General features: G+C 37.7%; 1 long non-coding RNA gene across 1 annotated transcript; it reads left to right on the forward strand.

Annotated features, from left to right (window-relative positions):
- The first annotated feature begins 24660 nt into the window (after window positions 1–24660).
- On the forward strand, window positions 24661–60686 carry LOC138817008 (uncharacterized). The gene is made up of 3 exons (XR_011368749.1): window positions 24661–24958; window positions 58473–58554; window positions 60598–60686. It is a non-coding gene; the product is annotated as an uncharacterized lncRNA (long non-coding RNA).
- The last annotated feature ends 9137 nt before the right edge of the window (window positions 60687–69823 follow it).

Genomic DNA, 69823 nt, shown 5'->3' on the forward strand with positions numbered 1-69823 from the left:
TTTGCCCTTCCCCTCCACAAATTATACCAACATCAAATACAATGAAAGCAGAGGTTATACCATGGGGGAGGGACATACAAAGCAACAAAGAAATCATCTTATAAATATGTTAGAAACAATCTCAAGAAAGAAAAAAACATTTGAATACTTATCTTGGGGTTCATTTCACCTAACATCAACTTATCTGACCTTTTCTGCTTGTCTCAGATATATACTAGTTATTGCAAATAAGGGAAACCATGGGACCTATGTTCCTTTGGGCCTGGCTTACTTCACTTAATCCTCAATACAATAAAGGCTGTATATGACAAACCTACAGCCAGCATTATACTTAATGGTGAAAAACTAAAGCCATTTCCTCTTAAATCAGGAACAAGACAAAGATGTCCACTCTCTCTACTTCTCCTCAATCTAGTATTAGAATGCCTAGCTACAGCAATAAGACAAGATGCAAACATCAAAGGGATCCAAATAGGGAAAGATGAAGTAAAACTCTCCCTCTTTGCAGATGACATGATTTTGTATTTAAAGAATCCAACGGACTCCACTCCCAAATTACTGGAGCTGATTCAAAGCTTTGGCAAAGTAGCAGGGTATAAAATTAACCCTCAAGGGGCTGGGAAGGTGGCTCAGTGGTAGAGTGTTTGCCTTGTATGCATGAGACCCTGGGTTCGATTCCTCAGCACCACATAAGCAAAAAGAAAAAAGCCAGAAATGATGCTGTGGCTCAAGTGGTAGAGCACTAGCCTTGAGCTGAAGAGCTGAGGGACAGTGCTCAGGCCCAGAGTTCAGGCCCCACGACTGGACCCAAAAAAATAAATAAATAAAATAAAAAATGAACCCTCAAAAATCAATGGCTTTTCTGTATGCCAACAATGAGAAAAGCGTGGCTGAAATCAGGAATGCAATTCCATTTGTAATAGCCCCACAAAAAATAAAATACCTAGGAAATAACTAAAGTAGTGAAGGTTCTCTATGAGGAAATCTTTAAAAACAAGAAAGGAAATTAAAGCAGAGCTTAGAAAGTGGAAGAAGTTCCCATGCTCCTGGATTGGGAGGATTAACATTGTCAAAATGCCGGGCGCCAGTGACTCACACCTGTAATCATATGGAACAATAAAAGACCCCAAATAGCAAAAAGAATTCTTAGCAGAAAGAACAGTGCTGGAGGAATATCAATACCAATTTCAAACTCTACTACAAAGCCATAGTAATCAAAACAGCTTGGTACTGGCACAAGAACAGACCTCAGGACCAATGGAATAGAATTGAAAACCCAGAAATGAACCTACAGACATATAGCCATCTAATCTTCAATAAGGGAGTTAAAAAAAATAGAATGGAAGAAAGACAGCCTCTCCAGTAAATGGTGCTAGCAAAGTTGGTTAATCACTTGTAGAAAACTGAGAGCTATTGAATGGCTGTGACAAAGCCATTTGGGGAGCACTTGTTTGTCTGCACCTTTGTTTTTACTCCCCAATAAAAAGCTGATTAATAGTAGAGGTAAACCACTTGAGCAGAATATACTGGATATAAAGAAATTACTCTCTTCACCTTAAGTTTTCTTTTTACCTGTGAAGAGAATCTATTTATCTTGATAAGATATAAACTCAAAACTAATGTCCAATACCAGATGTTGCGTCCACAGCATTTTAGCATTGAACTTGAAGTAAAATCTTCAGGGAAGCCACTGCAAGTAAAACCTCACATCTGGGCCTCAGTCATAACCATTACCAAACTACATTGACTGTACTACCTGAAAAAAAATCACTACGCACCCTAGGACACCAATGTCTACTTAGAATTTTTTTTAATTCTGTATTAGAAAATAAAGCACATTGCCTAAATGATTCAAATGGAAAGGAAAAATATATAAGAAACAAAACCAATACTAATAGCCATCTGTGAATTCACATATGGGCTTCTGGAACCTAACATCTTGGTTCTACATGTAGTTGGAAGGGGGAAAAATGAAAAAGGAAAGGAGAAAAAAAGGAATGAAAGAAAGAAATTGGGTTTCAATCCTTAAATATATAAAGCAAAGAATTATCCCCCTCCCCCGTAAATAATGGGGACTTCAAAGAGGAAAGATAAATAGGAGAATGGAGCAGGAAGTGCTTGGAGCTCAGAGAGGTCACAAAGACTCAAGTTAGCCAAGAACTATACTCTACTGCTGGAAAATTATGTTCCTGGACAAGTGTTCTATAAATCTAGGCACGTTCTGTGTGCAATACAGACTTTGTAGATTTGGCAAATCTACCTATCTTGAGCTGGAAAACAGTTCAGTGAAGCATTAAGAGAGAAAAGATATAAATCAAAATTGCAAAGCTTGGCAGTACCAGGCAAACATGAGTGAGCCTTGAAAGACTCTTGCATTTGTTCCTCCAGCCATGCCACCAGCCTGGCTGGCACTTTGAAGCTTTGCACCTTAGTCAAAGGCTTCCTCTCTCTTACATAGATCTGATGCAGGCTCTCTGCCTTGACTCTACAGTTTGGTATCAAATAACCACATAATGTCTAGAGGCTTAAGTGTTTTTACATATTTGGGGGTAGCTAAAGAATATTTTTCCTTGATATTTTCATGTTCCAAATATCTGTCTCACTTTTGAACTTGGATTTCTAAAGGGAAATTTCACCAGCTGGCAGTAGGTGAGTGGGTGGAGGGGCAAATGTTGGACATGAAATTTCCATTGACACTTTAATTCCATGTGCTTGCAGGGCCACTCTAGGTGAAAATTAGCCCCACTGCAGTTCCTATTGACAGATTACAGGCAAACATTGCCTGTACCTGGTAATTCTACCTGCTAATTACTTGGAAAGAGCAGGTACTGAACCACTGACCTGAACATTTCATGAATTTGAGCACCTACTAGGGAGGGGTAGGGGATGACTTTCAAAAGCCACACAGTGAAGTTGACAGTCAGTCAGGAACTATGGAAATCCTATCAAAAATATTCTCACAGCATAATGAAGCTTTTCAGGCAGTCAATCTCCCCAAGACGTTTGCCTTTGCCAATAGTCACAGCAATAAAGAAAACTTTATTACTGGTATGGCTATTTTTTAATCCTGACAATAAAAACAGTCACAGCACCATTTGCAGGCTTTGCCAAGTGGCAAGTGCACAGTGAATTGCAGATAAGAGAAATCTTTGAATTACAGCCCTAAAGTGATACTTGGGAGAAGCATGTATATCTTTTTGGATGGAAGAAAGTAGACAAGGCTTAGGGGAGGATAGAAGCCAGTAAGGTGCCAAGAAAGACTAAGAAACACTGAGACAAGTTAATATTTTTACTCCATTTTCTCTAGCCCCATAGAATAGCATCAAGTGACATCCCAGAGCCTCTCCCATGATCATGGCAAACATTGAAGGTAGTAATGGCTCTAGCTTAAACCAACTAATCCCAGAGGGCTTTCCTATTCATGCAGAAGTGGCATTGGGAGGTATAGCTGAAGAACACAGATGTAAACAACTTTGCCGAGGCCACACAAGCCACTGTTGGAAGAGTAGTTTGTTCACCCAATTGACTTTTTTTTTTTTTTTGGTCCAGTCGTGGGGCCTGAACTCTGGGCCTGGGCGCTGTCCCTCAGCTCTTCAGCTCAAGGCTAGCGCTCTACCACTTGAGTCACAGCGCCACTTCCGGCTTTTTTCTTTTTTGCTTATGTGGTGCTGAGGAATTGAACCCAGGGCCTCAAGCATGCAAGGCTAGTGCTCTACCACTGAGCCACCTTCCCAGCCCCCAATTGACATTCTTTGGATACTAATTAGATGTTAGAAGCTGGAGAAGCATGAAGCCTGTGAATCTTTTAGTCATAGACAAAACTGCAATGAGAAAAAAACAATGATTTCCTGTCTCCAGTAATCTCACAGTGATAGGAATAACTATCTTCATCTTCTTACTTTGTACTTGGAAAAGGCTATTTTGTTATACTCTCTATATGTCCTTCATAGGTGAAAAGTTTTATCTTATAAATTTCCAGTTGAGAGCTGGGCTCTGGTGGCTCATACCTGTAATAGTAGCTACTCAAGACTCTGAGATCTGAGGATTACAGTTCAAAGCTAGACAAGACAGAAAAATCTATGGCCCTCTTACATCCAGTTAACCAGTGATAAAGCCACAAGTGAAGCTATAGTTCAAGAGAAAGAAGAAGATCAAGGATAAGGAGGAAGAGAAGGAGGAGGAGGGGGAGGAAGAGAAGGAGGAAGAGGAGGAAGAGGAGGAGGAGGAGGAGGAGGACGAGGAGGAGGAGAAGGAGGAGGAGGAGGAGGAGGAGGAGGAGGAGGAGGAGGAGGAGGAGGAGGAGGAGGAGGAGGAGGAGGAGGAGGAGGAAAGAATTTTACAATTGAGGAAAATGAGCCCAAGCTACCCACTCTACAGAGTCTGCTGTTTATATCTTGCACACTTGTGCATTTTGAGAGAACTAAATTCTGTTGCTATGCATGTCAGAGGTCTCTAAAAGTCCCCACATAAGGATTATCCCCACTCAAGACAACATGCTCACCTGATAATGCAAGGTCACCAGAGACATATAAAAAATATACCTGAAACTGTAAAGTCATTCATTAATGGAAGCTGACACTGGGGGGGTTGAAGGTCTAAATTTCAGAATTTTCGAAAGCCTACACCATTTTCAAAAGAATATTTGAGCTAGTTCCTGTCTCTGGGAAAGATTCTATCTGACAAAGTACTATTTTTTAATTATGATTGTAACATCATCATTTATAAAGGCAAAAATGTCCAGATAACCAATTGTATGAAGAACAAAGAAGAAAAATATGTGTATCGAGATAGTATTATATAGCCATTAAAAGTAATTGCCCATAGTTTCATGGTCTCGTCATCACTTGCTGTTCTATAGTGCTTACTGTGCACCAAATACTCTATAAATCACTGCACACTTATTACTTCATTTAATCTTTGCAATAACCCCATGTACCACTATCATGTCCCCGTAATAAGTGAGTAAAACAAAGTAAGACAGAAGCAACATACCTAAAGTCATATAGAAAAAGAGGAGACAGGACTTACATCCAGGTAAACTGGCTTTGTAGATTGTGTTCTTAATTGCTTTAGCCCCTCAAAACAAACCTTTGCAGACAGGTGCATATACATTTGGCATACAGACCAAAAGAATCCCTACTTCAGGAGGAAAAACAATGGAATTCAGGAAACCTACTTGGGACACTGGCTGAATTGCCCTTAAAACACATCTCCTTGAAGTAATTAGCATCTATTATCGCGGTCTCTGCAGTTCAGGAACTTGAGAGTGTCTGTACTCAGAGATTCTGTTTGACAACCTCCCATGAGGTCACAGTCAGGCTGTTGGCCTGGGTTGTTGTCATGTGACAGGTGGGCAGGGGCTTCAGGACCTGTATTTAAGAAGATTCCCTCCTGCAGCTGGTGGCAGAAGGCCTCAGTTACCATTGTCTTTTGATAAAGCCCCAATCCCTTGCCCTATGGCCCAATTATCCTTACACAGTGACAGCTGGCCAAGTGAAGGTGGCTCACACCTGTAATCCTAGCAACTCATGAGGCTGAGATCTGAGAATCAAGATGTGCAGACATATTTAAGAGACTTCTATCTCCAATTAAATGGTAAAATGCTGGATATGAAACTGTGGCTCAAGTGGTAGAGCACCAGCCTTGGGTGAAAAAAACTATAACAAGAGTGCAAGGTCCTGAGTTTAAGCCCCAGGACTGGCCAACATGTACACTGTCACTGTCACACACACACACACACACACAAACACACACACACACACACATACACACACACCAATGAAGTGGCAGTTGGAATGCACAAGAGCAAGTTATCTAAGAGAAAAAAAAAGAGCCATGGAACCCTCTCTGACTGAGACTGAGGACTTATATTTTTATTGCCACAGTATTCTATTGTTAGGATATATATGGTCAATTCACCAAGTACAATGCTAAGGGAAGGAGCACTAGCTCTGCCTTTCAAAAGAAATATGACAGTAGAATTTACAGGTATTGTAAATATCACATCAGTAACCATATTAAGGCTATGTGAGGATGGGTTTTCTCTTTACCAGTTGATCATTGTACTTTATATTTTTTAATAAAATACATTTAGAAAACAAATGTGTATTCAGTTACAAACATTTCTAATTCAATGAATTCAGAAATACTTTTAAATTAGATATTTCCAATAGTCTCTATCAACTATGCCTCTAGATCTTAACAATACCCTCTGAAAAGGATAGCTAATCTTTAAATGCCCCCAAAGTAGCCCAAAGCACATGGCATTGTGTTGTCTACCAGCCCAGTAGACCTCAGCAGCAGTCCAGCTGTCCTTAGAATCACTAAGATTATACAAATAAGATGTTCCTTTAGCTTTCCTCACCTTTAAAAGAAGTAGCCATATGAAATCAGCTGGTATAGACTTTGTCAGTCTTTTCTCAAGGACACTGCCTATTATGCCTCTCGGTGCCTTCTATAAACAGTTCCATCAGGAAATATCTTACAAAATGCATTCCTTGGGGGAAAAATAGTTCCCTGAAGAATCAGTGTGCTTCTTCATTTCTCAGTTACAAAGCTTAGCATGTTTTCTTTCTTTGTCCTGGCTGCAAGGAAACTCACAATAATATGCTGTCTTTTGCAGTTAGCATAGTTCTTTTCCTTTACGTGATTCTAATTTTACAATGCTGCAATCTTATCTTATACAAGTCCCTTATTTAAAGCCATGAAAATCCTTTTTTTTTTAGAGAGAAAGAAAAACAGGTAGAAATAACTATTGTTTTACTACTTACCATAAGGTCAATTTTGAAAAGATCTTTAAATATGTAGTTAGAGTCCAGTGAAAGAATTTTTATTATCTTTTTAAGTAAAAAGATTGGGATTGGCTGACAGTTTTTAGTTTTTCTAGATAGGGGCATTTGGGACATCTTTTTGGAAGCAGGGATTCATACTTTTATCAGGAAAGTTTACTCTTAGTAATACAAAGCTAGTGGCTGTCCATATTTGTGTGTGTGTGTGTGTGTGTGTGTGTGTGTGTGTGTGTGTGTGTGTGTGTGTGTGTGTGTGTGTGTGTGTGTGTGTGTGTGAGATCGGGAGATGGAGTCCTGGGAAATAACTAAGTCTAAGTGGTCATACTACAAATCAAGATATTAAGTGTTTAGTTTATAACTACAATTAAAACTAGACATAGCATTAACTATGTAATATACTTGCAGATGTAGAGATATACTTTTTTTAAAATGTACCTAGATTTAGAATGGATTTGAGAGCCTACATGTGGTATTACTTAAGTTGGAAAAAAAATCTTTGAAATGTTTCTAAGCTTTGTGATGGTCTTGTCAGGAGAATCAAGTTCAGACCGTACCCTTGGGTGGGTGAGTAATTTCTCTGGAGGAAATGGAAGATTCCACTATCCATCATAGTACCATAGTATACAACATGGCCTTAGATGAAGGAAGGGATGGAAAATACCAACCTCACATCCTGAGCACTTAGACAGGTAAAAGCCTGAGAGAAGCTCGGAGGGACCTAGAAAGTTCCATGAAGTATGGAGCTCTTACTACTTGGGAGCTGATGGGAAGCAAGACAAGATCTTTGAATAAGCGCCTATAAGCTCCCAAAGTCATCACTATTGTAAGCAATTTACATCACTTTTGTTTCTGAGATGGTGTCTCCCTATTTTGCCAAGACTGGCCTCACATTCCTAGGATCAAAAATTCCTCTGCCTCAGCCTCCCAAGTAGCTGGGACTACAGGAACATACCACCGTACCTAGCTATGGCATTTTTATTTTTTCCCTGGTCCCTTACTGAGATTTTCAAATAATTAAGTAGCATAATATACATGTATGTATGGAAGAATGGATGTGTGGATGGATGGATGGGTGGACGGATGGATAGATGGATGTGTCTAATCTGCTAATGTTATTTGCCATAATAATAGTGCAGATTTGTTTTATTTCTATTTGTCTCCGAGATAATTTCCTCAAAATGGGAAATAGGAATTGAAGTATTAATACATGGATGATGGTTGACAAAGGCAAGGAAATAGCATGTTCAAGTTGACAGAAAGAGTAATAATTATGCTATCTGTTCAAATTTTGTAGGTTTTCTGTCAGTTCTAGGATACGATGGCGCAAACTCAGAGTTAAACTAAGTAGGCAGTTAATTATTGAGAAGCCTTATGATGTTAGGAAAGACGTCATAAGGTCACTGCAGAAGGGAGGACTAGAAGTATTCTTATAAATGGAACCTACAAGAGCTACAAGCAGAGGTATTGAAAGAGCAAATTAGTTAAGATCTGGGCCCCAGAGTAATGTCTTGGTCAGCACACTAAAATCATATATATATATATATATATATATATATATATATATATATATATATATATACACACATATGTATATACATATATATGTATATGTATATGTATATGTATATATATCATGTATGTATATGTATATATCATATACATAACATTGTTTTAAAGATCTTGTCTCTGCCCTTCTCTAGACCTTTAGTTTTAGCTAACCTTCTCAAGACCCTGGGTAGATTTGCAGAAGGGACCTGATTAAGAATGAACAAAAGCATGGCCTTCCAAAACACTTAATTAAAACCAATCAGATCACAGCACTGAATAAAAGAACCCATAGACTCAAAGCCACAGGATGACGAACCTAAAAGAGAGCAGACAGGTAAGTGGAGCAGAAGAGGCCTTCCACTTACCATACCATCTTACCATACCACTTACCATCTTCCAATTACGTACCATTGTCCCTTATGCCGGGCTTCATTCCCTGAACTCCTGACATAAGAAAGTTACAGTGCCAACATCTGTGGCAGTTAAACTGCCACAGAGGTAGGCCCTGCTTACCACTGACCTATAATACCGGCAGGCCCTGCCATCTGCTAAATGGTAACACTGGTAAGCATGGCTTAAAACAGAGCTGAAACATTGACAGGCATTGTCTGATACTGAGCTGAAACATGAGCAGCACTGCCTACCACTGAGCTGTAACACTGGCAGACACTGCCTACCACTGAGCTCCAACACTAAGCAGATCTATAGGACTACAGCAGCTCCAGCCTTTGCTGCCAGCTGCAGAGCCAGAAAAGCTGTGTGGGTTTTGCCCACTGTAAACAACAGCAGAAAAATTCTGAATCAGGATGTCACATTCTATTGGCTCTCACATCTTTTAATGTGATCTACAGGAATTATTCTGTTCTGCATTAAGTGAGCTACATGAGTAAATTTTCATTTAATACTAATAACAGCCTTAACAGGTTGCAGATTGGGACACAAAGACCTTGGTCAGGTTAAGGAAAAAAAAGCTTCTGAAGGTCTCACAGCTATGAACGTTATCACAGTCAAGTGTTTAGACACAGGCTGACTCCAGAGCCTGATTACTAACCATTGTGCAACATTGCCTCCAGCTCTCTACAATGCTGCTTTCTTATCCTCTTCTGCATTCAACTTAATTTTATTAACTCTGACCCACACTTGTTTTGAGTTGGGGGAAGGGATGGTAGTGGGATGAGAGTTGACTGAGTACATGCATAGAGCAAAGCAGAACTGAGAATGAAAAGATCTTTAGCAAAGTTATTTACTGAGATCAACATCCATTTTCCCTCCTCCTCAACAATAGAATCATCTATAACCCAGAGCCTGGCTGAAAAGAACATTTCTCAGTTTTCTCATCAGACAAGTGTGGTCATATAATCAATGTTTGTTCAATAAGACTTAGGCAAAAGTACCCTGATGTGCACAAGGAGCATGCTGGTCTTCCTCCCTTCCTCCCACTTAAACTTCAATTAAGACATCATGAACTCTATAGCTGTCATGACCCATTAGATAACTTTAGCAATGGAAGCCATAGATTTAGAACAGTGAAACAAAAAGAATAAGAACCTAGGGCTGCAATAATTCCATGAAGTCAACAACAATGACAGGTTTATTTACTTTGTGTGTGTATTGGTTATTTAGTTATAGTTGTACAAAAGGGTTACAATTCCGTAAGTCAGGTTATGACTAGAGTGCTTCTTGGTCAATGTCACCCCTTCTTCGGCTCTCCGCCATTTTCTCCCTCAAGTTACACAGTGCTTTTTTTTTACATAATGTACATTGACTATAATGACTGCATTTATCACCCTTCCTCCTCCCATTTGTGTGCTCTCCCTCTATCTTCTCCCCCCTCCAATAAACATGTTTCTACTTCCTGGTATTAATTTTGTACATTAGTTGTTCAGAGGAGTTACACCTTTGGATTTCCTCCCTTAAGTATATCCTCCTTTAGTCAGTTTGTGTGTTTTCATATATATTTGTAGTTTAGATCTTGCCTCTCTGAGCCTGGTTTACTTCATTTAACATGATTTTTGCTAGGTCTATTTATTCCCTGCAAATGATATATTACTCTTTCTAATGGATGAGAAAAATTCCATTGTATTTGTATACCAAATTTTCTTGATCCACTCATTCATTGTTGGGCATCTGGGCTGTTTCCGTAGCTTGGCTATTGTGAATAATGCAACAGTGAACATGGTGCACAAGAGTCATTGTTGTTTCCTGATTTGTAATGCTCTGGGGAGATGCCCAAGAGTGGTATCACTGCATCATAAGATATAGATAGATAGATAGATAGATAGATAGATAGATAGATAGATAGATAGATAGATAGATAGATAGATGATAGATAGATAGATAGATGATAGATAGATAGATAGATAGATAGATAGATAGATAGATAGATAGATAGATAGATAGATAGATAGATCCAAACTGGAAAGGCTTATTTCTTATGTATAAGGTGGAAATAAACTCTTGTTTACATCCTTGTTGCCTTAGGATTTTATGTTAAATGAATACAAGGACTACCCAGGATTATCACTCTCAGTGTATTGTTTGTAATGCCCTAAGTTATCTGGGTGACTGAGAGGGGTAAGGGACTCAAATCCACCCTGAACTTCCCTCAACTAACCATGGATCCCATAATGGGACTGAGTTCTCTAGGACAAAGCAGACATTGTTTTCTAATTCATTCAAAGGACCAGTCTACTCATCACAGACTAGATCTATCTAGAGAGGGCAATTTTTGATGATTCACCCATGGGTACTCAATGGACCAGTCATAGCTTCATTCTTATTCACAATAAGAGAGCTATACAAGGGCATAAGGTTACACAAGAATTCTGGAGTAGAAATCATGCAGAGAAATAATGACTACTGGGCTTAACTTGTATAATTTATAAGCATTTTCTCTGATCTTCCCAAAAATAACTTGGAGAAGAGGGATTCTACAAAAAATTAGACTTCCTGTAATCAATAATACAAGGGCTTAAAGTGATTTATATTTTTTAAAAAGGTGTCTTTATTTTTTTAATCACAAACACTTGTGCTTTCATTTCATTTAATTCTCAAATTTACATTACAAGTAGGTTGTACTGTCCTAGTTTTATAGAAGAGAGAGCAACATGGGAGCTTATACATAAGTTATTAAAGTCACAGCTAAGAAAGTCAGAATATTAACCCAGGTTTGTCTCACTGCTGAAGCTGGGCACTAGCCACTAATGCCTATTTCTACCCAAGTCCACCAAAGTTTACACATGTCCAATTTAATGAAGTCCACACTGTAGGATACTTGTGGGAACTTGAAAACAACTCAAGGAGTCTTGATGACATGTGAGAGCAATTTTGTGTAGAGTGGGAAGAACACCTGATTTTTTTTTAGTTACTTCTGTTTCAGGGCAGAAGTGATCCTCAGATGTATGAAGGAATCAGGATCCCACTCAGTGTAACACAGACCTCCCAGCTTTAAGAAGTCAGCCTCAGAGCTCTCCATGGGAAAGGGCAAGTCCTCTCTAATGAAATTTCTCCTCTCAAGATGGAGCTTCCTTCCCCCTGGTGATCGCCTCTAGTTCTTTTTGGGAATCATACTGTTCTAAGTTATTTTTAAGGCAGTATTAATGTTTTATGACTCATTTCCTACTTTCCTGCTGGAAAAAATTACAGCCCAGGCATTCTCACTCCAACATGGCAAATAGCTGATTTGTAATTTAGAGAAGTTTATTTTGTTATGAATGAAGACATGCAAGGTAAAAGAAAAGATTTCTGCTCTCTGTTTCTTGTTTGCTCAACTTAACCTGGGGTCCTTCCCCAAGTTTCCGACAAACACACAGGTGTGTGTATGCACACACACACACACACACACACACAATGTCTATATATAGATGTGTGTGTAAAACATTTCCATACAAGTATGAAATTTCATATATATACATACACACATATGTATACATACATATATATGTATATATACATAGTATATATGGAAATGTTTTACATATACACATATATGTATATATACATACATATATGTGTGTATGTATATATGTATATATACATATATGTATATATGTGTGTATATACATACATGTGTAGATATACATATGTATGTATATACATATAGACATATATGTATATATACATATATGTGTATATATATGTGTATATGTGTGTAAAACATTTCCATACAACTATAAAATTTACCGTGGAGAGAGAGAGAGTTGTTTTGAACAATTTTTGCCTCCAATAGTTGACTCAAGATCATTTCAGGGATATGCCACTGGATTCCTTTACTTCTTTTTGGAATCTCTGTGGATCATTTCCAGCATCTAATATGCACTCTAACACATGAATGATCATATGAAATATTATGTATTTTGCTTCCAAATAAAAGCCCATTCTCAGTAAAAGAAATGCTAATAAAATTGCTCTCACATTTAGATGAGATCAACCAACCATGTTTCTGATAATCAGCATAACTAAAGGGGAGAAAAATCCTAGTTATAAAATAGCCATGGGTTATGAGAGAGACATGAGCTCATAATATCTCCTTCTGAGTGACACTTGGATCTGTCCCCATGCAAGCCAGTCACTATGCCTGCACGTGGAACCACTCCTCTAACAACACTCAAGAAGCAGCGGAAGATTTTTCTGCAAAGCAATTGGTGCAAACTTCCCTAAAACCAAAAAAAAAGATAAACAAAATGTATGGTATAATAAAACAAATACTGCAGACGCATTCTAACAAATACTGCAGACTCATTCTTACCAAGGGTTGAGACCTGATGGTGGAATTATGTAGCTAAACACAATGAAAATTATAAGAACCATTGCACCTTATTTTTCAAAAGGGATTTTATAGAGCAGAGAGCAGAGATCAATTCAAATTTATGTATTGGCAAATTTGTACTAATTTTCATATACCTGTCTTTCTCTGTATATAGATATCTATGTATAGATATGGAAATTAGTACAAATATAGGTTTGTACAATATAGGTTTGTACAATATAGATATCTATATAGAGAGACAGTTATATATGGAAATTATATGTATATATGTATGTCTACATATATGTACATGGATATATATGCATACATATATACATGTATATATGAAAATTCATTTTCTCGTGTTAGAAAAGAACATTTTGAGACGGTAAGAACTACCTTTCTCAAGTTTCTTAAGTTCCAAAGAGTTAGACCTTCTTTCTATGATAACAATTGTTGAATAATCACATGTGTATGATTTCACTGATACCTTAAATAGTACCTATCTATGTTGTACCCGCTATCATTATTACTATTTTAGGGAGAAGGAACTTGACGCTCATAGGCTTCATGAGCACACAGATGAGACAGACTTGTCTGAAGATAGCACCTGAGTTTTAGAAGCTGAATACTCCATTTTGGGAGGCTTTGTCTACACTAGTTTGCTGAGAGATTGGAGGCATGGGTAGTGTTAGGGGATGTTCCAAGGAAAGGATTGAAATTGTAGAAGAGCCTCTAGTGATACCATGTTCTTTGTACATCAGTAATTGAGAGTACAATTTTCTTAGTATGCTATCTTTGCACAGTAGTTCAAAACAGCACATTTCCTTTGTAATAACCTTATAACATACTAGTGCACATTTTTCCATAGACCAAAGTGATAAAATTATCAGCTCATGAATGATCACAAACAATTTATAGGTTCCTACTGAGCAAGGCAGTATAATGTTCGATATATTAAAGCTATTACATTGCTGTTCTTGTTCTTATTACGGAGACATAGCATCGCAATGTTTTCCAAGCAAAAGTGGTTTCCCAGTCCTTTCCTTATCAAACTGCATTATGATCTCGGGGCTAATTTTAAATTAATGTATTTTTTCCAACCAGTCATCATTTTCTGAGGTCTTTCTTGTGTTAGGCCTTATTTTGCTCATGGAGGATGCTGCCAGTGAAAGTCTCTTCCTTCCAGGGATCCTAAAAGCTATAAGAACATACTGATATGTGTGTGTGTGTGCATGCTTGTGTGGATGTGTGTGTGTGTGTGTGTGTGTGGATGCCAGTAACAAGGCTCAGATTTTGTTCAGATTTTGCTCACTGATGGTACTCTATCACTTGAGCCATGCCTCCAATTTGATATTTTGCTAATCAACAGAAGATAAGAGTCTCTTGGACTCTTGAGGAGATGAGTATTCTGAAATTAGAAATAACATACACAAAACATCCTGAAGTGGGACTTGCAATTGCGCAAAGTGAGAAAGAGTAGAGAATTGGTGAAATTGGAGTAGAGAGAAAAACAGAAGAGAATGAGGGGGTGAGGTTGAAAAGTAGGTAGATTATGCTACAGAGTCACAGGCCATGAGGTATATGAGCCTAATTTTTATTCTAGGTGATAGAAGAAAGCACTGGCTAGCAGGTGCCATATTTTATCTGACATGTTTTATTAAATAAATATTTAAATATTGTTATTATATCAAGGGATCAAGAAAATGTGGTATATATACACAATGGAATTTTATGCTTCTATCAGCAAGAATGGCATAGCCCCTTTCGTAAGGAAATGGAAAGACTTGGAAAAAATCATAATAAGTGAAATAAGCCAGGCCCAAAGAAACATAGACTTTATGGTTTCCCTCATTTGTAATAGTTAGTATATGCCTAGAATAGTCCTGGCAGAGAATTAGAATAGCTCGATAGCTGTGTACATATGACCATACAAAATGATGCTAATTGAAATGAACTCCAAGACATGGAAACAACAAGTGTTTTTTTCAGATGTCAGCCTTGATTTTGACAATGTACTGTACCTAAGTCTTTCTTCTTTTTTTATTTCATTTTTCTTTTTCCATTGATTTATCCCTGGCAATCTCTGTCTTTGATTCTGGTACCCTCCATCTTGTATATACATTTATCTGATTTGGGGAAGGAAAGGGAAATAACAAAATGCTGAAAGAAGTACAAAGGATGACCCATTGCCACAACTCAGAAATTAACTTTTCAACTTTGGGGGAGAGAGGAGGGGCAGAAAGGGAAGGGATAGTGGGAGAGCAACAATGGACTGGGTAACAATGCTCAACAAGAAATGTGCCTTACTCATGCAACTGTAACCCCTCTGTACAGCATCTTGACAATAAAATAAAATTTTTTTGAAGTAGATGGTAATAACTAATGATAGGTAGCAGCCCCCTGTGAATTAAAGGTGACCATGGTTCTGCATGTTAATCGCATTAATTGTTCACATCTCTGTCCTCTACACCCACAGAAATTGAACAAGGTAAATTTGAACCTGCCCCAGAGGAAAATACATACAACAGGACTACATGAATTGTACACAGATAAAACTTAAATCAGATATATGACCTTCAGTATTATACATGTTTCTATTGACATCATCATCGGACAAGATAACATTTCTGTTCTGGACAGGCAGAAGGCAGCCCAGGGCACTCATAAAATCCCCAAATCCTACTTGCCCTATATGATTAAAAAAAAAAAAAACCTGCCCAAATAACAGCACCAGAGAACTGGTCCAACTGCGCAGTGATTATTGATTAGCCTCAGGTTACAGTCAGCACAGAGGAAAGAATAAATGGTTGGCTACAAACAAGAAGACTGAGGTGAGTGAAAGCAAATTGGATCTACAGAAAATTAGCATTTCAGGCCTACTAGATGCCAGGCTCTGTACAAATGTGATCTTGTTTTACTGGAACAATGTCCCTGATTGGAAAATGAGAATCAGCTATGTTCAATAACTACCCAAGGTCATGCAATTGATGAGTGGCAAAGCAGACATTGAAGTCTAAGCATTTTTTTTCCTTCCCTTTCTCCAAAGCTTGTGCTTTTTTATGCAACATCAAGTTGAACTGATGGTGTTGGCAGAGTGACAAGGAGAAGATTGTCCTAAATAAATGTGAAAATAAATCTTAGCTATCCATTACCCAAGTTTTATAAGCAAGCCATCATCCCTGTGGCAGCATTGAGCTGCAGCAGAGAAGTCTCAGTGCACACATAAGGAAGCATCATTCTAGTTTATGGTGCTCTGTACCTGCCTGCTGGATTGGAGGGTGGATGTAAAGGAGGAATCTCCTGCCAAAACTATCTTACCTGGTGCTAAAAAGGGTGTGTGTGTTTGAGGAGGAAGAAACAACACCCTCTCATGCAAAAAAGACCTTTCAGACTGTAAATTCTAATTTATTTGGGAAAGATTAATTTATTTTATCTCTACCTGGTTTAAAATTCTACTGGAAAATCCAAATTGTACAATATTTTAAAAATAGTTGCATGAGTCCACCTCTGTGAGTGTCATAGTCACAGAAGAATGAACAACCAAGCATCAAATATATGCCAGTATCCATGGGAAATGGGCAAATAATTTTCTAAATTCTATAATCACATCATCGTGTTTTTGTTTCTTTTGCAAAAAAGAGAGGTTTGAACTCAGGGCCTTTCCTCTCATTTGGCTTTATCACTCAAAGCTACTTTGTTCTCCACCACTTGAGCCACACCTCCAAGTCCAGATGTTTGCTGGTTAATTGGAGGTAAGAGTCTTGGAGGTTTTTCCACCCGGGCCGGTTTTGAACCTCAGTCTTCAGATCTCAGCCTCCTCAGTAACTAAGATTACAGGCACGAGTCATCCACACCTGGGATATCATATTCTCAATAACAAATATTGTAAGAAGTCTCTACAAACTAAATTATATATGAAAATCTATTGCCTTTGGAATTGGCAAATGATCTATGAATTTTGGTCCTTCATCTTTCAGTAGTTTTGCATCTTGTTTTGATTCTCTTCAGTCTGGTTATTATTAAGTATAGAGAGTTTTCAAACACTATAGTATATTAATTTTCATTGGCCAAATATCAACTGGAATGAATATATTTTATGTGTGATTGGCTTGTTCTTATGTGGAAATTGCTCGTTTCTTGATGTGTTCTCAAACTCAGACAGGCTTGGGTGTGGAGAGATGAGAGAATCTCATCATGATCCACTTTTACCCCTCTGGCTCATCACCTCCTGGCTCCATCATCATCTCCAGAATTAACATTTGGAGGGCTTCCAAGGGAATGTTCTCTATGGCAATTTCCCAATTGAGCTTCAAGTCACGCTGCTGGAATTATACAGGACAGAAGACAGCATGGATTTATCTTGAACTATTAAGACAAGGGTGTGCTCTCTTTCCAGAGCTCTGTGTATAAGACACTAATCCTGCCTGCCTGAGGAGGATTAAATCAGGCCAAGGTGGCCAAACTGCCAAACCAGGCAGCTCTGACACTAGTCATAGACCTCCCTGGGGAAGATTGATGTGGAGAACTCTGCAAAAAAAAAAAAAAAAGAAAGAAAGAAATCCGCCCACAAAGCTGGTGGTAGACTATAATATATTATAAGATGAATTCAGTGTTGAATTTTAAAGCTAGAAAACAGCCACATCCACTTTTTATTTTAGCCATCCAGAGAATGCAGGTGCTTTTACTGTTAATTATAAAGTAGGGCCTGGACTCCACATTTAAAATCACCATGCCACCTAGAGCCATTGTAGACAACCTCTAGTGTGTTTCACATAGCTCTATTCTGTAAGATATATCAAAGATGCACCCTGTGATAGTATACTTGCTGTTGCTATAACAAATACCTGAGATAAAAGAAGTTAACTGGGATCTTGGCTCCTGATTTCAGAGCTTTCAGTCCAGGTCTCTCTGGAAGTGTATAGGTTATATGTGTGTTAGTGTATATGTGTATATGGTGGTGTACATGTGTGCATGTGTGTGTGTGTGTGAGCAATAGAAACAGAGACAGAGTGAAAGACAGAAGAGTGTTTTTCAGTTCTGAATGGAGTATCCTTGAGAGTAATGACAAGCCACTTGTAAGGAGTACAACAAACTCAAATCTCTGTCTAACTCAATAACTGGGGCAGGGCAATCACAAGATGAGCCTGCACAGCCCTGTTGTAGAAAACCATGAAGTGCTCAAACAGTGATAAGAATATGCCAAAGGACCCAGAATGCAGCTGTAAGGAGCTTCCATTGGTCAATTTGGGATCATTTGGAATATTAGGATGATTAAAATTAATAGTAGATTATGAGTTTTAAAATAAATCTATTCATTGTTACAAATAACTGAGTAAACACATTGAAAGTTAAATGAGGAATGAGAAAGATACATAGGCTGAAAGGTTCCCATCTAACTACTTAATAATTACAAAAGGAAAAACAGGAATTGTCCACTGCAGAACATTGACAGAAATCACTCTAGCTAACTAATCAATGTTAACCTCCTCAGAAATTGGGAACATACCATGCTGCATGGGGAGATACATTAAGTCCCACAGAGTAGTATCACTTCTGAATAAGCTTAAGAAGTTGACTCTAATCACGGAGACACAACAGGCAAACACAAAACAATGTCCATTTAATAAAAACTAACCTTCATTATTCAAAAGTGTTGAAATGGAGAAAACGTTCTACAGTGAATGAGACTATGACAACAAAGTGTACCACAGGATCCTCAGATGGATTTTTTAAATATATTTTTATTATAAAAATACGGTACAAATGGGTTACAGTTACATGAGCAAGGTAATGAGTCCATCAAGCATTGTTGCCTCCTCCTTTGTTTTTCCCCTACCATCCTTTCCCTCCCACTTCCACAACTACACTCCCCCACCCCCCGCCTAAATTGTAAAGTTCGTTTTTCAACATGGTGTCTTGTATGTCTCATTGTTACAATGGGCCAACCTGAATTGGATGGACGTTTCTACAATAAAATATTTTGGAAAAACAGGAAACTTGAATGGAACCTATAGTTTACCTGGTTATAACATACCCATGTGCATTTCCTAATTTTGATGATTGTACTTAATAGTATAGGAAAAAAATTTATATTACAACATACTTACCTTTATCTATAAATTACATATACTGCAGCATTTAGAGAATGGCAAATTACTCAAGTATTTTAGGGAAAACAGTTCTTCATATGATATTTCTGTGGTTCGGATGTGGTTTAACCTCATCAAAACTCCTATGGAGATTTAATTCCTAAGGCAATGGTAATGAGAGGTTTGTTGGCCCTTTATGTTTTACTTGCAGGACTGAGTCCTTGCACTGGTGAGATTGGGTTGGTTTCTGTGGGAGTAGGTGTCTTCAGAGAAACTTAGTACTCTCTTTGGTTGTAGGTCATACATGTACTCTTCCACGTGCATCTCATCTTCTGCTTTTCCACAGCATGAGGCCCTCCTCAGAAGACAAGCAGAGGAGTGGCCCCATGCTCTTGGACCTCAACAACTATGACCAAAATAAATCTCTTTCCTTTGGAAGGTGTCCAACAAAAGAAATTGATTAAGGTATGTAAGGCATGTATGTGTAACTCTCTTGACATGACTTAAAGAACCAAAAGATAAGGGGAGAAAAATTACTATAGATAGACATAAGCATGTACCAGTAAGCGTATCAGTGGAAACTGTTATGATAGTGTTAAGATCTTGAATTCTACCCAAAAGCCCATGTGTCAAAGGCTTTGTGACAACTTATGGTCCTGTTGGGAAGTGGGATGTGGTGGAATCTTTACGGCCTAGTGCAAGGAGGTTAGATCATTGGGGAATGCCTTTGAAGAATATGTTGTTACTCTACCCTTTCCTCTCCCCCTATGCCCACCTCTCTCTTTCTGTCCTGGGTGCCATGAGATGAGTGGGCCTCCTTCACTCTGATCATGACATACTAGGCAGACACAGATCTGACACACAGGGACACACAGAGAGAGAGACAGAGACAGAGAGAGAGAGAGACAGAAAGAGAGACAGAGACAGAGAGACAGAGAGAGAAATGATGAATATACACTGATAACTGTAATTCTAATACAACACTACAGAGCTCATTCTTGTTTTCTCATTTCCATCTGTGGAATTACCTTATCTGGCAATGAAAAATCTGCCTTCCATTATTTTCATATATTCACTTACTTGGTCCAGAAATGCTGTATCCTTAACCAGATACTTTCTTCCTGTGCTTGAGCTTTGATTCCTGACACAGGAGAACTTTCCAGCAGTGCAATCCTTTTCACACCACTCAGGCCCCAGCACTTCAGGCTGAACAGCAGCCCATTGTCACAGACACCTTGTTGGAGGAACCCTAGAGGCTCCCTCTCAGTGTGTCCTGAAGATGCCACTCTGCTCAATCCCCTAAAAACCTTTGTGGAAAATTGCTCAGAAGAGGAAATGAAGGTGTGGCACATGGCCAGCTCCCTTTCAAGCCTTCTGTGGCTCCTGCTGCCCCCATACTCCTCCTTTACTCTCTTCTCACCCTTGAAATAGCAGAAATTACACTGAATCATGGACACTGGTGTACACATGTCACCAGCCCTGGGCTACTTTTGGCATGAGTTATAGTCTATTCATCTTTTTTTTTTTTTACCTAGGATCCAGTATAATACTTATCACAGAACAGGGACCCAATATACATTTGGTAAATAAGAAAATGAAATATTACACAAATGAATGGATGAACATTTAATCTATAACTACCTCTTCACTCCATGGTGAATTTTCCTGGTACATCTTAAAGATTAAATGTTTTCTAGAGTCAAATGAATAAATATCTAATGTGGCATGGGAGGATAGATGGGATAGATGGTAGAAGTGATATTTTTATTCAAGGACTTAAGTCTTGCTGGCCATTTCAAATCAATCACTTAGGAAGAAGCCATCTTCTTTGTCTTCTTAAAGGGCTAGCCAGATAGTCCTACAGTACCAGACTTACAGGTGTGAGATCACACCTGTCTAAAAACCTACAAAGTGACTAAGTATTTGACTGATTGATTGTCATCTGGAAGACATCAATAGAGGCTTAAAAGTTAGTAGACTTCCATTTGCTTCCTTAATAAATATTTATAAAGATATCCTTTGATATAAACTTAAATGGCTACAGCATACCACCCATTATAAGAGTACAACAATTAATCACTGACAACCAGAAAGCAGTTGGAAAAGAATACATGTATAAAAGACATAATTGACAGTTTCCCAAATACATGAGAAGCTTTTTAAAATCAATAATAAGAAAATTACAACTTTGGCATGGTGGGGGGGAGATGGGAGGGCAGAGATGGTAAGGGGAAACAAAGGAGGAGGCAACAATGCTTGATAAGAAATGTATTCATTATCTTGCTCATGTAACTGTAACCTCTCTGTATGGTACTTTGACAATAAAAAAAAGTATTAATTTAAAAAAAGAAAATTAAAAACTCAAGCCAGTGTAATGGTGAATGTCTTTAATCTCAGCACTCAGGAGGCTAAGACAGGAAGATTGTAAGTTCAAGACTAGCCTGAGTTACACAATGAGATCCTGTCTCAAAAAACCCAAAAGAATAAAAAAAGAGAAGAGAAAAGAAAAAGATTAATCCAATTAAAATGGACAAAAGAATTGAATGAACACCTCCCCCAAAATACACAGATAGAAAATAAGAATTGAAAAGGCCAGTTGTTTTGATTACTATGGCTTTGTAGTAGAGTTTGAAGTTTGGTATTGATATTCCTCCAGCACTGTTCTTTCTGTTGAGGATCGTTTTTGCTATTCAGGGTCTTTTATTGCTCCATATGAATTTTTGGATTGCTTCTTCTATTTCCTTGAAGAATGAAGTTGGGATATTAATAGGTATCGCATTGAAATATTAGATAGCTTTTAGCAGTATTGCCATTTTCATGATGTTAATCCTCCCGATCCAGGAGCATGGAAGTTTTTCTACTTTCTTAGTTCTGCTTTAATTCCCTTTTTCAGGGAATAACGTTTTCATCATAGAGTTGGGGGGGGTGGAGAAAAGGGATGGGAGGAGTTGGGGAAGTGGGGAGGAAAGGGATGGTAGGGGGAAAATAAAGGAGGGTGTAACAATGCTTAATAGGAAATTGACTCATTACCTTGCTCATGTAACTGTAACCCCTCTGTACAGTATCTGTACAATAAAAAATATATTTAAGAAAAAGAATCAAAAAGGCACTCAATAAAATACCATTTTGGAATTGCATGTTAAGATGAATTAGTCAGCTTTGCATTACCGTAACAAAATACCAAGACAGCAAACACATAAATATAAAAGGTATATTCAAAGTCCAGGCAACAAGGAATATACTCAGCAAAGGCTTCTTCAAGACACAAGGAGGGTCCCACAAGGCATAGGAAGGAGGTCTGTCAAAGGAGTTAATCAGAAACAACCAAGTGATTGTGTAACAAACTAGGAGCTGAGAAAGAGTGGGTAGGGGCAAGTAGTTTTTATAACAAACTTCTTGAGTGAAACACAAAGGAATTTCATGAGAACCACCTTTCCAGAGCATACCTTCAATGACATAAATACCTCTCACTCAGTCCCACCACACAAAGGTCCCATTACTTCTCAGCAGCACTACCCAAGAGACCAAGGCCTAACACATGGGCCATTGGTGTACATTCAATGTCCAAACCATGACACTCACTGCATGCCTATTAGAATAGCTAAAATCCCAAACACTGAAAATACCAAATACTGTCAAGTTTGTAAAGAAATAAAAACTCTCATCCATTGCTGATGGGAATGCCCATGGTAAAATTAGAAAACATTTCAGTGATTTTTTAAAAACATCCTTATCATAAGATCGAGCAATTGTAGTCCTTGGAATTTGCCCAGGCTTGAAAAATTATTTGCATACAAAAACTTGCACATGCATGATTATATTAGTTTTATCCATAAGTGACAAAACTTAGATGCAGTATCTAATTTTCGACAGTTAAGTGGAAAAACAAGCAATGGAACATCTAGATAAGACAAACTATGATACACCCAGATAATTCATAGATGAGATATGGCAAGGCCAGACACAAATCAAGAAAGAAAACAGAAAGACTTTCACCACTTGTTATACTCATGGTTCCTTGGCAAGAAAGAGCACACCAGGTAGGGCCTCTCAGGAGAAGTACTGGTGTCACTTACAGTCAGGAGAGAAGGAGCTGTGGGCAAGTACCTGTGGTTTTCACAGGGAAGGATAATGTAAGTAGTCATGGAATGTGTTGTTTAAATAATTTCAGAGCATTCTGGGTCATACAGATTGAGTCTGGTTGTCTGGAACCTGATATTGGGGTAATTAGAGTCAGTACAAAATAGTCTAGTATAGGAAAACTGTAAAAAAGAAAGATGGTTGAGAGAGTGGGCTTAGCTACTAATGAACAACTAACCAGCCCCTAGCTAGGGCTCAAACTTAGGAAAAGACAGTCTTTAAAACAAAAAACTATATTACACAATGAAATTCCATTTAATATAAAAAACTACTGAAAGAAAAAACTTAGAGGAATCTTGTTTTATTATTGTCTCTTTTAATTTTATTTATTTTTTGTGTGTACTACTGAGGAGTTGAACCCAAAGCCCTCATGCATGCTAGGCAAACACTTTACCACAGAGTCTCATTCCCAACCCCTTACAGGAATATGAAATAGATGTTTTTATTTATTTATTTTTATTTATTTATTTTTCGGTTCGGTTGTGGGGCCTGAACTCTGGGCCTGGGCGCTGTCCCTCAGCTATTCAGCTCAAGGCTAGCGCTCTACCAATTGAGCCACAGCGCCACTTCCGGCTTTTTTCTTTTTGCTTATGTGGTGCTGAGGAATCGAACCCAGGGCCTCAGGCATGCAAGGCAAGTGCTGTACCACTGAGCCACCTTCCCAGCTCTTAAATAGATGTTTTTAAGTGAAAGAAGTCTCTCTGAAAGGGTCACATCCTGTATGATGACATTCATTCTAGAAATGCTCAACTATAGAGAAAGCTGAATGATCACTGGTTTCCTGTTTGTTTGTTTTTTTTGTTTTGTTTTGTTCTTTGTCGGTCGTGGGGCTTGAACTCTGGGCCTGGACGCTGTCCCTCAGCTCTTCAACTCAAGGCGAGCACTCTACCACTTGAGCTACAGCACCACTTCCGGTTTTCTAGTGGTTTATTGGAGATAGGAGTCTCACGGTCTTTCCTGCCCGGGCTGGCTTTGAACCGCGATTCTCAGATCTCAGCCTCCTGAGTAGCTAGGATTACAGGCGTGAGCCACCGGCGCCAGGCTTTCCTGGGGTTTTGGAAGAAGATAGATTGAGCACTAGGGGTCTTTAGTACAGAGAAACTATCTGCATAGTATTATAATGGCAGACACATACCATTGATTTATCAAAATCCAAAGATTATACAATGAGAGGATGTACAGCACACCATAGAGTTACATTTTTGTTTTTAAAAAAAAAAACAGAATATAGAACATTTGTAGAGTATACATAGATCAATCAAGTCATAAAACACTATTGTGATGTAAACTATGGACTTCAGTGGATAGTGATATGACAGTGAAGGCTCATCAATTGTAGCAATTGTACCATGTTAATGTAGCATGTTGGTGGTGGGAAAGGTATAAGTTGGTGGGAGAGAGAGGTTTATGGGAATTCCCGGTACTTTCCATTCTCAATTTATCTGTGCAGATCAAACTGTCCTAAAAATAGAACATTAATTATAAGAATAAAGAGAACTTGTGAAAGTCTTTTGGAAGTGGGAAACTGAAAAAGTACTTTGCTGTGGAAAGCAAGCAAGAGAGAATGGTGACTATTATGAAGCTGTCATACAATGAGAAGAGCAAAAAGGAGCATAGTGGAGAAACTCCATCACCTTTTAAAGGTAATCTGGGAAACAAAGTCAAGTTTACAAAGCGTTTGCTGATGCCCTACTATATGCCAACCATGATACAAAATATTCAAATAATGAGGCATCACCTCGCTCAGTCTCATTTAATGTCTACCTAGTACTCATGAAATTGTGTTATGAAGATTAAGAAGCTGAGATCCAAAGACGGAAAGGTGGTTTGTTCAATCTGGTTGATTTAGAAAAGCAAGATTGACATGGGTCAAGCAGAGTACTAAAGTATGATATGTTTTCATGTTGAATAAGAATGTCATTCTGTAGATAAACAGAACTTTTAAAAGAATATGGTTTCAAAAAAACACCCTTTGCAGTGGTTTAGAAAATCCAACAATGCATTGCACAGAGAATGGAAAAGTACAGAGAACAATTGACTTTACTGGGAAGTCATAAGGAAAGCTCCACGTAAGAGGCAGCATTCAAGCTAGGTCTTGAAAAATGAGTACAATTTCTATTGAGCGTAAACTGTCATAAAGTGTGTTTCTGATGGGAATGTTGGCAAGGGGACAGAGGTTTAAAACTCATGAAAACCCAGAGTGCATGAAGTATGGTCCTCGTAGAGAGATGTGGCATAAGAGGGTGGAGCAGCATCCCAGGGTAAAGATGGTCTGCCAAGGAATAACAGAGAGCCACTGGATATTTTCAGGGAGAATATTACACAATCCAATCTTATTTGTGAAATAATTTTGTAATGTGGGAATATCAATTACAGAGAGTCAGAACTAGAAACAAGGAGGCCAGAACGAGGAATAGTAATATGAAACCCAGCTAAAACAAAAGCAGAGCAGAGTTCATGAGAGGATCTTTATGTTTTATGAAGTAATCAACCTACAAGTACTGAGGTTTTATGGAGTTAGGAAAAATGTAGTATACTTGAGTTGCTGTTTTTTTCAAAATCTAAACTGTTCTTTTTATGTATTACCTTCTCAGTAAGGTCATTGCTAACCACCCTAAGAAAACTATAATTTCTATTAATGTATATTAATTAAAACTATAATAATTTTTTAATTTTTCAATTTCATATCCACATTCCTGATCCTCTTAACCTTATTTCCTCTATTTTTCTACAAAACTATCTAACATAACCACTAATATTCTATATAATGCACTTACAAGATTGTTTATTTTCTATCTTGCCCTACTGAAATGCAAGCTTCATAAAGGAAGACATTGTTACTTACTTGATTTGTTCACTGATTATTTCAAACTCCACATAGGCCACATAGACCACAGATCTACCACAGACATACTCATTTGTTTGTATGTTTGGGTGGTACTGGGATGTTAGAACTCAAAGCCTTATGCTTGCTTGGCTTGTTTGGCTTGTTTGCTTGGCTGGTACTCTGGAGCCATACCTCCAGTCTAACTTTTTGTTGATTAGTTTGGAGATGGACTCCAGCATACTTTTCTGCCCTGGTTAGCCTCAAGTCTCATTCCTCCAGATCTCAGCTTCCTGAATAGAGATATTCTTGAGTGAATGAGTCACCACATACATTCACTGTCATTCTTCCAGCAATTTTTCAAAATAGGCAAATACATTAACATAAAACAAGGACAATTTCTGTAGTACCTAGAGACAAGCTATTTTTAATAGAAATATGCATATGCTTACCTAGATAGAAATAATTATAAAAGGGTTTGATGATTAGCAAATATCACACAGCCCCAGATAAAGTTTTACAAAGTGCAAAACCCTCTATGTTATTGCATATTTACCTGTAAATTGGGTATGAGATTAGTAAGACTGCTTTAGGTATGGAGGCTGATTCATAACAAAGCTCATGATGATCTGCTGCTTATGCTAGACTTTCTATAGTTTTATAAATTTTATATATGTTAATTTGTATCTGTAATAGCATGCCAGCACTATGAGCAAACTAAGACTTAGAAGGGTAACTGGCTTGCTCAGTGATATAATTGAACAAGTCACTCTGATTTCCAAGCTTACATACTTCCCACTGTGCCAAGAAAATTGTAACAATATCAAGACTAAGAAGCATTTATTCTTGATTAGATGCTGTCTCATGCATTTTTAAATAATGGTATTAGATGGTAAGCCTCAGTATGCCCAATTTACAGATGAAGAAATCTTGCATAGAAAGCTAGTGTAAGATAATCATGATCATGTCACTCATGTTCTAAAACTGGAGCAGAGACCAGAGCCTGAGGGACGGTGAAGCTCATGTGCATAGCCACTACCACATACCGCATGCAGCCAAATGGGAAACGATATTGTTCCAGATGGAACAGCCTTGGAATTTTTTCTGTAAGTTTGCTGATGTTTTAAGAAAGAGAAATAAGAAGAAAAAACTTCCACAAGGCAAGTCAAAGAGAAAATCATTTAGCAAATTAATGCAGTACTTTGAAAAGTAGTTTGAGCAGCTGCCATGTGGAAGTTTCCAGACAAAACATCGGTTCTTTAAGCCAAATGCTATGTTGTGAACATGAAGAGAATGTAATTATAAGATTTTTGAACTATAAAAATAAATCCATATACATAAATATGTAGCTATAAAAGAAAAGGGCATATTTCTAGGAATATTACATTAAACATAACTTTTACTAATTAATAAGACATTAACAATCTAAAATTACAAGTGCTCAAATGCAGTGATTATACTGGGATTTGATATATGATTGCTAATGTTTATGTTTGAATAGCAACATAGATCTTTATAGCCACTTCCCAGAGTGGGGAACCTTGAAAGATTGACAGAAGCAGGAAATACCGCAAACATCAGTTCTAAGGCTCCAGAACCCAGAGATTAGAGTCGGAGCTATGCCATAAACAGAAATATGAAGACCTGAAAAATCTATCTCCTGACCAAAAGTTGCATGACTGATCTCAACAACTGCTACCACAGATGCTGTGGTTTTCATATATATCATCTTGCTGACTTGCTTTGATCTGTATATTGGGATGTACATAATCCAGAGGACCAGGTACTAAAGGGAAAGAATTTAGGAGTTCACAAAGAACTTCAGTTTACATGAATTATCTTACTAGATTATGAATAATTTAAAGACTGTAAGTACAGCTAATATGTCTTTATTACCCCAAGTCCCAGTGTGAGGCCAAATAAGCAAATGTCTGATGACCACTGCCTATTGGTCTTTGTTACTGATCCATAGATCTGTCATGATTCCTTTCCTGAAGGGTAAGCTCAAGCATACCAAGAAATAAAGACAAAAGAATATTTAAATAACCAATCATCTTCAACGACCTACATGTAGAAAGCCCAGGAGGCCTTCCCCAACACACCAAGTAATGATTAAAAGAAGCAAATTTCACTTATGCGACATGAAGATTGACCTCAGTAAATTAGGTTTTGGTGTCCTGTACCATATACCAAGCTGATTTGAGTGCATGTTTGCACATGGCAGTGTGAGAAGAATGTGACATATTTTCCCATTATGGGAACAAGAAGCACAGATAGAGGCAAATGTCCTCCAGCTGCATAATGAAAAGCAACCTTTTCTGTTAAGCAGTGAGAAACACTCCGTCTCTCCCCAGCCTCCAGCCTGCTCACTGTGAGGAATAGAAGGAGAAAATGTTTTTCTCATTCTATTGCATTATTTCACCAGCAGTGAAGAACATCTCTGTCATTGCCCTTCTGAATGTCATGCTCAGATGGATGTCTGCCTTTTGTTAAGTTTAAAAATAATCTTAAAGTTAGAAGCAGAAATGAACCAAACACAATGTTGACCAGAAAGGATCCGACAAATCTACAGCTTATACTTAGCTATTCATTTGCAAGTTGACCTTGGGAAAGTTATAAATTAAAAATACTGTAAATTATCTAACATATACGTGATACCTCCCTGGTACTTGGTAAATGTTTGTTGAATTAATGAATCCTGCCTTTCATAGTATAACACCAGATGGGAAGATTCAATATCATTGTGAAAATGTCTTAAAAATTCTACTCACCTGGCAGTCATACCAAAGTTGGCTGACTCTCCTCCTTCTTCTGGACCTAGACATAATCACCTCCCTCATATTCTCATCCTCCTACACAACCCCACCACAAATGACTGAGCCCAGTTTTTTACCTACTCCAAGTACTCCACATTAGTATGTAATCATGTATAACCTGCCTTTAACCAAAGAGCCTTAAGCACAGACTACATGGTAGTTGATTTGCACACCCAACTCCATCCCTAGCCAGACCCTGGTTCAGTTCCAGAACTTTCCTGTGTCCATCCATTTACCCTATTTTCTCACCTGTCCTGCTTTCCCAGGTCCTCATCATTTCTTTGCTGTGATGTCCCTTGTCCTCTACTTGCAGTCTTGCTTTTCTCCACCCAAGCTGCTAAACCCCAATGAAATCTTACTAGCCCGTCCTGAGTGGCCTTTAGCTTTCTACTATCCTACTACTGTCTATAAGAAAGAGTTCTAGTTCAAGATGGCACCCAAGCAGCTAGCTCTGCCTATGATCTTCACCTCTCTCTCTGTCTCTCTGTCTGTCTCTCTCTGTCTCTCTCTCACTCCCCCCCCCCCCAAAGCTTGGGTGCTGTCCCTGAGCTTCTTTGCTCAATGCTAGTGTTCTATCCCTTAAGCCACAGCTTCATTTCCAGCTTTTTTTGGTTGCTAACTATAGAATCTCAGTAACTTTCTTGCCTGGGCTGGCTTCAAACTGCAATTCTCAATCGGGTGCCGGTGACTCATGCCTCTAATCCTAGCTACTCTGAGGATCATAGTTCAAAGCCAGCCTGGACAGGAAAGTCTGTGAGACTCTTATCTCCAATAAACCACTAGAAAACCAGAAATAGTGCTGTGGCTCAAGTGATAGAACACTCTCCTTGAGCTAATGAGCACAGGGACAGAGCCCAAGCCCAGAGTTCAAGCCCCACAACACACACACACACACACACACACACACACACACACACACACACACACACACACACACACACACACACACACACAAACTAGATCTCAGCCTCTGAGTAGCTAAGATTACCAAGTCACTGGAAATTCAGGCTGCTTCGTGCTCCTCATATACTCCATGCTCCTCCATGCATCCAAAACTTTGCTTTCACTCTTCTTCTAACTATGATTGTTTTTAAAAAACATTTCATTCCAGTTGCTTCTCCAGGAAACCTCTTCATCTCCTACCCTACTACATACAGACTGCTACAGTCTGAGTTATCTATTCCTACCACTGAATTGACCATGATGCAATAGTTCATAAACAATTCGTCCTCTTACAGTAGAATCCACATTGGGAGAGGAGTAGAACGTGTTTTATTCAGCTTTGAATACTCAGCCCATAACATGGTAACTGCCACAAAGGGCAAACAACATAAATATGCATTAACTAAAACTGAACTGATGGCTGCTGATGCATGAACTAATTAGCAGCATGCACAATCTCTGAGTGTATAACTACCCAGAGCACAATCAATGATTCCACTTCTTAAATTTCCCTGGGACAGAAGCTTTTCCTGCTCAATGCTGAGGCATGATTTGCTTAACTGCTGCTGGAGAATATGATTACAAATTATGAGAGAAGTTTCATATTTTTCATCTGTGAAGGTTTGCAGATTCATAAAATGACCCTGGAACGTTAGCCTCTTGTCCTTACTGTCTTTATGGCCATGGAATCTATTGCTATAAATGTGTTGTCTAATTAAGCATTCTTTCAGTAATAACATCGCAGGCTAGGAGAACAATTCTATCGTAGGTAGATTCCCCATTAATCTCCCTGGATTTGCCATTTCTCTGTCTTTTCCCTATACAGAAATAAATTGCTAATTTTGTGGATGTAAGCACATTCCCAAACAACTTGGAACTGCTCCAAATACAAACAGTCACACAAGAATGAAATGATACATCATCTGTGGGAAGTAAATTCTTGAGGAGGTTGGAATTAGAGTATACACTTTGCTGTACTTTCAAAAATTATCGATAAGACACAGCAGTGTTTTATTCCTATGTCAAATGAAGAGCTGGCACTTTATTGTGCAAAATATACAGATGGAGAAAACCAGAAAGGTGGTATCTCTGCTTTTTAGCTATATTCCTCAAGGGTCATCATGAAGAGAGAAGTAATAATTATAGCTGAGGAGCAAGTGTTCTCTGGCTTCGTGGAGAGCTTTATAGGCCAGTTGTTTACTGCTAACTTTTGGTGAAAGACTAGTTTAAGTATATCAACGCTTTATGGCCTGAGTGGGAGCCATTACATAGGGAAGCTGACCTGACTGTTACTTAGAGGGAAGCCAGAGGCTAGTATTCAAGAAATAATGATGTTCCCATTGCAAAGTCAGAAACCTAAATTGCCCTTGGAGATCATTTTGAGAAATCAAGGAACAGCTTTTTGCTATCTCTCTGTAAGGACAATATCTATGGTGACCTCTTTGAGAAAAAAAAATAAAGGCAAGTACCCCTACCGAGAGTTTATGAGTGGGCATATGTTTATGGGATGAAATGGATCATAGCTAGTATCCATGGCACTTGTGTGTGTGTATGTGTGTGTGTGGTGTGTGTGTGTGTGTGTGTAAGTGTTGGCACTAGGCTTGAAATTAGGGTTTGGGTGTCATCCCTTAAGGTTTTCACTCAAGGCTGGCATTCTACCACTTGAACCTCAGTTCCACTTCTAGCTTTTTGCTATTTCATTGTAGATAAGTCTCCTGGACTTTCCTTCCCAGGCTATATCTTTGACTCAGATCTCAGCCTTCTGTGTAACTAGAATTACAGATTGGAGCCATTGGTGCCAGACCATGGCACACTTTAAAGGTCTGAGTAGATGCAAAGTAACCCCCAAACATTGTTGGGTCTATGCCATTTGACTTTATGTTGAGCTGTTATGGAGTCACTAATGATGGGGAAAGCTGTTTAAGACATACATTTGCTTAACATCTTCACAATGGAACTTGTGGTTGATTCATCATTTCTTTATCAAATGACATCAGCCTGACCTAAGACCTTATCATCTTGGATCTGTACTAATCTCCTAACTGTAGCCTCTTCCATTTTCCATTCCTCTCTGTACATCTTCATCACACTAGTGTTTGTAATATGATGTTGGTGGCCCAAACTATTCTTCATCTCCTTTCTATTGGAAAACTATTCCTTCCCCGTTCTAGGCATATGTTGGGGCTTCAGAACAAGATGCTGCTTACCACAGATGACCCTCCTGGACACAAGAGTACACACTTGGCATTGAAGAAATCAATCATTGCACCCCAATCCCAGAGCCACAAACTTAGCTGACAATCAGATAAATTTGGAGACTTCTGCACAGGTGGATTTACTGTAATGCTCAAGAGGTTTAACCTTGAGGGCCTCTTTCTACAACAGGTTTCTGGGAGTGCGGGCTATGTCTGCAGTGATGACTTCAGTCATCAGGGAGAGTGAGTGATTTCACAAGGTGGGAGGAGTAATAGGAGTATAAAACAGGTTTAGCTTATAGAGGACTTCTATCTAGCAAATTCAGTAAATTCTTTAAGAGGTCTTAGGTAATTGAGGTCTGCCTAAATCTTCAAGGATCTAATTAATAATGAATGAGGTTCTCTTAGTTTCTCCTTATTCTAAATGCTTAAAAAATTACCTGCACTACTTTTACATTCACAGATTTGACCTCAGAGAAGTATATGAACATCAGACTGCTGTTCCAAAGCAGAGATCTATGCACACTGCTCTACTTAATCTCCTCTCCTACAAACTCCATTCCAGCTGCAGTCTGCTCATCCCTTATTCTACAACCAAGGAACCATGGCCTCACCTCTTCACCCCCCACCCCTTCAATATTCTGTGCTTTCCAGTGTGGCCGCCTTTGCCCATCATTTTTATCTTGAATGTTCTTCTGCTCACTTTCAGCCCCTAAACCTTCTCTTACACGAAGTCCGCCCAAGTAAATTTGTCTTCATTCTCTATTTTGCTGTCTTTTCTACACTCCTATAAGGGACAAAGTATTTGAGGGATGAGTTATAATGTCACAAGTATTCGTGACATTATATCCTTCACTAATTACTTGTATGACAGTTTTCCTTTCTGCTTTATGAACCCATGGAAGTAAAGATGCTTTGCTTCAAGTTTAAATTTTGACAGCTACTGTCTAAAATACAGTAAGAACACAGTAAAAAAAATAGATGCAAATGGATAGATCTGCTCACTAAATTGTGGTGGCAGTCAACCACCTTTGCAACAACTAAGGTAAGAATTTCCGTGTACAGGAGCATTTTTCTGAGCTTGGAGATCTACTACAAAATAACTGTTCCCAATATCAGACTTGCCCCATTTAATATAAGGAAGCACACAGTCGGAAAACACATGAGGCCTCTTACTCTCTGGAGTAAAACCTAAAGTCTTGTTCATAATAATTGCCTTTTCCTACTATTCTAGTCAGCGATTATAACTCATTATTATGTCCCTTGAAGTCCTTCTTGGATTTGCTGTTGGTTTGTAAAATCATGTAGCTTGTCAATATCCTATTGACAATGTTCACTAAAGGTATGGAGGTATGTGAAGAGAAGAGAGGTATACATAACCAGGAAATGCAAAGTATAAAGACCCTTCCCAGTCTCTCTGTTTAGGGAACTAAAAGCATATAAGAATGCTTTTAAACCATGATTCATGGTTGTCAACCTTTGTCTATTCAAGATATGTGAGGAGGAAATAATAAAGATTGAAATTATACATGGGTCAGCATTGCTAGCTCAGAATCAAAGTATGTCACTTGGGGTTTTCTGGAGGCAACTTGTTAATCATTTTCATAGTTTCTGTTAGGACAGAATTTCTTCAGATCATTTTGAGGCACAGATGTATGTGTGGTGCATCATCTTCTGTAATAGTATTGAGGATGCTGTCTGGATCAGGATTTTTCCTGAAGCTGATGAGTATTTGAGGAAGTTTCCTCCTTTTGTCAGCTCAAATTGCCAACTGCAAGAAGGCTTCTTCTTTTTTCCCCCATTTCAAGAACCCCATTTACAGATGCAGAGAGCGTAGCTCAAGAGTCAGGATGAGGGGTAACCAGCATTCACAGGCAGAAAGAAAAAAGAGTTCCATTTTGGGCTTGACCTCTGCCTGGCCCAGGAAGATTGAGTTTGTTTTCAGTGTTGGAACAAGCTCCCAAGGGTTAGCAAGCTCTCCTGTTCGGAGCTCCCCTTTGTCACAGGGTAAAGAATTTATTAATGAGAAATTTCAATTTCAGACGTTAAAATTGTCTTGGTTGGCCTGAAGCTCTTTCATACCATGAATTATCATACACCCCCTATGGCTGTTTACACATTTGTTTCACCTCACCATTTGTCCTATGTTTATTTAAGGGATATTTTTAAAAGCAAAGACTTGTTACTCCCTCTCTGCCATTTTACACAATTTCCCAAAGGATTCTTAACAGGTATACAGTAGTTCTTTATGGAGTTCTCAGAGATTTCCAGCTGCCAATATGTAACACCCAGGTCCAGGCCAGTCTTCCCAGGACGATATGCTCTTTTGCTCAGATATGGCCTATATGAATCACTGTGTTGCTGCCATGACAATGGACTATAAACTCAGTGGCTCCGATAATCAAAATGGATTATGTCACAATTCTGGAAGCTGGAAGCCCAAGACTTGGGTTGTCAGCAGAGGTGGTTTTTTTTTTCTCTTTCTTTTTTTTTTCCTGTGCCAGTTTTAGGGCTTGAACTGAGGGCCTGGGCACTGTCCCTGAGCTTTTGTTCTCAAAGCTGCTGCTCTATCACTGGAGCCATAGCTCAATTTCTGGCATTTTGGTGTTTAGATGGTGATAAGAGTCTCACAGACTTTGCTGCCCAGTCTAGCTTCAAACCATGATCCTTAGATTTCAGCCTCCTGAGTAGTGAAGATTACAGGCATGAGACCTTGGCACCTGGTATGGCTTCTTCTGAGAAGCAAGAGGGAGAATCTGTTCTGTCCATGAACATAAAAGTAAAACAAAAGTGCAGACCCTGAGTTCAGGCCTCAGTACCAGCCTGCCTCTCCCACCTACACACACACACACACACACACACACACACACACACCTTAGCTCTGAATGTGCAGTGTGTTGTTTTGAATACTAGCTCCACTACATACTTTCTGTGTATGTTCAGTTTCCTCCCTGTAGAGTAAGTATAAAATTCCTATGTCTTGAACTTCTCTGAGGTGTAAATGTGCCACAAATTTTTATTATGAGTATTTTTAGAGCATGAAGACAGTAAAACTGGACTATTCTATTTGCACCCTGGCAGCAGATGGAGACTGGTGAATACACATTCGTTGGTTCTTCTTGGCTGTGTTAAAGATGTCAGTAGGATATGCAAGTATACAAATGTATTCATGGAAATATAGCAGATTCAAGGGAGAACTCAAAGATGTAATTTCTTGGAAAAGTTAAATCAAAGGTGAACAAAATAAACACTGAGGAAACAGGTACTTAAAAGGATAGAGTAGGGCTAAAAGAGAAGTGGGGAGAGGGGAGAATATAGTCAAAAATTAAAAATTCAATACAAGCACCAGTGGCTTATACCTGTAATCCTAGCTACTCAAGAGGCAGATCTGAGGATCAAGGTTCAAAGTCAACCCAGGCAGGAAAGTCTGTGATGCTTGTTAAAATGTCTTTTATTGTAAAAATAGTATACAGAGGGGTTATAGTTACATGAGTAAGGTAATAAGTACATTTCCTATCGAGCATTGTTATCTCCTCCTTTGTTTTCCCCCTACCATCCCTTCTCTTCCCACTTCCCCAATTCCCCCCTCCCCCCAACATGCTGTAAAGTTCGTTTTCAACATGGTGTCTTGTACATGTCATGGTTACAATAGGTCAACCGGTATCCTTGTTTCAGCATTTTCTTATTTCTCTTCCCCTCCTCAAATTAGAAAAATGTATATACAAGATGCAGGGCACCGACATCAAACACATGGGTTATACAGTGGGGAAAGAACATTCAAGAGAAAAAAAAAATCACATAGTACATTTTAGATACATTAAAAACAATAGCAAGAAAGAAAAAAACAAGTTGTGTCCCTATCTTGGGGTTCATTTCACTCCACATCATCTTACATGGTCATATGTACATAGCTTTTGACCTTTTCTGCTTGTCCTAAAATTAACTATCAAAAAGCCATCAGTGGAACTATAACTTAAGTGGTAGAGTGCTAGCCTTGAGCAAAAAGGCTCAGGCACAGCACCCAGGCCCTAAGGCCAATACCAAAAAATAAAAATGAAAACTTTAATGCATATAGTACAAAATTTTTAAAAAGCAAAGGAAGAGTGGGTTCGGAAAGATGGGTGAGAATGTTCATAAACTACTTTGTTGAAAGGCAACTCCTTTATACAACTAAAGATAATAAAAATATTTTAATTAAAACATAAAAACAAAAGATGTCAGTAGGTACAGGTTTCTTTTTATGAGGAATCCAATCTTATTGGCCTGGTGCCCACCCTAATCATTTCATATGAACTACTTAATCTGCAATAACTTTTATTTTATTTTTATTTTTGGAACAGGCATGAATCTAACTTAATAATCTCCAAGGAGACACAGGGATATCTTGGTTCAAGATTTATGTAATTTATTATATATCAATTTTAAGTTAATCAGAAGACACATAGAATAATACTTTAGTACTAAATTAAATCATGCATAATGCATTGTTACTGATCATCTCTCAAAGTTTGATATGAGTTTAGTGGATCTGGGAATTTTTTTTGCCAGTTCTGGGGCTTGAACTCAGGCCCTGGGCTTCTTTTTGCTGAAGACTAGCACTCTACCACTTGAGCCATAGCACCACTTCTGGCCTTTTCTGTTCATGTGGTACTGAGAAATCGAACATGGCTTCATGGATGCTAGGCAAGCCCTATAACCACTAAGCCACATTCCCAATCCTTTTTTGGTTTTGTGGTTGTTTGTTTTGTTTTTGAGATGAGTAATTGTCCTCAAATAGTGATTGAAACTCCAGAAAGCCTTCATTTTGCAGCTCAAGCATCACTCTTCCTTGGCTTAGCTCTTTCTTTCTAGCTTGCAAATTGATCCTGAGGCCGCACCCCTGTGCTTAACTGCTTCTTATTAACTATAATACTAACCACTCAAGAGGCTGAGATCTAAGGGTTGAGATCCAAAGCCATACCAGACAGAAAACTCCTTGGCACTAATTTCCAATTAACCAGTAAAATTCTGGACTGGACGCATGGCTCCAGTTGTAGAGCACCAGCCACCACAAAAGCCAAGAAAAACCACAAGCCTTGAGTTCAGCCCCAGTACTAAAACACATACACAAAATGTAGTAGCTCTGAATATGGACTGTACTGTTTGAATGCCATCTCTACTATATACTTGCTTGCACATTTAGCCAGTTTCCATGTCCCTCAGTCTTTTCCATGTAAAATTACGATGTCTTCAGCTTGTTCTGAGGACTCAATGTCACAAATGTTTATTATGAGTGTTTTTTGGAGTATGTAGACAGTAAAACTCAGGTATTCTATTTGCAAAAGTTTGCAAGTATTTAAAATGCAGGAGAGGGAAGAAAGTCTCGTGACATGTTATAATTACCTTATTGATCTAGATTTTCCATAACTATGTCTGTTGGGGTTTAGTAAAATTTCCTGCATGGAATGGTGGGTGGAGGCTCTTTGGAGTTCCAGATGAGAAGGGAAAATCAGAATTGATGTCATCACTGTCAATCATCTCCCTTCTAAGAGAGGGTTAGGTCACCTTGTTCCTATCAAGCTGGGACAGTATTGTTTCTATGAAGCTTTTGTCACTCATCTGAGGTGAGAGAGCCTTCATCTTTGTGGCAAAATCTCCCCAGAAGGATAAGTCCTAGTAACTCGATTTCATCCTGAGCTCAGGAAAACAAAACCTAGATTTGTTGAAAAGGCATTTTCCTCTGGGCAAAAACTGAAGCTAAAAAGAAATCACACAATACCACTTAACTACTTTAGAGTATCCAATTCAGCAGCATTCAATTCACTGAAAATTTTAAGCAGTAAACATCAAGCCCAATTATTTCCAAGATCTCATACCTGTTAATCATTCTCTTCTGCCATCTAAACTCCTAGAAACCAACCATCTGATTACTATACATATCTAGCTAGCTAGCTAGCTAGCTAGCTATCCTTGGTCTTTTATATAGAATTATACTCATGTGGCTTCTTTTGTCTGGATTTTTTCCCCTGATATAATTCATGGTTCATGCATGTTGTAACATGTTTCATTTCTTTTATCACTGAATAATACTCCATTATGAAGTATTCCTACATTTTAAAACTCATTCTTCAATAGAAAGCCAATGTTGTTCCCATCTTTCTCTACATTGAATATTGTTGCCATTATGGTTTAAATTTTCAGTTCCTTATTGATTAACAATGTGAATATCTCTTCATGTGCCTATTGGATGTGTCTGCATTATACTGGAGAAATATATATTCAAATTTGTTCCTATTTTAATTGAGTCTTAGTCTTTTGCTTGTGGAGTTGTTAATATTATTTTATATGTGCTGGAGCTAAGTTCTTATCAGGGATGTGACTTGCAAACAGTTTTATTCCACTGTGATAAGTGGATAGTATTCTGTTACAGGAAGTAATTAGACACACACACACACACACACACACACACACACACACACACACATATATACATATACATATAAATCTGTAGTTGAATGTGATATTTTAACACATAAATAGCCTGTGACTGATCCAATCAGGATTATTAACCTATTACTATCATTAACATTATGAACTGGAGTTACCCATTGTGCCTGGGAACATGAGAAAATCCTTTAAATGTAATTTTGAAACACATCCAAACACCTCTGTCCCCTCTGCTCCAACCCTGTACAGCCTCTAGTAATAAATGTTCTATATTCAGAATGGCTTTTTTAGTTTTAACATATGAAACAGAACATGCTGTTTCTGGCTATTTCACTTAAATAAGTCCTCTCTCTTCCCCTTTTCCTCCAGACCTCCCTTTCCCCCTTTCCCAGTCCTGGGGTTTGAACTCAGAGCCTCAGTTTTTCCTCAGCAAGCACATTACCACTTGTACCATGTCTGGAGCCCTTTTTACTTTCCTTTCCTTCAGATGGCCTCAGATCACAGTCCTCTTATCTGGCGTCCTGTGTAGCTGCAATTATAACATGTCCATTTTTTGCTGTTGAAATGGTAGGGGAGACGGGGGGGGGGGGGGGGGGGGGGGCGGGGCGCGTGAGTAACTTTGGCCCTCACTGACTTGAAAATCCTCTCAATCTCTTTCTCTCAAGAAGCAGGGATTATAGGTATGAGCCATTACACCCAGGTTCCAGAATTCTCTTATTTTTTAGTGTGAATATTGTGTATATATACCATATTTTCCTTCTCTATGTGTTATAATTTGAATATGAAGTTTATACCTAAGTTCTCTCAGATTGAAGAGCAATATTCAGAGGTGGGGTTTTGAGAAGTAAATGGATCATGAGGACTCTGACTTCATCAGTAGAATAACCTATTGATGAATTCAATGGCATTATTGGGAGGTTACTGTGGTGTACAACTTTAAAATATATGCTTTGTTTCCTGCCCCTTCTGGTACTGTCTCTGTCTCTCCATCTATTTCTCTATTTCTATTTCTCTACCCCCTTCTGTTTCTTTTGTGATACTTGGATTCACACTCAAGGCAAGTACTCTATCACATGAATCACATCTCCAGTCTTGTTCCTTCTTTTTGTTCAAGACTAATTTGGCTGTTTGATACTTTCCATAACCCCATATGAATTTTACAATTGTTTTCTGAGTACTGTGAAAAATGTTTTGATTGGCAATCCATGGAACCTGTAGCATTCCATTGCTCTTAGTAATACAGATGTTTAATATTAATTTTTCCAATCTATGAACATAAGAGGTGGTATGCATGTGTGTTCTCATCGGGTTTTTGGTATCAGAGTATTGATTGTTATACAGACTGCATTTGAAAGATTTCCCATCTTTCCATGTTTTTGGAAAAGTTAGAGAATGAGTATTAATTTTTCCTTAAAAGTTTAGTCGAATTTAGCAAAAAAAGACAACCACTCCTGGTTACCTCTGATTTTCTATGCATTTTTAATTTTAGTAAATGTATCTATTTCTTATAGGTTTTTAATATTTTGGTACACAGTTTATGAATTGTCTTTTGTTTACTTCTGTAATGTTAGTTACAATGTTTCTTTTTCATCTCTGATTTTATTTGCACTTTCTCTTTTTGTTATTTAACTAAAGTTTTGTTGATTTTTGTCTGTTAACTCTATTTCATTAATCTTTTGTACTTTTAGTCTTTTAATTTTTACTGTTACTTTTTAAATTTTTCTTCCTTTTTCTAGTTGTTTTTTTATTTATTTTTGCTTTCCTAGGTCCTTGAGATATCTGATTAAGTTGTTGTTTGAAATCTTTGGTATTGTAGAATTAGCACTAGATATCTGATTAAGTTGTTGTTTGAAACCTTTGGTATTGTAGAATTAGCACTATTGTTATAAACTTTCCTACTGATACTACTTTTTGTATCTCGTGCATTATTATATGTTTTGTTTTACCTTCCTATTTTTCAACATTTTTTAAGTTTCCTTTTGATTTGTCCAATGGACTATTGTTACTTAGTAGCATTCTGTTTAGCATCTATGTCTTTGTGTAATTTCTGGTTTCTTTGCTGTTGATTTCTGGTTTTATTCCATTGTGGTCAGAAAAAGCTCACAATGTGATTTCAATGTTTTTTTCATTTGTTGAGGCTTTTTCTGTGGCCTACCATATGGTTCTTTCTAGAAAATATTCCATGTGTTGATGGAAGAATGCATATTAGCATCCACTAGACAAACAGTTCTATAAAAGTCTCCTCAATCCATTTGGTATATAGCTTCATTTAATTCTGATGTTTCTTTGTTGAATTATTTTGCCTAAATTATCTTTAGACTAGTAAAAGTAGGGTGATTGGAGTCCTTCACTATTTTTGTATTATGGTAAATATTTATTTGTTTCATAGACATATTATTATATATCTTATCGATCTCTTGATCAAAAAAAGTCCCTGGCTTAAAGTTTATTTCCTCTAGCTACATTTTTTAGGGTAGTTGTTTGAGACAAGGTCTCATCTAGTCTCATATTGAAGTTACCATGTAACCCATTCTGCTTCAAATTTGAAATCTTTCCACCTGTACCTCCCAAGTGCTAGGATTCTAGGCATTTATCACTAAACCCAGCAAATATATATATACATATATACTCATATATATGCATATATATAGCAGCTTCTGCCTGCTTCATATTTCTATGTGTGTGTAATATCTTTTTCTAATCTTTCAGTTTGAGTTTATGTTCACCTTTGCTAGTAATGTGAGCTTCTTCAGGCAGTATATCATTGCATTTTGGATTTTTGTTGTTTTTGTTATTGTTTTGACCATATAGGCATTCTCCAACTTTTAGCTGGGCAATTACTCCATTTATGCTCGATGATTACTGATTATTTAAGGTTTTGATTTTTATTAATTTTCTTCTGCTTGTTCATCTTTTTTTGTATGGTGGCTTACTGCATTCCTAAGGTTGAATCAAACCTTATCCATTTATCATCAATTATTTTCTGCAGCTGTGCTTTGAGTGGGTTGTCTACTTTCATGTGTTTTCATAATGGCAGTTTCTTTTGCTTCTGGATAGAAAACCTGCATAAGAATCTTTCTCAAAGTTGGTCTGATGGTGACACATTCCACAAGTTTTTGCTTGTGTTGGAAAATCTTAATTTTCCCTTCATTCTTGAAGAATGGCTTTGCCATTTATAGTAGGCATAATTTTATTTTTTTCAGACCTTGGATTGTGTTATTCCATTTTCTCCAACTTTCCAATATTTCTGCTGAGAAATCCTTGTTAGAGTCATGAAGATTCCTTTAAATGTAATTTGAATTTTTTTTCTCTTTTTACTATTTTTTGTCTTGCATACTGGGCGTTTTGATGACTCTATGAAGTAGTAAGGATTGTTTCTGGTTATATCTCTTTGTGGTTGTATGGACCACCTTACTGGAATGTCCATGTCTTTCCCAATATTTTCAGAAGATTTGTCTGCAAGTTTAGCTTGTCTTTCTCCAGCTTGCTTTAGTGAGTCGTTGAGTCTTTCAGTGTTGTGTTTTTAGCTTACTTACTGATCGTTCCATTTTCAACATTTCTGTTTGATTATTCTTCATGTTTTCTTATCATTGAACTCATAATTTATATCATGAATTTATCCCAAATTTTGTTGAATCTTGAAATGGCTCTTGAATCTCATTGGCTTGAACTGACTGAATTATTTTTGAACATTTTATTGGGAATTTCCTCGATATTCTTTTCTATAGATTTATTAAAAACAAATTTTTTAAATTGTATTTTATTTTATTTGAGAACATACTGTACAGAGGGGCTATAATTACATGGGCAGGATAATGCATACATTTCTTACCAAGCATTGCAGCCTCCTCCTTTGTTTACCCTTCACTTCCCTTCCCCGCCTCCCCCCTCCCCCCACCCAATTTTACCCCCCTCCCCCCACCCAATTTTACCCCCCTCCCCCACCCAATTATACCCCCCTCCCCCCCCTACACCGACATTGTAAAGCTGGTTTTGACATGACATTTTGTACTTCTCATTGTTGCAACAGGTCCACCTGAATCCTTAAACGACTTGTTTGTCCCCATCTCCTCCACATGTTATACTGACATCAAATATAGTGAAAGCGGGGGTTACACTGTGGGGGAGGGACATACAAAGCAACAAAGAAATAATCTTATAAATGCGTTAGAAACACATGCATGAAAGAAACGAAAACATTAAAATACATATTTAAGGGTTCATTTTCCTAACATCACATTATCTGACCTTTATTGTGTTCCTTTGGAGTCAGAAAGTTGCCTTTTTTCATATTTTTTTATCACTGAGATTCTTGCATTTGATGGACCAGATTTTATAAAGTGGTTTTCACAATAAATAAATTTCTACTATAATTGGTTTGGTAAGCTATGATGTCTTTGTTACTAATTAAGCACTGTAGTCTAATTTTCTTATAGCTTCTTTCACTACAATTGATGGCTTTGGTCATGTAGTCAAAGAATCCTTCCCTCTCCAGAAGTCACACAGGGAGGTTTGTAGTCTAGTGACCCAGATGTGAGCTGAGCACCTGGCAGTAGATTCATGTAGCTTCTGGTAGTGGCGTTTGGATGTAAGATGCATATAGCCTGGTATACCTTGCCTTAGTGGCAATGCCAGCAGTGGGGATGAGACATGTATGCATTGGAGCCAAGCTGAAGCTTAGGCGACAAACAAGCAAATACACTTGCAACAGTGAAGGACAAAGACTTAACAGGCAGCTCAGCCTGATTATAGATGGGACAAATTACAGAAGGGTGTAAAGGATGGGAAAGAGAACAGATGATCATATCCATGACTTTAGGTCCAGTGTTAGAACAGATATTATGGTAGGCTTATAGCTAGTTCAGTCCTTCAGATAGTAACTTCCTGCAGAGAGGTAGAAATGAAAGTTTCTTCTCTGAAGCAAAGATACAGTACCAAGTTCAAGTAGTTTCCTTATTTGCATGCAATGTCTGTGACTACTGTGACTACTTGTAGCTAAGGTTGCAGGCATCCTTAGTGATAGGCTCTGCTGGGTCTCCTCTACTCAACTTTTTCCTCTGCACACACACACACACACACACACACACGCACACACACACACACACACACACACACACACACAAACCAGGTGACAACCCAGGGAGGAAGTTACTACTGCTTTCGTTTTATTGTCTGTATCTCTATTCAAAGTCTCTATGTCTTTGCTGAGTTCTAGTGCTCTCTCAGTCAACTGACCTCAAAATGAAGCTATGCATTTGTTGTCTGTTTCGAATCTTCTTTGTAGAGGAAGAGACAAGCATTGGGCATCTCTATTTGTATATCTTGCCAGTGTTTCTACAAAAAAAAATTTTAATTTTGACCAAGTTCAATTTATCTACATTTTTTTGTCATACTTAGTATTATATCCTAAAAGGCCTTTGTAAAAATGTTGCTTCTTAAAGTTTGACCATGTCTCTCATAAAGTAGCTTAAAGGAAAAGTAATTTAAAGGGCAAACTAATTTATTAATCAAGAAACTGAAAGAACAAAAGACCCTTCCATAATCTTCTATTCTCATCCTTAATTAAGAATTCCTAAAATAGTTTTCAATTTGTAATATATTTCCTTCAAAATCTGTCCGTCATTAGTATATCTTTACAAGTATGAGAAATATAAGGAATCAAAGATGTCATTGTTATACCCATCAGTGGTATGGCCAGAAGAGGCAGGAAGAATATGGAAAAGATTTACAGTTTAATGTAGAAATATAGGAAATGAAGAGCATTGTGTTAAAAGTCAGTTATATCCTGATGGGGAGTGTTACAGATTGTTCCCCTTCCAAATCAGCTGAATAAATTAGATAAAAATGTATCTTAAGCCCAGGAGATAATGGTTATAAAACAAATCCCATTTGAAATGCATAGTTTGGATCTTCTTTTACATACTAACTATTTAAAAAGGTTTCCAGGTGTCCATATTTCAGATAAAAAGAATCACCTTACACATTCAAAGCCTTGGATTCTACATCTGACATAAAAGTATTTCCTTAGTATCTTTCCAAATCCAGGATGGTTAGAATTAATTATAACGATGATAAAATATTGATACTTTTGTGTCAAGTTCGGGAAGAGGTTTTTAATCATTGGGACAATCTGTGTATATTCAGTACTTAAAGTGTTGGTAATGATTTAGAATTGGCATTAGTAGAGACATAGACAGATTAGCCTTGAGATTTTAATTTAAAATATACAATTGACTTGTGATTTCAAGTTGAAGGTGAAGTTTTTTTACTGCATTTGTAAACAGAATTAGAATGTTTAAGATTACTCAATTTACTGTGTTTATAAATTTAATAATTTATTAGAATTGAAGAATTTATTGAAATTCTCATGACAGTTTTGCTCATGAGGAATATGAACTTGTCTTATCAAATACTGAAGCACACACAAAAACTCTGAAATATACTACACTTATAATTTTAAAGTGCCTGTATTTATAAAAGAAACTTAAAAGAAAAATTAGATTGCTAATGTATCAAAACTTTAACCAATTTACCTCTCAAATTATAGTTCATAATTATTGAAAATATAAATGTTTAGACTTATAGTTGCATTCTGGTTCCTACTAATGAGGGAATCCACACAACTTGTGTTTCTCAGGGTCTGGCCTACTTCACATAAAATAATCCTCTCCAAGTCTTTCTATTTCCTTGCAAATGGCTCAATGTCATTCTTTCTAATGGATGAGGAGAATTCCATTGTGTATTTATACCATGTTTTCTTGATCCATTCAATCCATTCATCCATTGAAGGGCATCTGGGCTGATTATATATTTTAGCTATGGTAAATAATGCTGCAACAAACATAGTTGTGGTGGTGGCTTTAGTGTATTCTTGTTTGTGCTCTATTGGAAAAATGCCCAGAAGTGGAATTTTTGGGTGATAGGGTAGATCTATGTTTATTTTTTTGAGGACCCTCCATACTGCTTTCCAAATTAATTAAACAAGTTTACATTCCCACCAACAGTGTAAAGCTAAAATTAAGCACACTGGGTGGCACTCGGTTATAAATGAAATAAGTGAAGTATAATAGAATCTATGGAGAATGCAAATAGTATAATTCTTTAGAAAGACTAAGTCAAGCCCAACAAAATAATACTAGGAAATGGATACTCACAAGGAGAGGGGGGGGTTTCCAAGGGGTGAGAGGTAGAAGAATGAACCAGGGAAAGGAGTATAATACAGGCAAGAATGCATTGTGTATGCCACAGAACTGAGAAAAAATAGGAGGAGTGGGCTGAAGAGGGGAGGAGTAAAGATGTTGAAGGGATAATATAGAACAAGATGCACTGTAATATATAAGTTGCTTTGTTAAATGGCAAAACAAATCGATATATAACCTAAAAATTAAGAAAAGAGAGGAAAGGGGTAAGAATGGTGAAATATATTCATAAACTGCTCTTTTGAATGGCAACTCCTTTGCACAACTACCAAAAGAAAATAACAATATATTACATACATATATATATATATATATATATATGTATTTTAAAACAATAACACATAAACTTAAACTCCAAGATGCAGGAGAAAATATATTATCTTAACTATAAAAAAATCAATGCTACTTTAAATTAATGGGCAACTGACTGTTCAATGGGTGGGAATTTGACATTCCAAAACTTTATAATTAATAGAGGCTATTTCTAGCATGCAGAATCCCTAGTTAACAGACTAAAGGATATTATAAGCTGATACCTTAGCACTTTACTTTTGTTTTGATGGCATTATTTTGAGTGTCAGAACTTCCTGTACAATAAACTACAAATATGAAAAAAATAAAAAAAAGAGCTTTCGTCCTAATCATTTGGTGGTGAATTCATTTTTAGTGATGCACAAAAAACCTCCCATAGGAAAAGAAATAGTCGAAGTCTTTAGATCAGTAATATATTTAAATCATCTACATCTTCCTCTAGTCATCTTGCACATAGATTGGAGGTATGCAAGGTGCCTGTATGCCATCATGCCCCTTCAAGTTACTCAATCAAGGAGTAGTGCTTGGATAAGAGGAATGAAATTAGTGAACAAAGGTCAACACAAGATAAAATGGATGTAGGCAATTCTGCATAAATTAGGTAATAGCGTAAGGTATTTTTATATTAAATGTAAAAGATTGTCTCCTTCCAAGCAATTAAAAAAAGAAGGAACAGTTTTAGAATAAAGTAACTGGTCCCTGAGTTCTGCTAATGGAGAGATGTAATTGCTACAACCAATATGTCTCTGAAATACTGGTGACCAGACAAAATCTCTGAGTGAAGACAAGGTCTTGACATTCAGGATGCTGAGCTCAACATCCTTTCAAACTGTTCACATATGACTTTGTGGTTTTAAAATGGAAAACCTCTGTGATTTTAAAGACATCAGGAGTGAGTAAATGGCATATTTCTTTCATGTAAAATAAAGCAGTCAGATGGTTTAAAAGCATGAGTTTGCAGTCAGATAACATAGGTTCAAATCTTAGCTCAGTCACCTATTAAAACAATATCCTTGGACAAGTCACTTGTCCTTTTGAAAAACATTCAGTTATTTAGTAAAGTTGTGTGTAGGAAGGTAATAGCTATGTATTAGGGTTATAAAATATAAAAAATTAGCACCATGATCAAATCTAAGAATTAGTTGGTAACGTAATTGAATTAATTCTACTGTTAGGAAGTTTCTGCTAAAAAGCAGGGATGCATCCTTCACATGGCTACCATTCCTTTTCTATTTGGTCTTCAGCCTTTGGCTAAGAAATACATGGCCCTGTTTCACATTAAGTTCATGTTTTCAAACTGCTTAAAGCAAGTTGTCTCTTTAAGAATCAAGAACAATCCACTGTCATCTGTTAAAAATTTGAAGAAAGGACATGAGGCTGAAGGCTTTTATTAAAATGTCTCTAGATATGAAATACTCTTCTTCTCATCAAATGGTCATAAATTGAGAAATATGAAGAAAAGAAGCCTGCACAGCTATGAACATCTAGCTACTCTAACCCAAAATTGAACTTTTAAAAATTTCAGTGTTACATGAAACAACTATGAAAATACTAAAAATCTGTGATCATTTGGAATGATCAGACATTAATCTTCTGTTCTTCTAATCCATATTTTAACACTTAATATTTTAGTGATTATTAAATTAATTCTCAGATATTGTCCACAATAACCAGATCAACACATAAATAAGATTGCTATGGTCACACTTTGTGTATGGTTAGCTAAATTTGGAAGCTGGGTGATTGCTCGACAGACTAGTGTCTAATAATACCTCTGATGTTATCCTGAGAACCTGGTTAACATCTACCTATTCCTGTTTCCAGGAAAATAATCCTTTCATAAGAAAACTCCTCTAAATAAATGTTTGCTATAGATAGACTTGAAACTTGTAGTGGTAGCTAATGACATTTCTCCAAACAACATGTTCCCTGTGGTTTCAATAAGCAGCAACTCTTGCTAAACTCATGAGGACTTGGGATTTCAGGTTTAATTAATTAAAGGATATTTTAAATAAAGAAATTCACATTTTTTTTGCTCAGAGGAAAGGGGTAGGACTATCAAGAATAAAGGAATTTCACCTAGATATGGACCAGCTGTTCCTTATCTCCACTGGGAGAAAAACAATTAAATTAGGAAAGGAAACCCTCCAATGCACAGAAGGACATTTTTTGATGGTGAGAATGATGGGAGAAGGTGGAGGGAGCTCTTTGTCTCCAGGCCATCCAAAGGACAATCCCTACCACTTGAGGTGAGGAGGTCCTCTTGGTCCAGACACTCTAGCAAAGTCCCAATTAATCTAAATATTCTGGTGTTGACAGGTATTCTCTTGGGATTTCAATGACAGGAAACTGAGCTTTAGAGTTGAGGAATACACCTTTGATTGTTAAGCACTGAAATGTATGTCCAAATTAGCCTGACCCAGTATGTGGACTTTGATCTCAAAATGGTTGATTCCTGAAAGCATTGTCATTATCTTTTTTTTTTAACCCAGGTACTAGAGACAGCTTTTAAAGTAGTATAATTAGTATGAAAGAATCATTCACAGATTTCATGGCATAACCCTCTACAACCCTGAGAGGGAAGACCCTTCATTATACCCAGCAAAAGGAGGAATTTTGCTTACATGCCTTTTCACCCTGTTCCAAAAAAGAAATCTTAAACTAAGGCACACTTAAGGCTAAAAAAAAAATTGGACTACTTAAGAGAATTTATTTAATTCTTTAAAATAACAGCTTGAAAATAAATCCTGTTAAATGCCCTATTTCCCTTTTCTTGTTCAAAGTTTTCACTTGGCCCTTTCCCTTTTATTAAATTCTATAACACTAAATTATATGGCAAAAAAGTATGGTTGTTAGTAATCACCTGTAGCTGCTGGCATGGATAAAAGCAGAAAGAAAAGCCTCAAGATTTGCTAACATTGTAAACCTGAATTGTAAAGACGTGATTCATCAGAGAAAAGGAAATTATAGGATTTGTCTTGAAATGCTACGAACCCACCTAGATTTCTTTATTTTTTACTCCACTAATATCACCTGTAGTAATCATTTGCTCTATAAGTGAGTTCCAAAACCAAATATTAATCTGTAAACATCCCTCTTCTCAAGGGTGAGCAAAAAAGCCAGCCAAGTCATATTGTAACAAGCCTCAAGAAGTCATGAAAATCATGGAAACACTGAGGTGGATACCTGATTGTCACGACGACAATCCCTAAACTGTCAGTTAAGAGGCTTCTACAGCCCAGAAAGAGCACCTATGTGAACACTGGGCTGGGGCACAGTGGAACAAATGGAATGCTGATGTTTTGAAGAGTTTGCCAATGCAGTTTAGCCAGTGCAGGGGGGAGGGGGAATACAGTTGGGAGCCCTAGATATCAAATGACTTTGGTTACTTCAAAGGAAAATGCTCACAATAAACACAATAATTTAAACATAATGGAAAAGATAAGTCATTAGAGAATGCAACAAAGCAAGAGAATAGAAGAGAATATTTTGTGACTTCCTGTTAGACCACTGGAGCATGACAAAAGAACAACTTGTAAATATCAAAAGATAAGGACCACAGAAAGCCTGGGCATCATGGTCCTTGGTGAGAGTGAGAGAACAAGTATCTCAAGAGAGAGATGCAGAGATCACCCACATCCAGTAACAACTCCAGAGCACAGAATTGCCTTTAATCATAGGAAGGAATTGGAGATACTAGAGTCCACTGTTTCATTGATAAATGATAAGTCAGAGACATTTTTATCATTATTTTGATCCTATTTGGTTATAAGTAAACATCTTAGAAGAAAACAAATGTAATTACTATATTGAATCATCTGAGCCCTTCTACAGTTACTTTCTTCTCAGGATTTCTCTCTTCTGATATGATTTCTTCTAATGTTTTCTTTTTCTGTTCTTGGCATTACCCACCACAGCACTGCCTGCTGATGATCTTTCTTCCTCATGAAGCGCTTGAAGTAGCATCATGGCTTCATGGTTCAAGCTCAACTATATCCAGTATAGCCCTAAAGGCCCAAAAGAAACTCATAGAGTGCCTATCTCTAATTTCATCTATTCGGGAAGCAGATATAGGAAGATCCCCATCTGATGTCAGACAAGGCAAAAGTTATAAAGACCCTAACTCAATAGCAACGTGAAGGCAAAATGCTCGGGAACATGGCTCAAGTGGTAGTGTACTTATAAGCACAAGGCCCTAAATTCAGTCTTCAGTACTACCAAACAGAGAGAGTGGGGAGAAGATGGAAGGAAGGAAGGAAGGAAGGAAGGAAGGAAGGAAGGAAGGAAGGAAGGAAGGAAGGAAGGAAGGAAGGAAGGAAGGAAAGATCCTTTGAAAGAGAGGGCACAGGCCATCTTACACCAGTTCCCTTTTCCCTTACTCAAACAAGCTATCATGTTCACTTGGAGAAAAGAAGCTATTGTCGTTTTCTCATCTGCTCTTCCAAATGTGACTCTGTCAGCCCTCCTCTCACTTGATCTTCTGTGTGTGAGGAGGTAGGTGTCCTAAGATCCCATTGCCTACTCCCTGACAAGTTCTCTGATTATTCTTCCTTGATTGTATGGTATAAATGGAGACTGCAAACAGAGCTAGTTCTTCCATCTTTTAAGTAGATCATGCAGGGATGTTTGGCTGCATTTAGACCAAATGGCTTAGTGCCCACATTTTGGAGGATTTTGCTGCATATCTGAGACAAAGAAACAGTAAAGGAATATCAAATGGGAACACTACCCAAAAGTGCAGTCTCCGAAAACAATGACACTGTAATTATGTTGATACAAAATATGATAGAATGTCATCTTTGGTTTTTTGTTTTGTTTTTGGTACTGGACATTGAATCCAAGATGTTGACTTGTTAGGCAAACACTTTGCTACTGAGCTACATCCCAGTCCTAGAATGTTCTTTTTATCCCTACTCTACAGACATTGAAAATGAAATTTGGAAAAATTAAACAGCTTTCTTGAGATCACATAACCAAAAGAGGTAAGGACTAGTCCAGTTCCCACTAGAACACAACTCCCAACTTTGTGACCTGATTTACGTTATATACAGTTGCTAATATCTTCCATTTCCCTGCCTTCAACATAATCTCTTCTTTAATCAATATCCCTATGTTGACATGCTTGAATATTTCATGTTGCTAAAATTCTACTTTTAACATCTCAAGCTGATGTTATTTGGACATTGATTCTAATTTGGACATTTGCCTAAACTCACTATATCTAAGTGATCAATCATTTGTACATTGACTCTTCACACTCTAACTCTCTAATTGACTTGGTAAAATAGAAAATCCATTCTCTTGTTAGGTGAGGAGGGTCCAGAATCTGTAAGTATGATAATTCTAATGTAAACATCTACATCTTGAGACTGGCTCATATTTTACAAGCTCTAATAAACAGCAGACCAATTACAGACCAATTAGGTAATGGGTGAAAGTCATTAGCGAAACTAGATCTAGCCTATCTGGCTTTCCAGGCAAACATTTTACAAGAGAAAAAAATCAATCTGACCCAGCCTGACCCTCAACAAATTGCAATTCCATTTATTCATCCTATCATGTTCAAGATAACTCATCATTAAATGCTGGGGAATTTGAACATTCTGCCTAGAACAATCCCTGAAAAATGATAGATAAATTTTATTCTCTTGCCATAGTGTAGACAACCTTCGGTTTGTCCTATGTGTATTCAATTAAGTGTTCAGTGCCAACTAAATGCACCCAGAAAAAGTCCTGTCTTCAGCAACAAAAGCTTCTAGTGCTAAGGCTTTGAGGATTCTATGATGGTCAGAGTTGACATTTTATGAGAAAACAGAGAAAAAAAATAAGAGAAATAGTAGCCATTTATGGGAAAACAAAGAAAATATTCTAAGCTTGAGTGACTGGGGACATTAAAGTATACTAAGTAAATGAACAGTCAAAGACACTTTGGGAATACTTACAAATGGAAATAAAGTTAGTCTTGTGAAAGCAGAAGAAATGTAACTTTTTCTTAAATGGATGAGTGTATATGGTCTACAATGGATTGCCAGTAACCTGACTTTAAGAATTAGCAGAGGCTGGAAAGGTGGCTCAGTGGTAGAGCGCTTGCCTTGCATGCTCGAGGCCCTGGGTTCGATTCCTCAGTACCACATAAGCAAAAAGAAAAAAGCCGGAAGTGGCACTGTGGCTCAAGTGGTAGAGCGCTAGCCTTGAGCTGAAGAGCTGAGGGACAGCGCCCAGACCCAGAGTTCAGGCCCCACGACCGGACCCAAAAAAAAAAAAAAAAGGAATTAGCAGATCTAAATTGGCTCAATAATTTCAAGGTACAGAGAGAACAGAAGGAATTCATGGGATTCTCTTCATTGTTGGTAGACACTATTCATCCTGCCAGGCCAATGTATATATAGTCATTTTTGATAGCTTTATGTATGATAGATAATGTTATCGTCATAAAACCAAATAATAAAACATCTGAATCATACACATTTTTTTGATTTTATGGTCTAGCATTATATGGGGATTCCCAGTAGCAATGATATGGTCTGACAAATTAGTGTTGAATATTCTTATAAATTAGTAAGTTAAATCTTCAGGTTTAATTTGAAGTCTTACATAGAGTTCTTTGGATGACATCAGTAAAATTTAACTTGGACTAATGTAATCAAAGGATAATTTATTATAAGGAAAAACTGTTAAAATACTAAAATTCTATGAACAGATAAGTACACAGCAGCTTCACAGGGGAGAAGCCAAATTACTGATGTGGTCTTGGGGCTGACAATATGAATAGAGTCAGATAGGGTTCTGAACTTCTATATATCTCTCCTGTCATTGTGTCATATACTGAAATTTAAATCTCAGAGGAAAATATCTAATTGACCAGGCTTAGTCACATAATTATTCTTGTCCATAAAAGTATAACAAGATCAGGGCTATGGCAGGAGAAATCTCTCCATCCACTATGGTCTAGTAGCAGGTACCAGAAGTCATTGTACCACCAAGATAATATCTGATATGAGACAGCCATTTGCTCTCTCTCTTAAAAAAAATTGCTGGGCACCAGTGGCTCATGCCTATAATCCTAGCTACTCAGGGGGCTGAGATCTGAGGATCACAATTCAAAGCCAGGCCACACAGGAAAGTTTATGAAACTCTTATCTCCAATTAATTACAGAAAAAGCTGGAAGTGGAGCTGTGGCTAAAGTTGTAGAGTGCTAACCTTGAACACAAAAGCCCAGGGACAGGGTCCAGTCCCTTAGTTCAAGCCCCCAAACCAGCATTAATAATAATAATAATAATAATAATAGTAGTAGTAGTAGTAGTAGTAGTAACCTCACAAAGAACAAGAAATGGATAGTATAAGGAAGGAGATGTTTGGTGATCAAAACCAAAATAGCCAACACAAATTTCCACAATTCTTTTCATGTGACTTGAAAGGCCTAAGACTGGTTACATGTGAGACAAAGACAAATTTAAGTTCTTAGGGTTGCAAAGGTCAGGGTCTGAGTATGAACCAAGGTGAGCTCACAATAAACACCATTTTATTAGCTCTGGATGAAGAGGCTTTGTAGGTCATATAGTCTAACTCCATCTCAACCTCCTCATCGATTACTGTTATTCTCTTACACATTGTGTCTAAAAAAGATGGTTTGATGTGGTAGCTTCCAAACATGGCTTCATAGAAGAATCACCTAAGATGAGCAGAAATACTGACCTATAAACTTTCAGGGCTATCAGGAATTCCAGGGTAGGTTTATATTTAAATTTTTGTATAACCTCCCAGCTCACTCCAATTTCAAAAATATCAAAAAGTTCTTCTGAAATATAGTACATTGTAGGTACCCACTAGTACCAGTTTTGATTATTGGAGCTAAAATGAATAATGCCTATTTATTCTTCTTCCCACCAGCTTTCATATGGTTAAAAAAAACACCATCTCTGGGCCAGCCATTTCTAGATTTTTCAACCTTCCATTCATGCTAAGATTTCTAAGCCTCTTTTATCCTCAGATTACCTTTCCCTAATGATCTTCAATTTGATCCTGTGACTCTTAGATGTTTCAGGTGATATCTGATCCGTTTAGATATTATGATTTCAGTTTTACAAACTACAGTCAAATTAGTACATGAGCAGCTATATCTCATGTGACTATTTGAGATCTCCCAATTGCTTTTTAAATAGAAATTTTTGACAAGCTATCGACCTACTCCAGTCTGCTCTCTCAAATTCTATATCATTATAGCTTAGTGTTATGGACAAGAATACATGAAAACATATAGCTGATTCTGGTAAAAATACATCATAGATTCTGTTTATCCCTTCATTGTGTGTGAGTCTAATGTATGCTGATTTTGTCCTCTAAATTACAGTGACTACAGATTTTCTATCCAGATTCTTAGATGGTGGACAGGAATCTACCTGGATATGGGAACTAGGTTCTTCTACTTTCAATGTTGTGTTTGAATTCAGGGCCTCATGATTGGTGGGTAGGCACACTAACATTTGAGCAATGTCCCAGCCCTGTTTAGATTTATTATTTCAAATAATGTCTCGTGTGTTTTCCTAGGGCTAGTCTTGAACCAGGGTACTCAGAGCTATGCCTTCCATGTAGTTGGAATTATAGAGACACACCATCATTCCTAGCTTGTTAGTTGAGATGGAACTTCATGTATTTTGCTTCTTTTTTTTTTTTGCTTTTTTTATTGTGAAAATACTATACAGAGGGGTTACAATTACATGGGCAAGGTAATGAGTACATTTCTTATCAAGCATTGTTGCCTCTTCCTTTGTTTACCCTTCCCATCCCTTTCCATCTCCTCCCGCCACACCCTCCCTTGCCCATCCAAAGTTGTAAAGTTCATTTTTCTACATAACGACTTGTACATCTCATTGTTGCAGTGGGTCCACCTGTATCCCTATTTAAACTATTTGTTTTAGCCTTTCCCTCCACAAATTATACCAACATCAAATACAGTGAGAGCAGGGGTCATACCATGGGGGAGGGACATACAAAGCAACAAAGAAATCATCTTATAAATATTTTAGAAACAATCTCATGAAAGAAAAAACATTTGAATATTTATCTTGGGGTTCATTTCACCTAACATCAACCTATCTGACCTTTTCTGCTTGTCTCAGACACATACTAGTTATTGCAAATAAGGGAAACCATGGGACTTATGTTTCTTTGGGCCTGGCTTACTTCACTTAATATAATTTTTTCAAAGTCTTTCCATTTCCTAACAAATGGGGCAATGTCATTCTTTCTGATGGAGGCATAGAATTCCATTGTGTACACATACCACATTTTCTTGATCCATTCATCTACTGAGGGAGTATAAACTTATTTAACCACTTTGGAAAGTAGTATGGAGGTTCCTCAAAACACTCCACATAGAGCTCCCCTATGACCCAGCAATCCTACTTTTGGGCATTTATCCAAATGATCACAAACAAGGTCATACTAAAGCTACCAGCACAACTATGTTTATTGCAGTATTATTTACCATTGCTAAGATATGGAATTTTATTTCTTAACTAGATTTTCAACTCAATCTTTCTGATCTCTACCTCCCAAGAAGCTGGGATTATTGGTTTAAACTACCATTCTCAGCCCTGGCCATGGATTCTTTGAGAAGCATTTGCCAAGCATATTAAAGAGGACTGAGGAAGCTTCTGACGGACGCTAGTGAAATGCAGGAGATAGGCCTTCCAATTTGTTTCTTAATGTCTCACACATCAAATATTTGACAGTCTTCCCAGCCTCATATTATTAGCATATTTGGAAGTCATTCTATTCATGTTTTCAGGCAACAACTAACAGAATGTTATGTGCAACATGTTTGAAGATAGAAATATTATAAGCTTGCTACCAGATTAATATTGATTAATTTGCCAGAAATATTTGGATATAGTTCCTCAACTTGTTATGACATTACCTATTTTTACTTCAGAGAAGCTTTCATGTCTCTTCAATTCATGCATATAATACAGCTGGCAAAATCAAGATCAGATGATGTGTTTCTATGATCTTCCAGTAAAATAGCCCTGATAAAATAATAGATTAACATGTCTTGTTTCTAGTAACTTTCTCTGTCAGGTCACTGGGTACCCTATAATTTTTCCTGGAATTGGCATCAATTTGTAGCTAAAGTTTACTTTTTAGTGAGAACAGGTAGCCATAACTGTCCTGAGGACCCTGCATGCTCCCAGAACCCAGTAGACACTCAGGACAGAATGGCTGAATAAATAATTAGGTGGTTAACAAATCGACCCTTTTCTCATTTTTGAAATTTTAAAATGACTTTTGTCTGTTGCTACACTATTCCTCCATGATATAGTTAGTTCTCTGTCCCAAATTTTGTAGCAAAAATACTACCCAGTATGGGTAGGATTCTCTTTGAATAGATCCTATTCAACAACAGCCTCATCCTGTCCTTCTAGAGCATCGAACTGCATTTGTGACCCTCATACCTTTGATTCCACAATAAACTCTGCCTTGAAAAACCACAGGACTCTTGGTTCCTGTATTCTAACTCTGACCACACATATTAGAATATGTGCTCATGTGTGTGTGTGTGTGGTTAACCCTGTATCCAGTTTGGAATTGGAACTGAGACTGACACTAATCCCAGGCCAGTGGTACTGAACTCTGTCCTTACTGCCAGTGAGAGATTGGATCCTGCTCCTGATATTCCTGTTACTAATTATTTTTATTTATTAATTTTTTTGTCAGTTGTAGGGCCTGAACTCTGGGCCTGAGCGCTGTCCCTCAGCTCTTCAGCTCAAGGCTAGCGCTCTACCACTTGAGCCAAAGCACCTCTTCTGGCTTTTTCTGCTTATGTGGTGCTGAGGAATCGAACCCCAGGCCTCAGGCATGCAAGGCAAGCGCTCTACCACTGAGCCACCTTCCCAGCCCCTTCTGTTACTAATTTTATCTAGCACTATGACATACAACTTACACCCTGTTGCCATGCTCTGATCTGTCACCTCATAAAGACCTTTTGATATCTTCAAGTCCTGTCTAAATTAGAGTTTGATATATTTCTTGTCGTCAGGGTCTTTGGTTCATCTGGCCTCACCATGGATAAAATTAACTCTTCTGTAAGCTCATAGGTGTTCTGCTTTGTTTCCTTGGTTCCCTTCTGGCTATTCGATGGTTCCTAGCAGTCTCCATGGTCATGGAAACAATAACATTTGAAAAATAAGCTTCCCATATTAGGAGAAACACATTATTTTAAATGTATGTCTCTTAAAATTTCTTTGTCATCCTTGTGTTCCGTTTTTTTTCCTTTTTAATTTCAGTTCTATCATATTTTATTTTTTATTTTTGTAAGTCATGGGGCTTGAACTCTAGGCCTGGGTGCTGTCCCTCAGCTCTTCAGCTCAAGGCGAGTGCTCTACCACTTGAGCCACAGTGCCACTTCCAGTTTTCTAGTGGTTTATTGGAGATAAGAGTCTCACGGACTTTCCTGCCAGGGCTTGCTTTGAACCTTGATCCTCAGATCTCAGCCTCCTGAGTAGCTAGGATTATAGGCATGAGCCATCAGCGCCCGGCAAGAGGAGGACTTTATTATTATTATTATTATTATTATTATTATTATTATTATTATTATTATTATTATCATTATTATGTTTTTATTGTGAAAATACTGTACAGAAGGGTTACAATTACATGAGCAAGGTAAAGAGTACATTTCTTATCAAGCATTGTTGCCTCTTCCTTTGTTTCCCCTTACCATCCCTGCCCTCCCATCTCCTCTCCCCACCCCCTCAACCCTCCCACCCCCGCTGCAATAAGTTGATGTTTGGTAAAATGATCCCCAAGATAAGGACTCAAATGGTTTTTCTTTCTTGCTATTGTTTCTAACATATTTATAAGATGATTTTTGTTGCTTTGTATGTCCCTCCCCCTCGGCATAACCCCTGTTTTCACTGTATTTGATGTTGGTATAATTTGGGGAGGGGAAAGGAAAAAACAAATTGTTTAAATGTGGACCCATTGCAACAATGAGATGTACAAGATGCCATGTCGAAAAAAGATGAGGATTTTTGACAAATAACACAAAAGCAAAACTGCTGAAAAATTCTGCGTGTTTGGGGTGTTTTTCTTTTTTTTAACTATCAATTCTATTGCCATCGGTTCTTTTTTGTTTGTATTTTTATTTTTGTTTTTGTTTGCAGAACTGACGATCAAACTCAGGGCCTTATACTTGCCAGGCAAGTGCTGCTCTTCCACTGACTTCAATCCCCAACCCCATCCATCAGTTCTTAATCTGTACTATAAACCTCATTATTTCCTCTATTAATCTTCTGAACATCATCATTATAAATATTTTCCATCCTTAATCATTCAATTATAATAGTCATTTTTTCAATATTTTACACCTATCTTTTTTATTCCTTTATTCTAAAAATGTTTCTATGTATCTTTTATTCACCATATTGTATTCTAAGTGAAGATGATAGAGCCATGAAGAAGATGAAATTCTGTTCTCTGGATCTGGCATCCTAGTTTCACTAAAAGGAAATCAACGAACAACTGTAAGTGTGGTGCCAAGTAATAAAAAGTGCTGGAGTGAAACATGAGGCATCGTAAGAGGAATGTAAAGAAAGGCAAGGAAGGACGGCCTCTGAACATCAAGTCATGTCACATCAGACCCCATGTGAGCAGAGGAGTAAAGCTGTGGCTCGTGTCTGAAATCCTAGCTACTCGGGAGACTAAGATCCAGCCTAAGCAGATAAATTCAAGACTTTTATCTCAAATTAACCAGCAAAAAGTGGAAAGTCGAAGTGTGGCCCAAGTAACAGAGTGCCAGTCTTGAATGAAAAAAGCTAAGCCAGCGCACAAAGTTTAAGCCCCTAAGTTTAAGCCCCTTTCCTGGTAAAACAAAACAAAAAGTTGGAGAGGAGGAAGAATGCAGTAGGCAGAATGCAAAATAAATCCTGACTTTTTCATTACAGTGGTTGCTGGGTAGTGACTTAGTGAGGATGGCAGGTGAAATAAACTTGTATAGTAATAAATAGAAACAGAATACAGAAAAAAATACAGTAAACAGATGGAGCAATCTAAAAGCAAAAAGCAAGATGGTAGATGTAAACCAACCATATCAATAATTACATTAAATAAATATGGTGAAAACCAATTAAAAGGGAGAGAATGCCAATCTGTTGTAGATAGGCTGTGTATAAGAGACAGATTTCAAATATAAAGATTTAGACTGTATAGAGACCCCAAAAGACTTAAAGCAATAAGATTCCAAAAGACACATACTCACTAACCATAAGTAACCTGATGTGACTATATTGACACCTTCCCAAGAGAATAATTATTAACCCAAGAGAATAATTATAAGACCACACCCCATAATATATTAAAAGGGTAAATGTATTAAAAGGGTAAACATAATAATCTCTTCAATAAGGCATAGCACATAAAACATAACTAGCTCTTTAATTACTTTTAGGCACACTATGACATGGCTGGAGCCACATTTACACTGTTACACAACCAACACCATCTTTCATCTCCAGAAATGCTTCATCTTTCCAATGTCTTGTTCTCACTAAACATTAACATTCCACCCTCCCTTTCCCCACGGCTTGGCAACCACCATTCTATTTTCTGTCTCCAAGCTTATCAGCATAGATAAGGGATAAACACGTAGCAACTTGTCCTTCTGTCTTTGGCATAATACTGTATATCAAGAACAGACACCTAAATATGTTTACAAAGGTAGTTTTAATCTAATAATTAACTCATTTTACTGATCAGCTTGTTTTCAATTATGGAAGTTTTAAAAAGAAGACATTTTTTTAGCTTGTCTTATCTACCACACCTCAGGAGAGAAAACTCAAGAACCTATTTACAGCTCCAGGCAAGGTCACCATGCTCCTCTTCTTATCTCACTGACCTTAAAAGTGAAGGAACACTCCAGAGAAGAAATTGAACACCAGCCTAACACCAACATGAACAGAGCAGGAAATAAGCAGAGCCAAGGCTACTGTCTGGCCCAAAGTCAAGCCTCTATGGATACATCCAAAAGGCTATGTGGATGGGTTTTCATGTACAAATCCTGTCCCTCCTCAGCCCTCCAGTAAAGAGTATTGGACTGAGCAGTCAGGGTTTTAGAATTAATGCAATGAGAACAAATGAACTAATGAGATAGGGAGCAGTTTACTTCTTGAGTGTGCTGTGCTTACATGAATGCACACATCCATCTACAGTCTACATTGTACACTGAATATTGGTACAATTCAGCAAACATTATATAATTAATAGCAGTTTTAATTTAGAAAAGAAAAAAAGTGAATTGAATAAAGGTTCCATTGGTCTTCATGAATCACCAGTGAGCATAAACACACACACACACACACACACACACACACACACATACGCACACACATTTTAGTTGAAATGAGAAGAATATGTAAAGAAAATGTGGGTCTCCAAAATTCGCTTGAAACTTAGTTTTGATATTATGAGGTGGTATTAGGTTGTATGTGGCTCACTTTGATTACTAGATTTGTGCCTTATAGAAGGACGGAGGAAACTTGCTTTGACTCTTCCTTTTTTGTATTCTACAGCTTCTAGAGGTTAAAACAACAAACTGCCATCTTCAAAGCAGAGAGCAGCCATCACTAGACACCAAACCTGTGCCGTAGTGTTGCCCTTCCCAGCCCTCGGAACGAGGAGAAATAAATGTCAACTATTTATAAATTACCCAGTGTAATTTCTGATAGCAGCACAAAAAGACAAAGAGATCGCAAATAGGGATACATTCTGCTATAAAGGGAGTCATATAACCACAGCATGAGTTCAACTAAGTTTTGTTAAGTCATGAGATAGTTCACCATGCTTTCAGCAAATTAATGATTCAGAAATGAAGCACTGTTTGAAAGTATAGCAAAAAGATGGCACAAATGTGGAAGGGGAGTCTTCTTGAGAGAGGAAACAGATCAGACCCGTAAATGGAAGACCACTTAGAGAAGTTCTGAAAATGTCCTAGTGAATCCATCTTTTAAAAATTGCAACAAAATAGGTAAAGATAGTATAATGAAATTGACCAAACACTGAAAAAGGAGGGAAGAGGGAGAGAGGGTTATGGAAATGAAAGAGAGGGTGGGAACTTGGTTTGAAGTACTTTGTACACACCTACAGACTTACCACAATGAAACCTCCTCATTCTAATAGTGTATGTTAATTAACAATGAACTTTTTTTTTAATTGCAAGAAAGATGAAAAGGAAATAGGGGAGGAGAACATAGAAGAGAAACAGAAGGAGTGAATATGATCAGAATATATTGCACAATTTGCATGGTCTTACAACAGCCTAGAAAAGTCCTTGAAGAGCCATCTTATTTTTAAGCACTCCCAAATCAAAAAGATAGTATACTAAAATGTTTATTTCAGTGTTGGTATTTATTCAGTTTTTTAAAAAGAGCTATTTTTCTTTAATTACTCTGACTACATGCATCGGGTGATTTCACAACAACGTGTACCTCCTCACGCATAAAAAGAAAGTAAACTATGTAGCGAGGATGGATGATGAATTTAGTCTGGCTGACTATAAATGCTTTCAAAAACTGATAACTTTAATAGCTATTCCCCAAAGAGAGGCCCAGCAAAAAGTGGAAAGTTATAAAGCTTCTTAGTCCAATCCAGGTTCAAGCGAATAGAATTAAGGTTATAACAGAATAACTGCTAATCATCCTTTCCTCATTTTGAATTGATTGAAAGCTCTAACTCGTACAGGGATGTTACAAATACCCTAAAGTGCCTGGGTTTTCCCTAAGCTTTGCTGGTTTAGAATATCACTAAAGCCCCATTCTCACCATATGCATGGCTTTCTCTCTCTCTCTCTCTCTCTCTCTCTCTCTCTCTCTCTCTCTCTCTCTCTCTCTCTCTCTCTCTCTCTCTCTCTCTCTCTCTCTCTCTCTCTCTCTCTCTCTCACACACACACACACACACACACACACACACACACACACACACACACACAAGCCCTTGTTCAACATCAACAAATACCCACAGCTTGAGATTAATAGCCAGGAATTAGGAGGGCAGGAACCTTCGATAAAAACCACATGTGAAGGCCAAAGTGGATTTTTAATATTGGGGACAACAAGCATTAACTAATTTTTCCTACTGGAGTGCAATGTCCTTTAGTCTCTATTTTCACTCCTAATTGTTCCTGCAGGTAGTAGGTTAACATAGAACACACTTAGAGAAGAAAGCAATTGAATATGACATAGATACTGAAAGAAAGGGCTCAATAAAAGAGCAGCATGTGCTCTAATCTGGCCTTTTACAACATCCACTATCAAAGAGCTTTGGGGGTTTAAGGGGATTAGATACCATAACCCATCTGTCAGGTCATTATGGAAGGAAACACTCCTGCTGTTTTCAAGGGAAGATGCCCCACTGTATATTATTATCATTAAGCATTTACAGAGTACTGGAGGCTGGCAAAGCATGTTCAAAGCATTTTTTCATTTGTTATTCCTCACAAAACCTGTCAACTCCAAGTATTATCCTACAAATGAATCAATTGGTGATGGCAAATGTTTCAATCATCCAGGAAGTAGCAGGAGCTAGAGGAATCTTGGGAGTCTTAAAAACAAGAATACCTTCCAACCTAAAATAATGCCAAAGTGTGAAGTAAGGAAGTGTAAAAGGAGTGTGGTGTGGTGTGTGTGCATGAGAGAGAGACAGAGACAGAGACAGAGACAGAGACAGATTTAAGGCACAAACCACTCTTCTTGTGTTTTACTGCACTCTTATACATTATTCCACAACAGGGTCTTATGAGTTATTTTCTGTAGACACAGGATGTATCTTAGCAACATTGTACGTCATGATTGACACTGTTCCATATGGGAGGAGAAGCAGGATGCATTCAAGCATGAGTATAAAGTGTAAAGATGAAATGATATATCTAAGCTATCATTTACCAAACTGGAGATCCCAAATCTAAAGCATAATGAGGCAAAAATGAAATACTACATGTCCATTCACCCATATTGCTTGTAATTTGCCTGGAATAATTTAGCCTTCCAGTAAATCTTAAGCATGCACCTTAGTATACAAGGGGAAAAAAAATAAAGATGTCCCCTGGAAAATAGCAAAGCTATCTACCACCAAGAACTCCAGGAGAAGAGGCCACAATAACATGTGGCCAATTTTGCCTGATGGCATTTCTTTGTTTGAGAGTTTCCCACCTATTTGTAACAGAATTATGAGAGTAATTTTGTGAGTTTTACTATGGAAGGGACTATAGTTTACCTTTGAATGGGAATTAAACTCCATTAAATAAGGAATAACATAGATATATTTATATTTTAAAGGCAATGGTTATATGCCTCCGTTGTGCACAACTGTACAAATACACTAATAAAAACAGATACTTAATTCATAGACTATGTTTTATATCTCCTTCATTTAGAAGAAACATTTTTCACAACAAGTAGATAAAATAATTTTTAATCCTAGTTTGTAAAAATGATTAGCCATTCATTTAGTGATTCTCTATGGAGTACCTACTATATGCCAGGTACAATTTCTTTTCCAAGTGACTCACAGGTTGACAACAGACATAAAATACGTTTGCCTGCTAATTTACTCAGGAGTTTAGGAAAGTCTCGTGATAAAGAAGAATACCATCTTATCCCACCCTCACCCCCTTGAAGGAGCCAGCTATGGAAGATGAGGAATGTGGGAAAGCCTACAGGAAGGATTACAGTTTAAATGCCTCTCCAAAGTTGTGCGGGAATTGGACAAAGGAGGAGAGAAGGAGAAGAGCTATGCAAGCAGGTGATGGCACATATAAAGGCAAAGAGGATTGTCCTCCAGACTGCCCACTGGAACAGCACACAAACCAGTCCTATGTGCCTGAACAACCCTCCCCAGAGGATTCCAGACTGCTGAACTCCACTCTGCCCTCTCTCTCTGCAGGAAGCAGCCAGAACCTGTCATCACCTGTGTTCCCTAAGGTAGCTAGGGTTTCCATCCAACAGGAGGAAATGAGGGATAGAAAGGGAAACAATTACAAAAAAAGTAGCCGATCACATGTGACCCATTATGGCATTTCTCACTCCCATAGGGTCTCAAACAAGTGTCCAAATGCTGCTGCTGCTCATAATGCCATGGGTGTCATTCAGCCAATGAAAAGAGCCAGGACGGGTGTGTGCACTAGCCATCAAGAGATCCCTGCAAAGCCTCAAGGAGGAGATATGGGAAGAGCCCCTATAAAGACATCCCTCTGGTTAATCACCATTGTTTTCCCCTGGACCCTCTCTTCAGAGAGTCCTGCTACTTTCCTTTCACTTTCAAATGAATTTGCTCTATCTTTAAAAACTAGCAAAGACAGAGGGGCAAAGGGGTACTGTGGGTAGGAGTCCCTAAGAGTAACTGCTTTTAGGTCCTAATTACTAATGGATAAGCTGAATCAGATCTAAATGTTAGTGGAAGATTCTCCTGAGAAGGCAAGGGAGACCAAGAAGAGTCGTAGCTTCAAAATGGGGTAAACTTGCAGCAGGTTCTGATTTGAAGAGGGTACATCTTTTGCATCTACATAGCTACAATTATCCATAGGTAGTTTTGATACTCAGCTAGGTGGGAAGGCACTGCTTACCTTCAATTTTCTTTCATTCAATTGTCCCTTCATTTCATGCCCATTCCTCCTTCTTTTATCTGAACTACTCCTTTGCTCTCTCCTGGATGATTCCCAAAGCCTTGTTTTCTCAATACTGCTGGAATTGTTTCTATAATGTATGTATACATGTTCCTTAGTGCCCTACTTTACAACTTCTGGTGGCTCTTCATTACCTAACAAAGGCCATAATGTACTGTGTTTCTCAGATTCTCATCAAAACACACCTCTTCTATTTTACCTATCCCAGTCTCAAGCACAAATACACAGAAAATCACATACTCTGAACATTTCCTAAAGCCAGTTCTGTCTCTCAGCAAAAATATTAATGACACATAATGCTTCGTTTCTTGGAAGCTGCTCTACAAAGATGATCTCAATTGTTAGCATTTCTCTTTGACCTTCTAAATTGTCATTTCCTACCTGAACTCCAGCTCCAGCTATAAAATAAAACCAGTTGCCATCTCATTGACACTAGGCCTTTGCAAATGAGGCCACCTCTGCCTCATGGCTTCTGGAATTCTCCTGGCCCCTTGCTTTTATAGTTTCTGTATTCCATCTTGAAAGGACCAGTTCAAATATTCTGTGGAGTCTTTTTTTTATTCTGTTAAGCAGATAATTATTTCTACCCCACCAGAATTCCATCATATCTTGAACATATCTCTATTCCTGAACTCATCACAGAGAAAGAAGCATGGAGCACTAACACCGAGACATCCAATTGTTGGGAATAAGTTAATAAATGGCCCAAATTAGAAATAATGAAAGCCTAAGCCAGGAGTTTTTGTTAATGCTGTTGTTGAGGTACAATGTTTAGGCTTAACAGCTAATGATAGAGCTCTACCTGTACTTGACCTTGTCCTTGGTGATGGTGACATTGAGTTTGACAAAAATCAGAAAACACAGGATGAGAAAGGCTGAAAGGAAATGGTATAAAATTCAGCCTGAGACTTGAGGAGGACAAAGAAAAGGAGCAACTCTATATTCTAGGTACAGAGACATTAGACACAGTGAGCAATTTCATCCTTCTCTGTATGCTGAAAAATCTTGGCATTTCCAAGATTTACCTGTGATTCTTCTTCTTTCCACTCTCATGCTATTGAGATGCAGTGTGGGCAGCTATTAGTCACTGTATGAGTGCATAAGAATCAATAGATGTGTAACCAGTTTATTGAAAGCGCTGAGCGTAATGAGTACAAACAGGAAGCAGCTGTATTTTCCTCCTACCACTGCTTTTCAATATGTCAGATGTCCCTTTCCCACACCTTCATGACATTTTAGGCAGTTTCCACAGCTTTCCAGTCACTTTCAACCACAGAAAAGTCAAGCTTGTTTCAATGAGTATGAATCACTTCCAGGTTATAAAAAAGCTCTGTTAGATTCCACTGTTTAATTTCTCATCTCTTCCATGCTTCCCCCTCCCTCAGACAGACTCCTAAGTGCCTGCAGTGGGAAAGCTGGACTAATCTTTTATTTTACTCTCCTTCCATCCCCTCTATCAACTGTGTCTGTCTTTTCTAGAATCTGAGTGGGAAAATAACTGCTTAGAGAAAACAAAAACAGATATTTTCACATGCAAGTGTTGCACAGATAGCCAGGCACCACTGGTGGCTCATACCTATGGTCCTAGCTACTCAGGAGACTGAGAGCTGAGGATCACAGTTCAAAGCCAGCCCTGGCAGGAAAGTCCATGAGACTCCTATCTCCACTTAACTACCAGAAGACTGGAAGTGGAGCTGTAGCTCAAAGTAGTAGAGCTCTAGTCTTGAGCATAAGAGCTCGGGGATGGTGCCCAGGCCCTGAGTTCAAGCCCCAAACATCATTATCAACAACAACAACAATAACAACAACAAAAGAAATACTGCATACAGTCTCCATTAACTATTCCAAGCTATTTCATTTACATTTTATTGCATGTCAGGTCCAAATGTTAACCTTTCTTTTTGAAAAAGAGATCATTTGTGTATCCTTCAGAGCCCCTTAATTTGTGATGCAGGTTACTCTCTGGATAACCCAGATCTCTATGTACTCATTCACACATGTACAAGGATCCCATCAAAACAGCTCAAGCATGCTTACCTCCAGCACTTTCTCCATGAAAAACACACACCAGTGTGTGTGATAAGTTCTTCAGCACTCAATAATGAAGGCCTTTTCTTTGTCTCAGGAAGATCAAACGTGTCATAACAAATGGAAAACGAGTGAGAAAAGAAACAGTCAGTGCCCAGTTTTGAGATTTTAAAGTAGATTTGTGAAATGAATAGCAGAGACAAAAGTGTCAACGTTAAAGCTTTTACTTTCAGGGTTATTCTGCCAGAAAGGATTTTTTTTATTCTGAAGCATGGTTTGGGGAATTGGGCACGAAATAAAAATGCAAAGCACTGAAGAAGCTCAGGGCATAAAAAAGTGAATGCCATAAACACTAATTAGAAAAACCAAAAGAGAGCCAAGTTACTGCGCTCCAGAGGAGATCAAGATTCAGAGACTAGAAGAGGGAAACAACAATGGATGAAAATGTGACAAAGGAGAAAAGTTATTGAAGCCCTGGCCATCTACCAGAGCCTGAAAGAAAAGGACAGTACACCTAGAAACTGCCCAGCTTTGCCAGGACAAAAGCCATATGTCACCTCATAAACACTAGAAAAGGCACAGGAAAGCATCTCATTACCCCAAGTTCATTCTGAAAGCATCCAGTGGACCGCTGCCCATGATTGTGCTGAGCAATTCTACCATTCGGGGAGCACTTACTGCCCACTGCAGTCTACTTACAGCTGGCAAAAGCACCATATGTCCAGTTCATGCACCCCCATCCCTTAGCCTATTAATGACTCATGTCACTTGAAGGTCCCCAAAAGATTGCCATGGATTATTGTGGTAGCATCATTGTGGAAGATTGGTTTCCAAAAAATAATGGGTTCCATACATGTGCTGCGCTGAATGAATTGCTCTTGTCCAATGCTATACACCATGCCAAACACCACTAGTATATGAATAAGTTGTAACGATTTAAAGCACTAGCCCATAGCTCTTTTAGAAAAACAGCATAATAAAATTACAAAAATAAAACTGAACATTTTTTATAAAGGAGAATAAGACAAGACTGAAGCATGAATGGCAAACCTATCTTCACTTAGTATCTTAGTCTTTGGTTTTGGTCTTCAAGTACTGAATGATAAATAAATTCTACATCCAGACTCTTCACCATGGCTTTGAAAGTCACAGGTCAATCTCCACATGCTCAATCCTTCTCTGTACCATCTGCTCTGACTCCACACACTTCAGCTTTCTCCTCTCTTAAGCAACCACCTGCACTACCCAGGACCTCTGAGCTCCAATGGAGTGTGTTTCCACTGGTGGAGGTATTTTTCCACAGGGTTTCTAGTACTATGGGTGTGCCTGGCACATACTATATGCTGAATAAATATCAGTTTAACTAATTTAATAATCAATTGATTGATGGTTCTTTAATGTAGATTTCATTCCATTTATATTTTAAATTCACTAATGAAGTTTCCTAGGGAAAGAAACCCTGAAGCGAGATATTTTTAAATGTGTAGAGTCATTAGTTACAAAATGTAATAAGAGATTTTTTTGTGGTAATGAGGATATGTACAAATGATATAGGATATTTTTTAAAGGCTCACTGAATATATAACACTTTTAGGATTTGGCCAGAGATAGTTATGTCAAATATACAATTCACAGAAGGGTCTTAAATATAATTACTATGCTTTCCAAACTAGGTAGAAAAGGATAAGATGAGTAGATTTAAGCCAGCAGTGTTTGTGGAGTAAATACCACCCCCTCTCCCCATAGCCTGGACATTCTTCACATGTCTTTCAACAATAAACTATAGAAATCAGGCAAACATATGCAGAGAAAAATTTAAATCTACAGTTCCTCTCAATTAAGACTTCTTAAAACCTACATCTCTTACCCCCAAAATATCACATATGTTTCTATGATTTTCTTAGGTTTTCTAAATTTCAAACCAGGTATCTTTCCTAAATTCAAAACTATTGCATTTGTTTGTGAACAAAAGTTTTGTTTTTTTTTTTTAATTTCTTTTCTTCCCTGCCTCCATTGTGCCCAGGTCGACAGGTATCTAAGATTCATAAAACATGAATTTAAGTGCCATAAAGCATATGTTAATAGCATTTTTAATATTTGACTGTATTCAGTTTTAACTGATGTGTATTGATGGTACTACTGTTGTGACATAGGTGCACTATAATTTTTAACTTTTAGTTACCAAAGCCTAAAGACACTATTTTCCTGAAATATGAAAACCACAGGTAGAAAGTATATTTAATGTATAAAACAAGTAAGATTTTAAGCCATGAGATCCACTAACATTTCTGATTATAATTAATTCTCCCAAGGTTCACACATAAGTGAAGTCTTCATGCCTTTATTTTCCAAGTGTATTTCATATTTTAGGAAAAAATAGTGTTCAAAGAATTGCCATTACATTTAGTAAGAGTAAATTTTCTTAAAGAAAACATCCAGTCACAATTATTCTCTAAAAATTTGGTGTTATGTACATTAATTGCTTTAAAAAAGACAAAAATTTTAAATCCTTTCTTTGCATGTTCAAAACTCTTACCATTTTTAACGTATTTCTACCAGATGGAGAAAATATGTGCTTTTGAAAGCCACTTTGGACAGGAAAAACAATGTCAATTTTTAGAAACACATAAACACAAACCATAAGTGAAATCATAATGAATACATTGCACACAGAAAACATTTAAAGACAAAAATGTGATCTCTATAGAATGCATCATTAGTTGCCATAACCCTAACTATTCACTGCACCTCATCCATCAAGTTCAGAGGCAGGTAACATAATAGATTCCTAAATAAAGTCTGTGCACAATGTTATTGCATAGAGTGGAAAATGGCTACTTGGATGTAAATTTTTTTTACAGTGTGCTTATGTTGCTCTCTCTTGGTGAAAAAGTAGTACTGTTCAAATTGATTATCACTGTTTTTTTTTTTACTTTTTTTTAAAGGTTTTCTCATTAAGAGAAACAGTCTGTTTTGATACAGCATTTTCAGTGTCATTTGCACAAATTAGAGCACTAATTGCTAACCTCAGAACAGCTAGAAGTCCCTTAAATAATTCTGAGTTTCTAAATTGATGTGAATTGAAAGCCAGT

The sequence above is a fragment of the Dipodomys merriami genome, unplaced genomic scaffold (genome assembly GCF_024711535.1).
Source record: "Dipodomys merriami isolate MVZ:Mamm:240054 unplaced genomic scaffold, mDipMer1.0.p SCAF_7, whole genome shotgun sequence".
NCBI lineage: Eukaryota > Metazoa > Chordata > Mammalia > Rodentia > Heteromyidae > Dipodomys > Dipodomys merriami.